The sequence below is a fragment of the Phaseolus vulgaris genome, chromosome 3 (assembly GCF_051622355.1).
Source record: "Phaseolus vulgaris cultivar YP4 chromosome 3, ASM5162235v1, whole genome shotgun sequence".
Classification (NCBI taxonomy): domain Eukaryota; kingdom Viridiplantae; phylum Streptophyta; class Magnoliopsida; order Fabales; family Fabaceae; genus Phaseolus; species Phaseolus vulgaris.
Genome location: NC_143500.1, coordinates 17,524,777 through 17,581,660, shown reverse-complemented (window position 1 = coordinate 17,581,660; position 56,884 = coordinate 17,524,777). Strand labels below are relative to the sequence as shown.

Sequence of the window (56,884 nt, the reverse complement as noted above, 5' to 3'; positions counted from 1 at the left end):
GCCTCTTCCATCACTGTGAAGAAATTGATTTAATTGCTTTTTGAAATTCTATCTGTTGCAGATCAATCTCAAAGGGAGAATCTTGGTCAAAAGATCTGTGTTGAAAGCTGAGCATGTTCAGAAAGAAGTTACAACAGTCATAAAGGAATATATTCCAAAATCTTGAAAATTCAAGAGCCTTAATGACTAGTCAAAGATCACATGTGAAGACCATGTGATTTTCAGCTTTTTCTGACATTTTCTGTATAGAACAGAGTCAAGTCCTCTCTCTGAAAATCAGGTACCCACTGAATGAAATTAAATTCAAATTGATTCTCTTACTGCTATAAAATCAGGTGCAGATTTCTTCCAACAAGAACAACCAATTGCAACATCTCTTGCAATATCTCTTGCACCATCTCTTGCAAAAAAAAATTTTGTGAAGTGAGTTTTCGTCTCTGTTTTCATGGAATCAACCCCTCCCACCTCTAAGAGAGTCAAAACCATAGTTGTAAGGTATGGAGGAAGGCTTGAAAGCTGGTTTTCTGGTGACACCGATCTCATTGAGAAGTATAGGTATGAAACAAGTGTCAAGAAGATAAACAACCCCAAGGTTGTGTGCTTTGATTGGCTGAAAAGTCAAAAGCTTGACAATGTGAGGAGGCTTCTCAAGGACCAATCACTCAGAAAATTTCTGGAGCTAAAAGGGAACATCTATCACTACAAAAAAAAATGTATATTGTGGCGGTTATTTTGGTATAAACTGGCGTTTATAACCGACACAATATACGCTTGTGGCGGTTTCCCAAACCGCCATAGAACTGGCCGCCACAAAGTTTAATGTGGCAGTTTTACGCTACCCACCGCAACACCCGCCACTTTAAACATAGTGTAAATAGTGGCGGTTTTTATATGTAAGTAGTGTCAGTTATAACTGTCGCTATTTGCATTCATTGAAAAAGATTCTGGCACCATAATATACGTAAGTAGTGTTAGTTATAACTGTCGCAATTTACATTCATTGAAGAAGATTCTGGCGCCATAATATACGTAAGCAGTGGCGTTTTTAACTGACGTAATTTTAATTCTGAATAAATAAAATTTAACCACCACTTTTTATAATCTTTTTTACACAATTATAAAATTTAACTACCACTTTTTCATAATAAAATAAAATAATTTATAAAGTTATAATCATCCATTCCTTTCATTAAAAATTAAAACATGTGTTTCTTGTAAAATTTGTTAGTTTATTTAGTTTGTTTGTTTAATAATGTTTCAAGGCAAAATTAAATTTTGTTTGACAAAAAAACCCATTGGGGAGTGAAAATAGAAATAATAATAATTGAAAAGCAAAAGGTGAAGCATTAGAAGATCCATGAAGTGGACCCATTAACACTGCACACTCACCAAAACCCTTAATTCAATCATTCTTTACTGAACTTTTCTTAATTACTTAATTAACAATCCTTTAACAGAATGAAAATGTCCATGGAAGATTCGGTTGTTGAGATATAGTCCTCTGTCTTTGTCACGTTACCATCAAGTACTCTCCACCATTTTCAATTTCTCATCCAAGCTTCAAGGATAAATGCTTATTTCTCTTAATTATCAAAGATAATTCTAAAATGTAATCTATTTAGAGATTACTGAAAATGTGGGATATCTTAGTTCAAGAGCAACTTGAAGTCGAAGGTTAGGTCTTGAAGTTCATTAGTTAAGACTAATGAGTGTACTTAAAATGATCATAAGTGAGTAGCTGTGTAATGATTATGATAATTTATTAGGCCAAAAAAAACATATAGATTAAAAAATAGATGAAGGTTAACAATAAAAGTAATTAGAAGGATGAGAACTAGATCTGCAGGATATTACATGGAAGACAACTAATTTTATCAGTGCTTCATCTTCTTCTTCCGGCCTCTTCTCCTGAAATCATTATAAATGAACTTGAATTATTAAGGAAAATGATAATTAAAGAATGTTTCACAATTACACTTGAACAAATAATATGGATTGAAAACCAATGTATATTCTTGCACTGTCGAGTTTCCTATTGATGTAAATATATAGATACAGAAAGAGGCAAGACACTTGCCTAAAACCCTAACCTGAAATTGGGTGGTAAGCACAAAGGAAATGGGCTCTTTGTGCCATTGCATTTCAATGACCATAATTGACAAATAAAATAAAAAATGAACTACGCAGAGGACTACTGGAGAGACTGATCATTTATAACCAGTTCATTGTCTCTGGGCCTAAATTTTCAACCTTGATTTTATCAAGGAACGACTACCAATAAATTACCTTTCAAACCGAGCTTAAGTTTTTAAAATTGTATATATTCGTGAACAATAATAATTAAACCTTACTTCAAAAACAGGAAATTTCTTGTACAAACTACATAGCAAATAACTATATGACAAGTAGTTTTCTCTTACCTTATCAGTTGTTGTGCGCTGTAGAGCCTTCAGCATTTCATCAACCGAAATTTTCTTCACTTTAGAAATAGAAGCCTAAATCAGAGTCCTCCGCAATCCACACAATATTTCATCACAGAGGCCTTCTTCTCCCATCCCGTGTAGTGCCCCGACAGAAGCCACGTAGCATCTTCCCATCATTGTTGATACTTCAATGTTCACCAGAAGATCCCATTGGCAAAGCATAAACACAACGACAATAGATTATTATGCCATGGATCACTATTTCAATTAATCAAGAAAAACTTATTGGTTGCCATGGATTGATATTTCAATAAAGAATAAAAATAATTATTATGCCACATGTAAAAAGTATTGATTCGCTATTTCAATCAGGAAAAATCTTATTTGATAAGGCACATGTAAACTCGCTTAATGTCTAATTGAATAACTAATTCATAAGTATAATACCTTTAAAATCCCATATCCCGATTTTACCTTTAAAGAATGTAACTACTGTTGAACTCTTCACCTCGCATCTTCTGCCTGTAAGATTACCAAAAAGTTCAGATTGATACCAACTTCTTAAATCAAATTAATTGGAAAATAAGATAAATTCTTCGTTCTGCTGCAAACCGATTCTGTTTAAATTTTAAAAAACAAATATGCGGTTGTTGTTTTATCTTCAATTATGGGAAATGAAACACCTAAACCCTTTCGAGTGTAAATTGATGGATAACACATGATTTCACCAAGCTCACATTTCTCCTTTTCTCCCCCACCAAAATAACAACCTGAAAATGCTAGCATATCCGGTTCAAGCCTGTCATAAATCAATCATGAACATTGTTGCCAGTGGCAATTATTATGACTTCCAAACTTGTGTCATTTATAATATTTCATAATTTTGAGAGAAACAAGAAGTTGAACATGATATCATGGAATTTGGCGAAGGAGAGAACAGAGACCTTATCGTCGATGAGGGTGTCATCGCGGTTGTAGTGGACGGAGGTGACGGGCATGGAGTGGTCGTTGATGATTTGGAAGCATTTTCCGATCTTCAAATCCGGCATAATCAACCCTTCTTCATTCAAGAAGACCTAGCCGCCACTACAACAACAATTTTACCAACCCTTGCACATTCCGCCAGAACCCTCCCTTCACAATACGACATCCTCGACATCGTCAGCCACATCGACATTCTCACCGACTACCTCAGCCTCTGGCGGCGACGGCAATGGCGGACAGGACGAAGGACGATAATGAGAAGGGTTAGGGTAATGAGAGGGAGAGAGAAGACTTAGGGTTCTAAGAGATGGCTCGGAAAAGAGTTTGAAGGAATGCTCAATGTGAATCGTGAAGGGATTTGCAGTAAGGAGAGTGAGAGGATAAGGGTGAAGGAGTTAAAGTGTGAGGTCTCTAACGGGGGAAATTTGGAAAAAAGTAATGGTATGGAGGGGAAAAAAGGCGGGATAATATTTCTACGGAGAATTGTGACGTTTCTAAAAATGTTGTATTATGTGGATAATTGTGGCGGTTTTTAATAACCGCCATATTAAAACCACCACAATTTACAAGTTTTTTTGTAGTGTATCCAGATTTGGTGAGGGTATTCTACACCAACTTGAAGTTTGAGGGAAACAATCTAGTTTCTCATGTGAAAGGTGTGGAAATGGAGATAACTCATGAGGTTTGGGCTGCTGTTGCTGGGCTTAAGTTCTCTAGTCTAAGAATCAACAAGGGAAACCTTGGTGTGGTGGAAGATTTTAACAAAATCCAGTTCTACAAAAGTTGCTTGAAGAACAATCAATCTCAAGTTAGCACATGCTCGGTTGGAGGTTTGAAGCTTGATGAGAGGTTGCTTGCTCTCATTGTAACTTGGATTCTAACTCCAAGGGGGAGTAATCACTCTGTGTTGACTGAAGAAGATCTGGTTTACATATTCTGCATCACCAAGAAAGTGAAGATCAATTGAATTGACATAATCAAAGAACATATCCAAAAAGCCATGAGGTTAGGCGATTACCACTATCCCTATGCTGTTTTAATATCTAAGTTTCTACTCTATTTTGAAGTTAATCTTGAAGATGAAACTTCTGAGCTGGTCAAGTCAACTCAAGAGTTGAACAATGGATCACTCAGCAAGATGGGCTTTACAAAAGTAGGTGGAAAGTGGATAAGTAAGGATGGTGATCATGGTGCCTCATCTAGTGGTGCTGCTCATCTTGAACAAGATGAACCTGTAGATATGGATGTTCAACATAAAGATCCAACTGGAGATTTTCAAGATGTAGGGCCTAGTGCTGCTGATGGATATCAAAGAGAAAGAATGTCAACCATGTCATCTTTTGAAAGACAAATGATGGATAGTCTTGATAGCTTTACTGAAAATCAAAGGAGCCTCCATGATCTCTGTGTTAGTAATTTCCAGAGGATTGACACAAGGTTTGACAACATGAATGCAAGGTTTATGACTCTGGATGAACAGATTGAAGCTGTCAAGAATCAAATCTTTGATCTTCAGTTTGCTGATGAAGAAAAATGAAGGAAAAACAACCGATTGGTCATCGAAACAATCGATTGTTTTTGGCTGTTCTTTTCTGGTTTTAAAATTTTTTTCCTTCTGCTGTTGCTGGTTTATTCTGATGTAATGGAAACAATATCTTGTTTTATCTCTTATCTTTGTCTATTTGTGAAGACAAATAGGGGGAGATATATGTTGTGTTTCCAGTTTGTTTAAAATTCTGTTTTTCAAGTTGTTAAAAACAGTTTGGGTAATATGTATTTTGGTTCTGATATTAGATGTTTTAAGCTTTAAATGTTTTTCTGTATGCTAACAGAATATCAGAAGTTCAATGTATTGCTCAAAGTTCTATTGCAAGAATTGCTTCAGATTTAATCAGGTACAACACAAGCATCAGGGATTTGTCTTCATCAAATAGGGGGAGATTGTTGAACCAAGTGGTGTTCAATGTTTTGAAGAATCCAAATCCTTTGAAGGATGTTGAAGCCTCTGCTTTGCTTGATGTTGTTGTGCTGGTTTAAGCTTTGTTCTGGGGTAGTTTAATGTTGTAATCCACCCTTAGATTAAATCTCAAGCAATTAGCATCTCAATCTTTATCAAAGTAAAATGTTTTTCAAACTAAGTTGAAACAACCGATTGTTTTGTCGAAACAACTGATTGTTTACACTTAGGTGTTTTGAGAAAGTTTGAAAACTGTTTTTGAATGGTGAAAACTGTTAAGTACCAAAACAACCGATTGATTCGGGGAAACAACTGATTGTTTGTTTTGGAACCATAACAGAAAAACTGTTTTCTTTGACTGAGCTTTAAATGCTTTAACTGAATACGCTCCAGTCATTAAATGCTTTGACCAATCTATTTTAAATGCAATTAATAGTTTGTTAAGATTTGATAACAAACTATATCTTTGTATAATTTCAGAAAAACTGTTTTTAAGAAATAAGAATCTTGAGACAAAGTTTTTCACTAAGAGTTTTTCAAAGAGTTCTGAGATTGCTTAAGAGTTTAGAGATTGATCAAGGTGTTGGAATAGGATTCTACTTGTATTGATTTCAGATATTCATCTGTAACAAGTGTAATCTTTGTAAAACTGCTGAACATTTCGTTTGTGTGTTTTGCTGAGATTGGCTGTGTGTTCTTGAGGTGTTCAAGATCAGCAATCTTAGTGTTGGCCAAGGAGAGTGTGTTTCTTGAAGGTGTTCAAGGTCATTCTCTTGGTTATGGTGTAAGTGATCAAGTGGTGATTGCTTAGTGGATATCCTCAGGGTTTCTGAGAAGACTGGATGTAGCTCTAGTTTGGAGTGAACCAGTATAAACAACTGTGTACAATCTCTCTATCTCTAACTCTTTAATTTCAGTTTGTTTTTTGTTTGCTGGTATAAACAACCGATTGTTTCGAAGAAACAACCAATTGTTTTTTCTAGTACTACAGTTTTTGCTTGCTGTTTTGGCTAACTGAATTGCTGAATCAATTGGTTTCTGAAATAAATTCATTCTAGCTTTGAAAAGTTTGCGAAAACCCCTTTAAACAGTTCACCACCCCTCTAGTTTAAAGCCATTTCTAACAATTTGTGCATCTTAATCACATATTTTATCTTTTAAATTGTTTCTTCATTTGCATAAATATGAACATTGAAGCTTTATCATATATGTACTTAAATCTTCACCGTACTGTACTATTCATCATTTTCTTCATATCAGATGCTCAAAAATGAATGTTCAGTTATTGAACTTTTAATGCATCTTGAGCACTCATTGCACTTTGAATCCTTTTTCTAACTGTATATCTTCATTCGTAGCAATTTGGTGTTTTTTAATCATCACTTGCGTATATGTAGTTCATCTTTTTCACCATTAAACGCTTAATAAGAAAACTTCACCTTTTGATAATATTTTGTGCGTCTTAACCAAATAATATTAGACATTTTTAACTTTAAACTATTTTCATATTCAAAGATAATCAAGCATTGAAGCTTGTTCATAATAAATTTTTAGGACGACACAAATCTCGTTTTGCACTTCATCTTTTTGTCATTAGACTTTCAAAGAGAAAACTTTTCGTGCTGAAAATATTTTATGAAATTATTTTGAATATTAATATCAATAATAATCATCATATAAATACACGAGTGTCGCTGAAATATAATCTTTGATTTTAAGAATTATTTAAACCTTCTATTTCAGATTTTCACTCTTAGAAAATATTTTCAAATACTTTCAAAGTCTATACACAATTTAAATATTGGGAACCAATCAGACTTTGACGTAGATATTTTTTCTCAATATATTTTTTAAATTTTTTTTAATACAATGATGAAATGTGTCTCTATTTTTTGAAAACTTTCTAATTAAGCATTATTCATTAAAAAAACTTTATAATATTGCATTAATCTTAATCTTTAAGAAATAACATGTAATCACCAAAGAAAATATATTTCATTTAAGAATCATTAAGTCACTCAATATTTGAAGATTTTAGGATGCTCTGTTTTATATTCACAAATAAGAAAAATTCCCAAACTTAATCAATCTGTTATCTTAATTAAGAACCTTAACTTATTTATTTATATATATATATATATATATATATTAATCATAAAATAAAGTTCAAAATCATTAAACCAATTTTAGAAAGCAAACTAAAATCATAGAAATAAAGTATAATACTAATTGATATGTTAGACTATCTAATGCGTAGAAGATAAAGTGACTGTCTATTATGTATAGGTTATAGTGATCGTCTAACATATTAATCAACATTGTTTTGTTTGACTTTTTTTATGCTTTGGAGTCATCTGATTTGTTATGTCCTTAGGGACCATCTGACGAAACTATCTAACACGCCATTATACGGTTAGATCATCTAGCATGTATATGCGTCTATTGGGTCAACACTTTATAGTTTGGCTATTATTTTCTTAACATAGAGTTTGTCTAATGAACTTAACACCAAGAGACCGTCTAACAATTTTAATATTGCAGGATCATTAATAGGTTTAATCTTAATAGATCGTTTGATGTGTCTTTGCTTGATTGTGCAAATAAGTGAGTTTTGTTATGTCCTTTAACAATTCTTATAGTGTTTGTTATCATCAAAACTCATATTCTTTTATCACAATACCATTATTGAGTACTAGATCACCTAACAAGTACTAGATTGTATAGTATCTTAACAATACACTCATAACTTATGTGACATTCCCCTAATTGTTTTATAAGTTAGAATTTGAAATTAATTCTTCGTGATTAAGTCATGTATGTTTCTTATTTACTATTTCATTACTCCAATTATGAATGTAACTTGAATTGTGATTGTTGAGATGCAACACAAAGTGTGAATGATAATGTTACATTAGATGAAATATGTTGTGACGTAGTAAGTGATACAACCCAACTCGACAAGCATATGACCAAGGACGCTACACCTAGGTCAATCATCTCAGCATACAAGACTAGACTCGACCAAACCTCAGAAGAGTCTCAGCAAAAGAAGAACTGGACATGGATCAAAATATCAGTTGTTCTTTCTTATGGTCTTTTTACAAGCCAAAGACCAAGTAAATAAATTGGGCTCACTTTGCTCCCAATTAGAAGAACAAGCTAGATTAGGTTGTACTTAGTATAATTTGGGCTTGTACCAGGCCCATCTCCACCTTCATGTGTCGCCCCTTGTTCATTTTTTGACCTACTTTCTCGAGGCACCACATGGTGCGACATTTACCTTAGGCTAGACCTAGTTTTTAGAAGCCTTTCCACAAATGTTGCCCCTACCCTTCTCTCTCTTGTTCTCCAAGACACACTCTCTTATAAATTGAGTGTCTTGCCCCATGGATTGACACATTGAATTGATATAGTAAGAAAACTTTGCTTGAGTGAATTTGTGAGTGCTATCATAATTTTAGGTCTTATCTTAAGTAGAGTATACTTCAAGTGGCGACTCCTCACCACTCATATTGGAATTCTTCATCATTCCAAGTGGCGTGATCATCCATCATCATCTCCTCCATAAATTTTCTTTCTCTTAACCCTTTCCGCCAATCATCTTTCTCTTTTGTTGTTTATCTTCTCTTTAATATCGGTCATTGCCTGTCCATTGTTATCTATTGTTCTTTCAATTCCACAATCATCATCTTCACTTTAGTATTGTGTTTTTCTCTTTGTTCTCTAGAAAAAAACATTTACACTTATTTAACCACTTGATTAAATACTAGTATCTATTGCAAAGAATATATAAAGTGGCAGTAGAACATTTTTACATTGTTTTTTGTTTTGTTTTAGTTGTATACATTAGGTTATGCAAATATAATGTAATTTATATATTTTAATAAACTCAAAATTATAAATATTGAGGTGTTTGAAGTAGTTGAACCACTATATCACTAATTAAACTAATTGGCCCATTATTATTTAAAAAAATAAAAATTATAAAAATAAAATAATTTAATTGTTCCACATTTAAAACTTTATTTTCATATAAAATAAATGTTAGGATAATATAGATATTATATTTTGTATATGAATTGTAATTGTCGCCTAGCGGCGACATATTTGATGTATACTCAAGCTACTCCTCTACTCAAATATGTTTCATGTCCTACGCGTACATGTTATCCTGTCCGATCATGTATTCAGTTTCCGGTTCAAACGAGTGTACCAAATTGGTTTTTGTGATTATGGTTTAAACTATCAATCACATTTTATTTAACAATCTTGTCTCACAAACAACAATTCTATAAATAAATAATACTTAAATGTAATTTAAATCAAATTCCGAGTACAACTATTCTTTCCAAAATGTCACGTTTAGTTATCAATTTCATACAAGTAAAATAATCAATTAAAAATAAATATTTTTATGTAGATTATCCAAATTGTTAAAATTAATATAGTGTAGTTTTTTTTAAAATTTAAACTCTAAAATCCGCTGAATAATGTATTTAAAAAACATTAGTTTTAATTAAAGAAAAACAACTAAAACAGTATATGTATATATAAAAGTTTTTTTTATCATGCTACAATACTTTATTTTTTTTAGTAAAATAAAAATATTTTAAATTTATACGTTCATAATTAAAAATTATGAACACTGCCCACGAATCCAATTGATTAATATTAGAGATTATTAAAATATTTTCACACTTTGAATGGTCAATCTTCATAATTTCAGCATTGAATTCAATCGATCTACTTTAAAAAAAAAAAAAAAAAAAAAAAAAAAAAAATTCCAAAACCACCTTGGTGATTGATGCTTTTAAACCACATTTTGCATGAGACTGTCTGTTTTTGCCCATGCATATCTCCTTTGTCCCTATATGTACCTAAGTTTTGGTAGAAGGATTTGTTGGTTTTTGGTGATTGAAGCTTGGTTGCAAGAAATGTGTGCTTGACAATTGAGTTATGGAGTAAATGTTATTTGTGTAAAATAGTTTAGTTTTATCTGTTTTAATTTATCAAAAGTGGTTTTAATATGTGAAAAATGAGTTGATCGGGTTAGTTTATCACTGTTATATAGATGAAAATTGTTCTTGTCGGTTGACTTTGGGAACAGGTTGTGACTCCGTCTTCCTCTGCTGGAATTTGCTCTTTTCCTTGGATGTTGGAACACGGCTCCATTTGAAATAGAGGGGACCCTGCCTGTTGATTGCACTCTGACGATTAAGTCAGTACAGGAATTTCTAAGAAGATCAGCTCGTCCTCACCGACAACCAGCCTATCTTGTAGATTTCCACACTACAACCAACACTGTAAGTAGTAGATATCCTATTCATAATTACTTGTCTTACAATTCCTTATCTTCCAATTTTAGAAATATTATTTCCTCTATCAATTCTCATCATGAACCTCAAACATATAACAAAGCCTCCAAACATGCTTCTTGGCAATCTGTCATGCAAGATGAGCTTCAAGCTCTTGCTGCTAACAATACTTGGCAACTTACCCCTCTCCCTCCAGGAAAGAAAACTATTGGTAGTAAATGGGTATATAAAATCAAATACCATTCTGATGGCACTGTTGAGCGCCACAAAGCTAGAGTTGTTGCCAAAGGGTTCACCCAACTTGAAGGACTTGATTTCTTAGACACTTTTGCACCTGTTGCTAAACTCACTACCCTCCGCCTTCTCCTTGCTATTGCCACTACCAAAACTTGGATTTTAAAACAACTTGATGTCAATAATGCATTTCTTCATGGTGATCTCCATGAAGAGGTATACATGACCCCCCCCCCCCACCTGGCCTCTCTCTTCCTTCTCCCCAACATGTTTGCTAGCTTCAACGGTCTTTGTATGGCCTTCGTCAAGCTGGTCGCCAATGGTACGCCAAACTTTCTACTTTTCTTTTATCAAATAATTACTCTATTTCTGTTGCTGATCACTCTATAATAATGATAAACTCACTGTTATTCTTGTTTATGTTGATGACTTGCTCTTAACTGGTGATGACACGGAGGAAATCAATACAATTACTGCATCCCTTCACCATCACTTCAAGATAAAAAATTTAGGTAATCTCACTTACTTTTTGGGACTGGAAATTGCTCACAACAGTACTGGTCTTCATTTAAGTCAACGCAAGTATACTCTTGATCTCCTTCAAGAAACTGGCATGCTTGACTCTGCACCTGTGGCCACTCCTATGACTCATACCTCCCGTCTCTCTCCCGACCAAGGCTCACCTCTCGATGCTGATGCCACTTCCCAATACAGAAGACTCCTTGGACGTCTAATTTACTTAACCAACACGCGACCAGACATCGTCTTCGCTGTCCACAATTTAAGCCAATTCATATCTGCACCCACAACTCATCATCAGCAAGCTGTCTCACGTCTTTTGCGTTACCTCAAGGGCACCCCTGGTGAAGGACTATATTTTTCTCACACTAGTTCACTTCACCTCTGTGGTTTTAGTGACTCTGACTGGGCAACATGTCCTACCACACGCAAATCTGTCACTGGATATTCCATCTACTTAGGAGACTCCCTAATATCATGGAAATCAAAGAAGCAGCCAACTACCACATGTGAGTTACAATGGTTGTCTTACCTCCTTCAGGATTTACATCTTCCTCTCTCCCAGCCTGCAACCTTGTACCGTGACAACAAATTTGCCCTTCAAATAGCTTCCAATCAAGTTTTTCATGAACGAACCAAGCACATCGAAATTGATTGTCACCTAGTTCGTGAAAAACTTAACTCTGGTCTCCTCAAACTACTGCCCATTACTTCTGCCATGCAAGTTGCTGACATATTCACCAAGCCCCTTGCTTCCGCATAATTCTCTACTCTCAAATCCAAGCTGGGCCTGACAAATATCTACTCCCCAGCTTGAGGGGAGTTAATATATTTAATTTTATATTTTAAATTATTGGGCTTTGTTTGTTTGGCCCAACTTTCCTTTTCTGTTTCAGCTAGGTCTTAATCTTTTTCTTATATATACACCATGTATTTTACTCTCTAATATACAAGTGAATAAAAGTTTCTTTTATATTTATTTTTCTCTACAATTAGGGTTCATCAAAATTTCTCTTTCTTGATTACGATTACGTGCGATTACGTACGCTACATTAAAGCAAGTAGTTTATCTTCATTTACTGTAATACAGGGTGTATAGAAACAATTAGTAAGTAAGCAAGTAGTTTCAGTCTTAGAAACAGTGTACCTTTACCAGGGATCTCAAGTCCCTTTTATAGACTACTTTTAAGTTACTTCTTGTAACAACACTTCTCTCACGAGAACCTTATCTCGAGTGAAAGTAGGTTTGATGGGAGGAGAGTCTATTACAATGCGCACAATCTTAGTACGACAATCGCACAAAATCTTTCCTCCTTGGAGTGCATAATCTTAACAGCATGGCCGCCAGAATACCAACTCATGTACAAGCATCATGGGGCTCATCTGTCTATTGTAGGCGTACAAGCCTTTATGTATCATGCATGCAACTTATCCCCCAAAACTCTAGCACTCTTGGGCTTAGGCGTCTTTAGAGAATATTTACTTGTGCTAGACCCAAATGTACTAAACACACCATATGTACTTTTTCGCTGACCAGACCTTATATACGTTAAATATATGAATGAACTTCAACACACACATACCTGAGACCCACTTGCGGAACCCATTAACTCGACTAGACCACCGAACTGACTTGTTTGACATAGGTGTCGATGTCCAATCACCGAACGTTGAGCCCAAACGCTATGGTGCAGTACAAAAATTAATAATTTGTCATATCATAATAAATTGACATACTAATCCGTTATTTTTTAACTTTTTAATTTTGAATATTTATTGTAATCATTAATATCATTTTCTAAACGATAAAAAAATATAACAAATAACATTAAAATTGAATCAAACTTTAATATTTTAATAAAATAAAATAAATATTAATAATATTTTAATAAATAGAAATAAGTTAATATAAATAAAATTTTATATTTATCACCACAAATTTTAATTAAAAGAATATGAGACTAATTTTAAAAATACAAAAAATAAAGAGTGCCCGTCTCATCTGATCTATGAACCACTAGTTTGAGAAATTAGGCGAATTGGAAGAGTAGAAATTTACGAATTGAAAAGGTTTATTTCCCTAAATTATGTCAGTATAATGAAAATTAACTTTAATAATATAATAATATTTTAGGAATAAAATGGTGTGATGTGATGGATAGCAGTAAATTTAGTTAATTGTTTAAGAATGTGAGAATTGTTTATGAAAAAAGTGAAGGTGTGGATTAAATATGGAGATGCAGTAAATGGAAGATGCAATTCCCCTGGTGCATGATAAGAGGGTGGGAAGGGAAATGTTGTGTACTGTTTGACTGCAAGATCAGTGACATTAAACTTCTGCTTGGGTTCCACTCATTAATTAATTAGTTTGCTACAAAAGAAGAGAGTTCAACGAATTTCAAGAATTTATTTCATTTCCTAAGTCAACTCACTGCTCAATCTCATCAACCACCTGACACCATAGTAATGTCACACCCCACGCCACCAGTTACGCCACTCAACCATCTCAAAAATTACTCACATTAATTATTTCAACCCAAACCCCACTTCTATATTTTATCTTTTCTATGTTAAACACTTTTACCACCACCCTTTTAATTTAATTTAACCATCTTTTATTCAATTTCTATAATACATATTATATTATTCAAAAACATATTATTGAATTTCTAAAAGGATTTTAAAAAATATTTTAACCCTTGCTTCCATAGCATAGTGGTATTGCGTTCGCTTCGTAAGTGAAAGGTCGCGAGTTCGATCCTCGCTGGGAGCTTTTTTGCTTTTTCAATTAAAATCAACGTTGCTTTAACTAGTTGAAATTCATCAACTTTTAGTGTTGTGTTTATGCAAACAAACTTTCAGGTTTCATAACAACAAGTGCAAATTTTTATTTGGAAAAATATTAATTTCACAAGTGCAAATAAATTTGAAAGGAGCCAATAAAATTTCGAAATTCTCCATTTAAGAAAAAGTTATCTTTCTTTCTAATTGTAATTTGAATAAACATATCAACAATATTTTATTTGTTAATCAGCGTTCCTAACTAGCAAGTATCACATTTTTCGTGGCTGAAAGCGTGGCAACTTTAAGGGACAACAGACAAACAGCATTAAACAACATCAGAAAATCCAAAAACATAAGCAGAGTTATTACATAATATTAACTTCGGCCTGATTAGGATTAGGAATATCAGAACTCCTTAATCCCATCCATCCCCTTAATTATAAGGTTTACTACGTACCCTCAACAACAGTACTCTAATTACCGAGAGTTAAGCTAATTAATTAAAGTATTCTTCTTCTACTAACTCAACACTCGTCGTCTTCCTCCTCCTCCTCCTCCTCATCATCATCAATTCACATGGAGCGAGCATTCGGTTCAGTATTTGGCATTCCATGGTGATGAGAGGACGCAGCATTTGGTGGCGCAACGTAAGCTCCCATGGCAGGACCATAGTATCCATTTGGGTGAAACTGTGGTGGCACAAAAGCAGTAGCAACGCCAACACCCATAGGGGCGTATTCAATAGTCCTCTTCCCCAATGATTCACCTCTCATGGAGGTTCGGTCACCCTCAAGCTCACGATACCTGTGAAGGTACATGGTCAGTGGCTCCATGTAATCATCAAATCCAAGCTTGCTCATGGCCCAAAGCACGTCCTCAGCAGTTATGGTCTTGCGTTGTTCCCTCTGGCAACGCTCGTTTGCCTCTCCGGTGATAAAGCTGATGTACTCAGACACACACTCTTGAATTGTTTCTTTGGCATCATCTGAGATCTTGGCATGTGGAGGAAGAATCTTTCGCATGATCCTGATCACATTTGCAATTGGCATGAAACGGTCTTGCTCCCTCACAGTGCATTCGTTGCTCTCATCCGCTGTGTGGTTGTTGTCTCCTGCTACCTGCCTACTCGTGTTCACGTTGTTCATGTCTGACACTGACAGCTTCAACCCTGTGAATACGTGAAGGTTAAGGTTATGTGCGCATACATAATACTTTTTCATTCATTTTATGTTACCGAAAAAACTGCCTGAAAATGAATCGGTGGTGGATAGATAAAGTTAGGGAATACACGTCAGGTTTTAACGAAGGTGTGAAACTGATATGACCGAAAGGAGTAAAAGGAGTGAGACTCACTTGAGAGCTTCAAGTTGTGCTTTCTTGAGAAGAGGAATATATATGGGGAAAAGGACAAAAAACAGCTCTGAAGTCATAAGATTAATATTAAAGAGGAGAGAGGATTCAAATAAACGGTCCTCTTTTTCACGGCTTTATTTTGTTTTCATGCATTCGTCAGTGTGAAACGCATTTCAAAGACAAGGGGCTGGCTGCATCTGCATGTAACGCACCAGGATGGTCCACACTCGTTTTTTGTTTGAAACTTTGGTATCTCAACAACGAGACACTTCTCAAGCGGAGATAAACTTTTATTTGAAGGAAAAAAATGAAAACAGTTCATCTATCCAGATGCCACTTAGAGAGAAAACCAGTGTTCAAGAGAAGGCATGATATATGATAAAAAAAAGAAGGGCCTTGAAAAGTTACAGAACTTAGGGCTTGTTCAAAAGTATTTATGGTCGGATAGGAACTGCATGATGCATGTTGATATATATTTGTCCATCCAACACACCATGGCCTTGTTTTGGGCGGGAAGGAGACAGATCCTTGTATTCTGATGTATGATGCTGGAGAATGCATGAATGCCACTTGTAACAAGCAAGTCAGTAACTGCATGCATGCATGCGTGCCACTTGTTCTATTCTAAAATGTAAAGCCATAACCCACTATTGTCATCATCTTCATTTCACCTGGTTGCTTTACTGAAACCACTACGCAGGGTGGAAGAGACACCAGGGCACTCAGATTAGGCCTTAGAATAGGGAAAACGATGAAGAAAAAAATGGACTGCGCAAAACTATTATTATTTCAAAGTAATACACACATATCTATTTACTATCTATATATAGGATATGCAGATTTTGCGCAAAAGAAAGAGATCAGGAAATTAAATGCTGGAAATTAATGAAAGAGCTGAATCCACTAAATGACATCACGGGTCAGTGGATTTGGCAAGAAAATTAGGTGAAGACTGAAAAGAGAAATAGCTTACATGCATGGTAGAATCACCAAGACAGCTACTGTACATTAAATATACATAGATACATTTCAGAAGTATATTTATGTATACTACTGCTGGAGTCACATATGAAGTTCAAATATTAAAACAAAAATTGATTAGAAATGACAAAAATAAAAATAAAAATGAGCATGTGTGTGTGTGAGAGAGAGAGAGAGATAATAAAAATATTGGTAGTGTTATCCACATAAATATTTTAATGGTTACCAGGAGAGGTGGTGTTGGGGAGCTTGCGGTAGCCATGAAAGCCTCCACTTTCCATGGTGACAGTGAAGTGATTGAAAAATGAAAATGAAAATGAAAATGAAAGGGTTGGGTTGAGAGATAGCGTTGGAGTACTTGGCAAGTGTCGAGATTTATAGTGCTTAATTTTGGGAACAACGTGTCAATCAAGGCGATGCAAACGAGGAATTAGGCAATAGGCTATAGCCGGTCACAGACAATAAGACATCCCTTACAAGGATCACTCCATTCGGATTGGGACAGTGACGAGACCGCCACCCGTAGGTTGCTGCTTCCCTCCCATATTGCATTGATATGTTACTTCTAAGAAAAAGTGAAGTGGTTTTGTTCATGGTTTCCAAAAATTATATATTTATTTATTATGAGTACTTAAAATTATTATTTAATCATTAAAATATGTTTACTCCATTAATTATTATTTGTTATAATGACAAATGTTTCACACAGTCTTGGTTTTATGGAAAGTCATCCAACTTAAGGTCAATGGTTTAATAATAGCTTTCTTATGGAAAGAACAGTTAATAGATCGGGAAATAATCTTGTCTCACATAATAGAATATTTTTTTCAACTTTTATGTTTTGGTTTGGAGAATTACATTTAGATTTGAGATCTATAATTTAATATGAGTGAAAAACAATGAGATAAAATAACAACTCCTTGAAAAGGAGTGCTACACAGGTGATGTTACAATAGCGTGTTAACATTTCTTCTATATTGATTTGAGAATTAAATATTGTTCAATTAACCTTAGAAAATGAATACTACTTACAAACACTTTAGTCTTGGTGACAAATATTCCATCTTCTATATTTCTTTTATTTTTCTTGTATTGTTTTTGCTTTTTTTTTCATTGTGAGGGTTTCAACATCTTTTCAGTATTAAGTACTTGTAAATCTTGGAAAAAAAATATCAAAGGATTCTCGTAATTTAATTTTACTATGGTGGTGTATTTTAGGACATATAATACTTTTTATTCTATTATTTAACTATACAAAAATAGATTTCAATTGTTGTTAGAAGATAATTTAATAAGCAACATAATTTATTTTAATTTTATTAATTCTTGGACTATTATAAATAAATATTTTCCTAAAAAAAATTAACAAATTATTTTCAGAAATTCATAAAAGGTTTTCACTAACATGTGAAATTCCTCACTGTTTCTGGGTCTTTAATAAAAACGTTTAAATGACATCTAAGTGCATTCTTTGAGACATATTCTATGTAAATGTATAGTTAAAATACTTTTTTTTAGTTGTTGTGTGTTTGATACGTCTTTTTTATAAAAATGAAAAATCAACAAGGGTGAAATACAAATGTGGTTGGTCAATTTTTTTCAAAACAAAAAATTGGTGAAGGTAACAATACAGGAGAATCAACAATAAAAATCTACTAAATTTTAAATATATCCAGGTGTTTGATAAAAGAACTATGTTGTTAAGAACATAGTTACAGAAATCACAAGTAGTAAGTAGTGTGAGATAATGTTAATTAAGTGATTAAATTAGTCAGATAATGTGTATTGCTTCGTGTAATAATGTAACTGTGGACGTAGTGTAGTAATTAAATATGTTATGTACTTGTTAGAGGTAGTAATAATAGCAAACTAATGTTATAAATAGAAACATTTTCGGGTATGAATTTTGGATTAAAAAATATAGTTTACAAATACTGTCTATAATGTACACTAATGAGAATAGTAATAAAAATGCTTAATATGTGTTCTTTAGCATTCATCTTTTCAATTCTCTTATTTGTCTTTAGTTTATATTTATTTTCTCAAATATTTAATATTCTTATGATTTACTTTATTTTTAATTGCTTATATTTAATGATATGTAAAGATATTGCAAATTCATTTGTTATGGAAAAAAACACGGATAAATATCTATTACAATAGTTTTCTATAAGGTCCAAAATTTGAACTAGAAACAAAAATCAATTTTGTGTAGAAGTACAAGGACAAAAAAAACATATTTAACCATTTTTATTTACTTTCATGTTGTTTGCAATTTTATAAAGGAAAATTCTCCCTTCACCTCCATAACTTATCCATGCACCTCCATATTACTGTGAAAAGTCAATTTTAACTTCATTTTTTTAAAATTTAAATAATTCTAAATGAAACATAACCTCACATTTTTAAATAACCTTAGTTGCACTCTCGTACCCTCATATCTCCCTTTCAGCCGCAACACTTGCATTCTTTTTCAACAATAACTTTTGAGAGAATAGTTTCATCATTTGAGCATGTGTGAGAGAGTTAACGAGAAAATTTACGGTATTCGATATTCCTTAGTGTAATTTTATTTTTACTTTTTCACCTCGTTGATTTTTTTTTCAATGTTTATGACTTCAAAAAAAAAAAGAAAAAAAGCAAACACAAACACAAGTAAAAATCCTTCAAATTTATCTCAACCACCAACGTTCACCACCTGCCACCACAAATAACCACTACCACTTAAAACTAAAGAAGAGACACTCCACCATAATTAGAATAATATTGTTAAAATTAAAAAAAAGTTGGAGGTGCAGGGGAGAATTTGGATTTTATAAATATTTTGTATAAGTTAATTGTCCAATTTGTGTGTTTTGTAATTTATTTTCAATTGCAATTTACATTTAATTAGTTGTTAACACTTGGTTGGTCACATTTAGTTAACAATAACTTTTGAGACAGTAGTTTCATCATTTGAGCATGTGTGAGAGAATTAACAAGAAAATTCATTGTATTTGACATTTCTTAGTGTGAAAGTATTTTTTTTTTTTTAATTTTGTACTCCACTTTTTCACCTAGTTGATTTTTTTTTAAATGTTTGTGACTTCTAAAAAATATAAAAAAAAAAAAGCAAACAAAAACACAAGTAAAAGTCTCTCAAATTTATCTTAACCACCAACATCACCACCCGCCATCACAAACAATCACTACCACTTAAAACTAAAGAAGAGACACTCCACTTTCCACCATAATTAGAATAATATTGTTAAAATTTAAAAAAATTGGAGGTACAGGGAAGAATTTGGCTTTTATAAATATTTTGTATAAATTAATTGTCCAATTTATGTGTTTTGTAATTTATTTTCAATTGCAATTTACATTTAATTAGTTGTTAACACTTGGTTGGTCACATTTAGTTAAATTAAAATGCATTACATGTAGATACTATTTTTCAAATTAAAGTCACTAGTTAATTTATACCATTTTCAAGCAAGTATTTATTTTCTTTAAATGAAAGTTTTCACTATAAAAAAAACAAAAAACAATTAATTTTGTTCATGTCTTTTTAATCAATGTAATTTTTAAGCTTAATTAAATTTTAACTCTCTTATAAATTTAAATATTTTCAATTGAATATTTATTAAAATAAAAAAATTACTCTAAAAATATTCAAATTATTTTATTTTCAATTAAATAATTTATCGTTTTGATTTTGTCGTATTATCCACACGAAAACTAAAAAAAAAAACATAGTTAAGTTTTAAATCTTTTTATAAATTTGAGTATTTTAAATTTATTTTCTGTTTAAAAAATTTATTCTATTGAAATTATAAATTTTTAATATTTTTCAATTGAATATTTACCATTATCAGGAATAACATGACTGTTTGGTTTTGCACTTTCAAGCACAACATTAAAATGGATAATAAAAATGGTATTTAGAATTCTAGATATTTATTTGTACTGTTGTTCATGTTTCAGGTTTGAGTGTTGGGCTTGAGACTTCAAAATCCAACTTTTACTTTATGATAAAATTAAACAGAATGAATTCAAGTGACAAATATATAACTTTTATATATTTTATAAAATAATTTTTTATACTAAAAGAAAATCATGTAATAGAAATCAATTTTAGATAAAAAAAAATTAATTGTTATAGTAACTAAATTAGTGAACATTTTAAAGACTAAAAATTTTTTGATTTCTAAATTAGTTTCAATTATTGTTAAATGATTTTTAAATTGGTATCTAATTAGCAACCAAAGTTTTTGCTACCAAATTTAAAATCTAAATAATTGGTAGTTAAAAGCTAATTAAATATCAATTTAAAAATTATTTAACAATAATATAAACTAATTTAGAAATCATTAATTTTTAGTTTTTAAAATGGTCTCTAATTTAGTTATTATAACAACTATTTTTTTTTAAATTGGTTTTTATTTCGTTTTCTTGTAGTGTTAATAGAAGTTTAATTGAAAAAAATTTAAATTGAACTTAAAAGTTTATTAAGCGTTTTTTTTATAATCATAGATATACCATTTAACACTTATAAGCATGAATTCATCACTAAAATTAATTATTTTTCTTTAAATTTCACAATATCTAAAAGAAGAATATTTGATCAAGCTAAAAATTGTAGAACTTGTTATTGAAAACAAAAAAAAAAACTTATAATTATATTTACTTTTAGATAAGATATTTTTTTATTTATACTTTCACCTACACATATACAATGGGTGGGATACACTTAATAGATATGATAACAAAGTGGTGGTAGACAAGATGATGGAGAGTATCAAAGTTGTTGTTTTTCTTCTTAAATGAGGTGAATATTACATTTTAGGTGTTTAAAATTCAGAATTGAGTCCAATTAATATATGTGAAGATGATGCAGACAATTAATTTAATTAATACATTCCTCCACTATTGTCTCTCAGAAGAAAAACTTGTTTTCTAAATTTGACATTTATTTCCTTAATTGATGAGACCCTTTGCAGATTTATAGTGTATTCTTCAATTTCACGTGTCTATAAATTCACTGACAATGGGAGAAGAGGAATGTTAAAAATAGAGACACTATATTTTTTTAAAGAATGGATATAATGAGAGAAAGTGATCACTTTCACTGAATAATAAATGGCTATTATATAGTTTTTACAGAATAACCTAAACAATATTATAACTGCCCACTAGTAAAAACAACAAAACTGTCCATGACTAATCAATTCTAAAATTGAATTAACTCCCATAATAATAGGTATTTATTGTTGACTGAATGGTAAAAATCTAACATCTATAATCTTAACAATTCCTCTCTTAAATTGAATGTTAGAATTCAATTTATCTCTTTCTCATAACAAACTCCTAATACCTCTTAGAGCCAACTATTCCTTTGTGCCACAATGTACCAATTCCACAAAACCTGCCTTTGTGAACTCTCGAAGGAAATGAAACCGCACATCTATGTCATTACTGCAACCATGCATAATTGGGTTCTTTGAGAGTTTGATTGTAGAAATGCTATCACAATAAATAATAGTTGGATTGGCTTGATTCTGACCCAGCTTTTCCAACACTCCTTTTAACCATAATGCCTAACATGCACATGAAGCTGCAACAATAAATTCTGCCTCGATGAAAGATAAACTTACTATTGTTTTTTTTTTTTTATGACCATGAAACTTCTCCTAAACTCAATAAGAACACATAACTTGAAGTACTTTTCCTTTCATCCAAATCTCCAGCATAATCACTGTCAATGTAAGCAACAAATTTATCATCTTCTCCCTTCCTATAAAAAATACCTGTACCGTTCCGATACTACCAAGAATTGGGCCGACTTGGTTTGCCAGCTTTTGGGCCGATGGTGATGACCTCATGCCCCAAAGCCTTTACGCCTCACGAACTCCGCTCAAGGCTGGGGGCTGTGTACCGTCCCGATACTACCAGGAATTGGGCCGATTGGGTTTGCCAGCTTTTTGGGCCGATTGGACCTGATAGGAATCAGGACAAGAAGGCTGGCTGGCCTGAGCCCAATTCGGACAGTCTTAGCAAAATTAGATGGTTTCCTCGGTTTTAACGAAAACCCCAGTTTAATTGCACAATATCCTTAATTATATCGCTTAAATACTCTGATTTACTTACACAATATCCTTAATTATATCGTCTAAATACTTTGACTCGCTTGATATTCCTGATTATGTTGCATAACTGCCTCGATTATATGACAAAATCATCCCGATATATTAAGATTTTAGGAAAAGTTACCTGAATATGACATGTTAATATCCGAAGAAACGAGAGTCCGAAAGAAAAAGCCCGTAAGGCCTTATAAATAGACAACCACCCTCAGGGAGTATCTCAACTTGCTTTTTTACATTATACTCACTAGATATACATAATTTTATGCTCTTACTGACTTGAGCGTCGGAGTGTAATCGTAGGAGGAGCCCCCATTTGTTCTCTAGAAGCTGAACTACTAAAGCTTGAAGGGAGACCATCAAGAGCTCATCTGGATTCCGACCGACTTTGAGCCGACGAGAACATTTGGTGCCCACCGTGGGGCCCGGTAAAACGGTTCCCACAACCATTCCCGATATATCAGAAAGATACGAGTCATGAGGACCAGACAAACACTAGCACCTGAAGCCAAAGAGGTGGTCACATTACAACAGGTAATGGAGACAATGCGCACATTATAGCGTGAGAATGAGGAGTCAAGAAGACAAGTCGAGGAGCTCCAAGCCACTCAGGAACTTCTCCGGGAAGAATCTGCAACCGAACAACAAAGGTTGAGAGATGAAGCCGAAGCCTCCAGACGATTAATGGAGGAAGCCATTCGGGCACACGAAGAGCTGCAGAAAGTCAATGAGGATCTAAGAAGGACATTCCAAGGGAGAATGGATGTAGAACCCGCAGACCGAACTCAAGGGAGATGGCGGAGGGACCCCCGTCCTTTCTCTCAGGCCATCATGGAAGAACCGATTCCCCCACAGTACATGATGCCAAAAATGCCTGCTTTCTCAGGCTCGGAAGACCCCGAGACTCACCTGAAGGCCTTCCAAGCCCAAATGCTGATCTCGGGGGGCTCAGACGCCATCAGATGCAAAATGCTTCAAGGCACCTTTACCGGGACAACCTTAAAGTGGTTTAGCGGTCTACCAGATGGAACCATCCGATCATTTCAAGAGTTTTCCAAGCTGTTTGGGGAACAATTCGCGGCCAATGTGGTGAAACCACCGCGAATGGCTGATCTGTTCGATGTCAGGCAAAAGGAGGGTGAACCGCTTAAAGAATATCTTAATCGTTTTTGCGAAATATTCGTATGCGTGCAGAACCCGCGGGACAAGATGGTTATAGACGCCTTTGTGAAGGGATTGTGGGCAAACCCGTTCAGTGATTAGCTGCTAAGAAATAGGGCAGTATCCATGACGGAGGTCCGAGAACGTGCCTCAGTCCATATAGCTACTGAAGAGGCAATTCGTCAAAAGAGGGCACACGAGCGCCACGGCGAGGCAAAATACAAAGAGCGCCCCCGAGAAGCCCAACCTAGAGCAACTGAGACTAACATTGCCAGACGAACAGACAAGAGATACGTACCCTATGTGGTGCAGAAAGAGGAAGAGAGAAAAGGTGTCCCCCGTCTACCGATACCTCCAGCCCTACCAGTTTTCACTGTTCCGCTAAAGCGCCTTCTGGATGATTCAGCTATATCTTCCAGGTTAGAACAACCAAGGAAAACCGACCGCATTTTGGGATATAACTGGTCCGCCTGGTGTGTATTTCACCAAACACGGGGTCACGACACAGAAAGATGTCAAGCCTTGATATTCCAACTAGCCGGAATAGTAGAAATCGGCCACCTCAAGCAGTATATACAGACCAAAGAGAAAGAAGTGTCATCTCGCGGTACAACACCAAAGGACAACGACCACGTCACCCCCATACTGGGAGATTTCAACACTATTGCTGGCGGATTTTCAGGGGGTGGGACATCGGCAGCGAGTCGGAAACGCTACTCTTGGGGGGAGCTAATATGCAAGATCTCAGAATTGAAGCCAGTACCCGAATCGATCATATATTTCTCAAGCGCGGACAAAGCAGACGTTTCCCCTCATGAAAACGACCCCGTTGTAATAACAGTAATCATAATGGGATGAAACGTACATCGAGTACTTGTTGACCAAGGAAGCTCAACAGATGTGATGTTCCTGAATACCTTTGAGGGCCTACAAATACCGAAAGACTAGCTAAAGCCCTTCAACAGAACATTAGTTGGTTTTAACGGGGGGCAGGTGGAAGTACGAGGCTATGTGGAGCTCCGAACGACTTTCGCTGATGAGATAGATGCGAGCACCATCACCATCAAATACATTGTGGCGAACACCGCATCATCATATAACTTGCTATTAGGCTGACCCTCACTTAATAAGCTTGGGGAAGTCCCCTCCACTGCCCACCTTAAGATGAAGCTACCCTCACCATTCGGGTCGGTGATCACTTTAAAGGTAGACCAGAAAGCGGCCAGAAAGTGTTACAAAAATAGCTTAAAAACTCTGAAGGGGTCATACACTATCGTAACCTCAAAAAGGCTTTCAGACCTGGAAGTTGACCGAAGGATGGACCAACGAGAAGGACGACTAGAGCCGGTTGGTGAGGTAAAAGAAATCAATATAAATGGCAAGAAATTCAATCTGGGAGGATCGGTAGAGGGGTCTTTCGAAAAAGCTCTGCGGGAAGTATTGTCGAGAAACATGAGCGCCTTTGCCTGGTCGGCTGCCGACATGCCAGGTATCGATCCTGACTTTTTATCTCACCGATTGATGATTGACCCACAGGCGAGGCCGGTTGCCCAAAGGAGGAGGAAGTATAATGAAGAGAAGAAGTTGGCGATTCAGGAAGAAACCAACAAATTAGTAGAAGCAGATCACATAAGAGAAATTCAATACCCGACATGGTTGTCCAACGTGGTAATGGTGAAAAAGGCCAACGGAAAATGGAGGATGTGCATGGATTTCACAGACCTTAATAACGCATGCCCAAAAGATTCCTATCCTCTGTCGAACATCGATGTGCTGGTAGATAACGCGTCGGGCCACGGTTACATAAGTTTTATGAACGCCTTCTCCGGATATAACCAAATACGCATGCACCCATCTGACGAAGATAAAACCGCCTTCATGGCCGAAACGACCAATTACTGTTACAAACTGATGCCTTTCGGTCTCAAGAATGCGGGGGCAACATACCAGCGTTTGATGGACAGAATCCTCCAACCTATGCTCGGGAGAAACATCCACGCCTACGTAGACGATATGGTGGTAACATCAGACACGGAACAATCGCATTTGATCGACCTCGAAGAAATTTTCTAGACGATTGGCAAGCACCATTTAAAGCTAAACCCTGATAAATGTGTATTTGGCGTACGAGCAGGAAAATTCCTCGGCTTTCTAATGACCGAGAGAGGGATAGAGGCCAATCCTGAAAAGTGCACGACCTTGATCAACATGAAAAGTCCCACCAGCATAAAAGAAGTCCAACGCCTCACCGGACGAATGACGGTGCTATCCCGTTTCCTATCAGTAAGCGGGGAGAAGAGCTACCCCTACTTCGCTTGCCTGAAGAAGAGCGAACGTTTCCAATGGACCATCGAATGTGAAAAGGAATTCCAAGAGTTGAAGGAGTACCCCTACCACCCACATTTTTCAAAGAGGTCCACAACTTCCTAGAGGAGGTCTTGTACTAAAAAAAGTAAAAAAATATATTTAAAGTCGGAGTAAAACCGAGATAGCCGAAAAGAGTGCGAAAAGCGCGAATAAAAGCCCAGCTGTTCGGATGTAACTGTGCTGACGACACGTTCAGCTCGGTTAAAATCTCTTTCTCAAACGAATCTAAAGGAAGGCGAAGACCTAGCCTAGTAAAGCAGGTTTCATAGAAAAAACAAAAGGAACCTTGAGGATCACCGCCCTCATCATTACACACGGGCTCACCTTCGTAACAAGCTTGAGTCTCGATAAAACTTTCCTCCCCTTTGCTAAGAGAGTTTGCTTCACGAAACTTCTCAAGCAGGGAAGAAGACGAATATAGTGAGACCTCTTTTAAAAGATCTTTCCTTGCCTAGGGAAACATAGCAGTATAATTCATGAGCATACACAACAAAGCACAAACAAAGATCAAATGAAAAAGCGAGGATTCAAGGAGCATACCCATGGGACGCTTATCGGAGACACCAAAAAACTGGAAGGGAGATAGGCACAGAAGGAAAGGAGAGCCTCAAGTAAAGGAAACTAAGTTTTTGAAGGCCAAAAAACGGTGAAGAAGAAGTAGAAAACAAATATGAAGCGCTGCCCAGTTAATGACCACCACGTGTCAGGAGTAATAAATGCCTGACCGCTCATGTCACTCAGAAGTGACAACCTCGAGAAGGCAACGCAGGCGTCACGGTACTCGAAAATCCCAAAATCTCCCGCCCAAAGTCATGAAAGGAAAGATACCGATCGGGTTGTTAAGCTTTGGGCCGATTGGGTTCGCCAACTTTTGGGCCGATGGAGATGACCTCATGCCCCAAAGTCTTTACACCTCGCGAACTCCACTCAAGGCTGGGGGGTTGTGTACCGTCCCGATACTACTAGGAATTGGGTCGATTTGGTTTGCCAACTTTTGGGCCGATGGTGATGACCTCATGCCCCAAAGCCTTTACGCCTTGCGAACTCCGCTCAAGTCTGGGGGGCTGTGTACCGTCCCGATACTACCGGGAATTGGGCCGATTGGGTTTGCCAGCTTTTTGGGCCGATTGGACCTGATAGGAATCAGGACGAGAAGGTTGGCTGGCCTAAGCCCAATTCGGACAGTCTTCGCAAAATTAGATGGTTTCCTCGGATTTAACGAAAACCCCAGTTTAATTGCATAATATCCTTAATTATATCGCTTAAATACTCCGATTTACCTGAACAATATCCTTAATTATATCACTTAAATACTTTGATTATATCTCTTAAATACTTCGATTTACCTGAACAATATCCTTAATTATATTAAATACTCTGATTATATCGCTTAAATACTCTGATTTACTTGCACAATATCCTTAATTATATTGTCTAAATACTTTGACTCGCTTGATATTCCTGATTACGTTGCATAACTGCCTCGATTATATGACAAAATCATCCCGATATATTAAGATTTTAGGAAAAGTTACCTGAATATGACATGTTAATATCCGAAGAAATGAGAGTCCAAAAGAAAAAGCCCGTAAGGCCTTATAAATAGACAACCACCCTCAGGGAGTATCTCAACTTGCTTTTTTACATTATACTCACTAGATATACAAAATTTTATGCTCTTACCGACTTGAGCGTCGGAGTGTAATCGCAGGAGGAGCCCCCATTTGTTCTCTAGAAGCTGAACTGCTAAAGCTTGAAGGGAGACCATCAGGAGCTCATCCGGATTCCGACCGACTTCGAGCCGGCGAGAACAATACCCAACCCAGTTGTTCCCTTCAAATATCTCAGGACCCTTTTTGTTGCTTGTAAATGAAGTTCAGTAGGCTTCTCCATATACCTAAATAAGACTTACCACAAACATCATGTCTGATCGAGTTGCTGTGAAGTACATTAGACTACCCACAACCTCTTTATAGTAAGTCTTGTCCACCTTTACTCCATCTTCATCTTTCATGAGTTTATAGCCAAGAACAATAGGATTATGAACAAAGTTATTGTTGTCCATTCCAAACCGTTTTAGCACCTCCAATGCATACTTCTTATGACCGATAAAAACACCATCAAATCTTTGCATGACTTCAAGACCAAGGAAATACCTCATCTTACCAAGATCTGCCATATCAAACTCATGCTTCATGGAAGCTTTAAACTTTGTAAACATCAACTCATCATTTCCAGTAAAAATAAGATCATCAACATAAAGACTTACAATTAACAATTTGCCTTTTTTTTCTTGTCTTGATGAACAACGTATGCTCATAGTCACACTTCTCAAAACCTTCCTTCATGAAATAGGCTTCTATACGGCCATACCAAGCACATGGGGCTTGCTTAAGTTCGTAGAGTGCCTTTTTTAATTTGTAAACCTTATGTTCATCTTCCTTTTGCACATAACTGCAGGGTTGCTCCACAAAGACCTCTTCATTTAACTCTCCATGTAAAAACGCAGATTTTACGTCTAGCTGGTGGATGGACCATCCTCTTTGAGCTGCAAGTGCTACTACCAAACAAATTATCTCCATACGTGCCACAAGTGCAAATACTTCATTATAGTCTACCCCTTGTTGTTGAGTATACCCCTTTACTACAAGCTTGACCTTGTATTTGTCAACATCTCAACTTTCATTGAATTTAGTCTTATAGATCCATTTTACTCCAACCTTCTTTCCTCCCTCGGGTAATTCCGTCGATTCCCATGTCCCATTTTTGTTTATTGCTTCTATTTCCAAATCCATGGTGTGCCTCCATTTCTCACTTTTCAAGGCATCTTCATAGTGAATAGGATCAGTAGCTGCATGTATGGCTAAATGAGCTTCATTATCTTATTCAAAAAGACCTTCCCCTATTGTATAGTCTCTCATCCAGACTGGTGGTCTTCTATTCATTTCTTCAGTTGAGCTAGGAAAGCTCATGTTTGTCAAAGATTCAGAGGAAAAATTTTCCCCTTCTATATCGGCTTCGAGATCAGATTCACTCTCCTTTTCATTTTCGTCATACGTAATTGTATCCTCCTCACTATCACCCCATTCCAATTCGCACATAATGGATCCTTCATAGATCTTATCCCAATCCCACTTCATGTCTTCTTCGAATACAACAACCCGACTTATTATGATCCTTTGAAAAGTTGGATCATAAAGTCGATAACCCTTTGATTCTTCACTAACTCCCAATAAAACACAACTTAAGCTCTTATCATCTAGCTTGGTTCTATTGTTGTCAAGCACATGAACATGAGCAATACAACCAAAATCTCTAAAATGCTCGACTGAAGGCTTGGCTCCACTCCAAGCTTCTTCTGGGGTTTTATTTTTTTATAGTTAATGTTGGGTTGCGATTCAATACATGCACGATCCAATTGATTGCTTCAGGCCAAAAACTATTTGGAAGTTTCTTTGCAAAAATCATACTACGAACCATATTCATAATAGTTCTATTATTTCGTTTCGCAACTCTGTTATGTTGTGGTGTGTATGCAACTGTCAATTGTCTGTGAATACCATTTACTTCACAAAAATTATTGAATTCTTGTGATGTAAACTCTCCTCCTCGATCCATACGTAAGGCTCTAATAAATGAGTTTGTTTCATTCTCAACTTGAGCCTTAAAATTTTTAAAAACAGCAAAGGCTTCTGATTTCTCTATTAAAAATAGACCCATGTTTTTCTACTAAAATCATCAGTGAAAGTAATCAAATACGATTTCTTGCTGTTAGAAATGGGTGTGATCGGTCTACAAATGTCAGCATGCACAAAGTCTCTACAAATGAAGCTCGCCAAGTGCTCTTCCTTGGAAACGAGTGTCGTAGTTGCTTACCCACCAGACAATCTTTACAAAGTCTCAAGGGAGACTTAAGTTGTGGTAATCCATTCACCATCTTCTTCTGTTGTACAGTCTTCAAGCCTTTAAAGCTCAAGTGGTCATATCTACAATGCCAAAGTTGCCCCATATCTTCTGTAATTGTATTGAAACAAGTAGATGCTATAGGATGTGATATAGCATGGAGTATAAACATTCGATTTGAAGTCATCTTGGTCTCCATGATTAAGTCTCTCTCGCGGTGAAACACCTTACATTTTTCATTTTGAAACACAATCGTAAGCCCTTTTTCTTGTAATTGCCCAATACTTAACAAATTGTTCTTCACTTCTGAAACATAGAATACCTCTGTAATTATCTGTGCTATTCCATTTACTTGTAGCGGTATATTACCCTTACTTGATACGACCATGCTTGCGTTGTTACCCAACTTCACCGATTCTCTAAAACTTTCATCAAAATCTGAGAAATATTTCTTCTTCCCACACATATGATTTTTGCACCCTGAGTCAAGAAACCACACATCTGTTGTATGGGCTTTATTCATATCCATGTAAGCCATCAGTAACATTGCTTCTTCAGTTTCTGCATAGTTAGCCTCCTCTTTGCTTGGACATTCCCATTGAAAATGGCCTTGTGACGATAGCACTATACTGTGGCCTTGTCGAAGCTTTGTCTACCTCGTCCCCATCCTCTTCCTCTGCCACGACCTCGACCCCTTCCTCCATTTTGTGTTGCGTAAGTAATCTTCAAAGCGTGTTCTTCTTCTATATGATAACTCACGCGTTGTTCATGCACGAGCAGGCTGCTTTGCAACTCGTCAATGGTCAAGGTGTCAGTATCCTTAGACTCCTCAATGGAACACACAACATAATCAAATTTGGGAGTTAAGGATCTTAAATCTTTTCAACTACAACAACGTCTCCCTTGTTCTCACCATTTACTTTCATCTTGTTGGCTATGGTAAGGGTCCGAGCAAAATACTCATTCACAGATTCACCTTCCTTCATGTGAAGAATTTCAAACTCCTTTCGAAGAGCTTGTAAGTGTGCACACTTAACCCGGGATGAACCTTGATATTTTTGCTTTAAAGAATCCCATATGTTCTTTGCTATATCCTTATGAATGATCGTCTCCAAGATAGAACGATCTAATGCTTGAAATAGATAGTTCTTTGCTTTCAAATCTTTCAACTTCTGATCGTCAATGTGTTTTCTCTGGGCATCTGCGAGGCCAACACCTTCTGCTGTTGCAAGAACCTCATTTTCAACCACGCCCCAATACTCTTTAGAGCGCAAAAGATTTTTCCATGAGCATTGCCCAATGATCATAGTGCCCATCAAATTTCGTTATCGTTGGCTGCACCAATGAACTTTCTGACATGACTTTCTCTCGTAGAAGACTGTTGCTTTTAGGTTTAATCAGGTTTCGTAATGGAGCTCTGATACCAAATGTTAAAAAAAATAGAGAAGCCCTTTTTTAAGAGTAGATATAATGAGAGAAAATGCTCACTTTTATTGAATAATAGATGGTTATTATATAGCCTTTATAGAATAACCTAAACAATATTATAACTACCCATTAGTAACAGTAGCAAAACTGTCCATGAGTAATCAAATCCTAAAACTAAATTAAATTCCATAATAATAGGTATTTATTGTTGACTGAATGGTAAAAACCTAAAGTCTATATTCTTAACAAGAAAGTGGAACAAGAAGAGAAAGAAATAAACACTCATACGTATATCAAATGACACTTCGACATCAATAATTTTCAAAATATAGAATAAGGGATACAAATTTATATATTACATATTATATAATAAGGAGATTATTGTCATCATTAAAAAAATACTTTAATTAAAATTTATTTAAAGAAAAAAATTAACTACTTTAACAAATTTTACATTATATGAAGATTAGATAGGAGAATAAATAAAAATATTCTCAATATAAAAAATATATAATTTAAATATTTCAGATTATATTTGGTATTTATTCTTTATTTTTATAATTATAATAAAAATTTATATAATAAGTAATGTTTTTTTTTAAAAATTGTGTTGAAATTATATTAAAATTGTTAGAAACTAAAAAAAAATATCTTTTTAAATGAAATACTTCAGTCATACGTGTGTCAATGTACACTGTCAGACCCCAAAAACAAAGATGTCCCTCGTATAATATAAAATAAAGTTTTAATGTGTTTGTCAAATAATGCAGTAGAGGGTGTAGTTCATTTATCATGTTGTTATATCATTACAAGGAAAAATCAATGCAGAAAAGATTATATGTAACATTCACTGTCTCTTTAGTAGTCCCTATTTCTGTATTGAAATTTGGGAGGACTCCGTATGATTTTTAAATCCAAACTTTTGGTGTTGTGTGTTCATTCTTTTTTCTTCCTTATCTTTTACTCTTATTTCTTTTTTTTATAAAAGCTCTCGCGCTAAACTCTTTTACTCTTATTTTATACATGATCAGTTTCATCACGTTTTGGAGGTTTAAGTGTGATGTATGGTTGAGTAGCCTTGTTTAAACTGTGTTGATATCCATTAGTCAATCATATACTTGTTCTATTAATGAATTTATCTGTTATGCATTCACTTATACACAATAAGATTTCAAGGAACATTAGAAAATGTTGCAGGGGCAAGTGCCGGGTAGATGATGTTATATTTATAATAAAAAGGAATTTTTTTATTATTATTGACTAAATTTGTTAAAAATAACATGGGCTTGTGAACTCGATTTATTATCTAATACCGCGGTGAAGAGTTATGTGCGCACGCCGGTGTTGTATTCTATGGTGGAAAAATTGTTAGGGTAAAAGTAAGATAGAATGGTGAAGAGAGAGAAGAAAGTAAAGTAAAGTAAATGAGGAATATGGTTCTGCCACGTGTATTTTCTATTCAGAAATTGCTAGGTGCTTGTGGGCTTTCTCTTAATCATATCTCACAGTTTCAGGTTTTGGTTAGTCTAATTGAGACGCATTGAAGTTATTGTGGCTGGTGACATATGATAGGTAGCAGAGCAGGGCAAGGCAAAACAATCTCCACTGACCGACCATTCAACGGGTACTAACAGAACAACCTTAAACTATTTGCATTTCTGAATTTTATTTTCTGTTTGCTTTGTCATATAAGTGTACTTCTTGAATCACTTCATTGTTGTGTTCCTTCTATACCCTGTCACGTCCAGCACGAAATCAAATGCAAATTCTTTTGCTTTTCCGATTAATTCTTTTGATTGCTTTCAGCCTTTCTCAGCTTTATATCAACACTTCTGTTCCGCAAAATCTTCGCTTTTGTTTCACAATTTTACCTGCTTTGGTTAGCAGTCTTTTTTAACCCTTTGTTCGGGTCTGTGTCTGTCCCACAACCAGAATCCGCATGTCAATCAGTTCATTTGTCACATCCCCTTGTCAAGTTAAAAAGAAAATCCTTTTTTTTAATTATTGATAGAAGCATCTTTATAGCCTTTTCCAAAAGTTTTAAATTGCAGTCAGGGTTTTGGTGTAGTAGGAAATTGAGAACAATACCAGTCAATATAGCCAAAGTTGATGTTGCAGGTGCCGAAAACCCTTGACATTTTTTCTAATGCGTAACATTTGGGTGGTAAACCGTGTTCTAAAACCTCGGTCTTTTAAAATTGAGCTGAAAGTTGAAACCAGTAATTCATGCTTTTATGTGAATGTTATAGACTGATAGCAGTACTATTGAAAATTGGTTTCTATCTCTTTTCCATTCAATCAGGAAAAAGGGTTGTGGAGACTGACTGCTACCCTTTGTTTTTACTCTGGGTAGTGTTCCGTTTTTATAGGGAATTGAAGCCTAATAGTTTTATTCCCTTGGTAGTTAAAATCAGAGAGTGACAACCCTTGTTCCTGTTCCATTCACGTCAACCTCGATAGATTCATCCCTTACAGAAGCACAAATGACTGCAGAAGATCAAGTGCCAAAGATTGAACTGCTAACATGGACCGATGATGAGTATGGTGGTGTTATTGTGGAAATGGACAAGCCTATGGATTCTGCAACCTTGTTGTCCACCCTCAGAGCTTCAATTTCACACTGGAAACAGTTGGTAGTCTCTCTTATGGGTTCTTCATTGTAAACAGTATCTTCCTGCTGATTTTATTCACTGGTTAGATACATACTGGGACATCTGTAAACCAGTCATAAGGCTTTTTCCATTTTAAAATTGCATGCATACATAGGTATTATATGTGCTCCAGTTGTCTGCAAATGGCAACAAACAAGCACAAAAATTGAGTTCTAGGTGATGAGACCACTGGCCATTTTATCTTTCATTGCTCTATAGACTAGTTCTTCTTTTCCATTAACCTGTTGTTGATTATGCATCGCTATCTTTGTGTATTCTCTTTCATTTTGGTAATACTTGAATTCACCCAAAAATATCATTATTTTTGCTAACCCTCAATATAACAATGGAGTGATCTGCATAAACTATTTTCATTTCAATCTGACGTCGGCCTCAATTGACTTTTATCCATAAGCAATGAAGTTTTCATAAAGTCAATTGTGTTTGAAATGAACTTCAATTTCCAAAAAATTTAATGTATTTATCATGTGTTGTGCAACTTAATTGACTCACAAACTCACAATAGAGACGATTCACAATATGAAAATATTGGTTAGTATCTGGCGTGCAGTTTATCTAAAATCTTTCACCATCATTAGTTATTTGAGTTATTGACTCGACACTTTCCTGTAGGGCAAGAAGGGTGTTTGGATAAAATTGCCTATTTATCTGGTCAGTCTAGTTGAAGCTCTAGTTAAGGTGACTTTTTTGCTTACTTCGTTAATGATGGTTACACTTCCGAGGTTTGGTTAATGGAAAAATGATCTCAACATTATGCACTAACTTTTTTGTATTAATGTGGCATACTTTCTGTGCAGGAAGGATTTTGGTATCACCATGCAGAACCAAAATATTTAATGCTTGTATATTGGATTCCTGACTCTGCAGATACTATTCCAGCAAATGCCACACACCGCGTGGGTGTGGGATCATTTGTCGTAAATGAAAAACAAGAGGTATTTCCGTGATCACAAAGTAGTGAAACCACATGATCAGGCTTCCAGCTCAATTGGAATCACTGGGGCTGTCACCAATATTTTTATATACACCATTCCTTTATCATGATAAAATGATAATGTTTTGAACTTGGATGGAATAGAAGTCACATATGACACTTAAGTTAGAGAAGAATACTTTATTTCCATCATTTACATGAGTGAAAGGGAAGAAGACCTAATAACTCGTTTATTCATAGAAATAACATTGCGTAATGGACTCTATCTTTGTTGAATGTGCTAAGTCCTATCTCCGTACCCTAATGTTTGAGTTGAAATCAAATCAAACTTCACCCCCTATGCTCCCGTTTTAATGAGAGTGTTTGTGGATCTATCTCTGCTCCTGTGTGATTCATCACCACTATTCATATCTATTGGCATTTGGTGTTACTGTTTTATTTCCTAACTATTCATGATCTTAGGTCCTAGTGGTTCAAGAAAAGAGTGGACATTTTCAAGGAAGTGGAGCCTGGAAATTTCCTACTGGCGTTGTTGATCAGGTAAATGTGTTGAATATCTTGGCATTCTAGTTTAGGAAGTTACTTTTTGTGTATATATTCTACTTATTCAACTTATACAGGGAGAAGATATTTGTGCAGCAGCAGTGAGGGAGGTCAAAGAAGAAACAGGAGTTAGTAATCTCTGTTCATGAATTTGGATATACGATTGACTGTAAAATTTACCATTCTGACCTAAACCTAATGATTTTGGATTCTTTCAATTTTCAGGTTGATGCTGAATTTCTGGAAGTAATGGCATTCAGGTAGCATGTTTACATAAATATTTCATTTTGTACATTTGGAAAGGAAGTTCCAATGGTTGAATATGGAGACTTAAAACTCCTTTATATTGGGGAAGGGAGTAGAATAGGAAATAGGGATTGATGAAAGGAAATTAAACGTCGACACATATTGTCCCAAATTCTAAAGAACAGAAGAACTGTTCACAAACTACGAGCTTCTTCTTGTCAATGCTGCTATATGCAGTAATAGAGATACCATGGTTTACGGGCGAGAATGTGTTGACAATTCTATATATTGCAGATTCAATTGTTAGTTGTTGGAAAAACTTATTATTGTTGACTATACAATTTAGATAATTGGAATTCCTTTTTTCTTTCATCTGAATATCTGATCAACAGACAAAGTCACATGTCATTCTTTGAGAAGTCAGATCTATTCTTTGTGTGCTTGCTGCGCCCTCTTTCTTCTGACATTCAAGTACAGGAGGTAGAGATAGAGGCTGCAAAGGTACGAATGTTCTCTGTTTGCTGTGTAAAATGTTGGATGTTTATGGATCACAATACCATAATTTATGTCATTCCTTTCATTACTGCACATCTGGAGTTTTCTTTTTCGGAGATAATTTTACTTTAACCCATGCAAGTTTGGCAATAAATTGAATTTCTTCCATAAAGACCCTGAGTAATGTAAATTAATTATAACCAAAGACCCATTGAATATTGACTTTATTCTTTGATCCAGTGGATGCCATTTGATGAGTACGCAGCCCAGCCAATTATGGAAAAGTATGAGCTTATGAAGTACATCAATGATATCTACTCAGCAAAGATTGATGGGCAATATTCTGGATTTACTCCTGTATCTACTGCGTCAAACTTCTCTAAGAAAAATATCTATCTTTACTTGAATGCTGGTGGCCTGAAGAAGAGAAATTCTTTGTAAGCATCCACAAAGATTTACACAATTACAATTGATTCAACTCAACAACTCATTATTATTTGATATATTATGTGAACAACAATGCAGATCTACATTAGGCAATTATCTTTACATTAGTTGAATAAGACTGTAAGAGTAAAAGAATGAACCAGTATAATGAAATTCAGTATGGTTTAAGAAAACTTGAGTAATGATGAAAGCTTACGCGGCCATTTTGTGGTAATACATTATACATGGATAAAAACGAATTTTGTGTGTACATTATCGACTCTGAGAGAGACCATGGTCACATACATACATATACATATATATACATACATATACATATATATATATATATATATATATATATGTAGTATGGTCTTGATAGTTATATCATATATCTTTGGGAAGCTCAACTCATTTTATTGCTCGTACTCACATTTTCCATAGTTGTAGGCACGTTGCTGATTTTCTGTGACTATATTGTGGATTTACCAATATGGTCACTACGAGTTAGCAAAAATACATTCCTTGTGAACTTGATTTGTGCTGAGTTTGATGAAATCTCCTGAAGTTATTTTGGATTGTTGACAGTGAAACAAGATGCATAATGTTAATGCACCCTTCGATATGGTTTGGCAAAGGAAAAAGAAAAGAGTATCCGAAACATACTGAACTACACATGGACCGTATACTGAAGAATTTGAAAATATCTTCTCTCCTTCACTTTCATTCTGGAGCCATTCAAAAAAGGCCTGTAAATACTAAACTTCAGACAACACGAAACTACCAGATTATAGATGTCTTTCCATTGGAGAGCTTTTAAATGCTCCAAGTACGTCAAAAATGTGACTGAAATATTTATAATACCGTATAAAATGTGCTTACAAAATCTAATTTGCTTTTGTCAATAACTTTTGATGACAAGAAACTGTATTCTTATATAATTTTCTTACCATTGATTTTTTTTCCTTTATTTTTCTCTATTATATTATTCCTTTTATTTCATGATTTTTTATTCACTCTCGATTTCTTTCTTAATTGTAAAAATGTTGTATAACATTCACACACAAAAAATATATTGTAAAAAAGTGGTTTACCTTGTATAATACGGGTTTAAACTTCGATCCTCTCACTTTTAGTTCAGTTTACCATTACATTCATTCCTATCAGTTAAATATTGACATAATTAAAACATTCATGTCTCTTTAAAGTATATCAAAGTCCTTCCATTTTTTTGCTTATAGGCTCAGCTAAAACATAATCTGCAATACTCTAAATCTATACATTCCTTTACAATGTGGTTTCTTCACACAATATAGATCTGAAATTTTTAATTTACAATAAAGAGTTAATAACACTTAAATTATATGCCATATAAAAATTTAAGATTAATATGATAGTATTAGGTAGTTCTTCTTGTGAAGTAAAGGCACAGCAGTAACTATTACAGTTTTTGGAAACTCTAGCTACTCAGTCAACTAATTGGGGGTTCTTCATCATCATTCATGCCCTGGTGCTAATTCGGGGAACCATAACAGTACTTGTCAAAGCAAGGATATCAAGTATCATCAAGTCACCCACTAGAAATGGAAAAACTAGAAAACTTTTAGAAATATTTGCTGCAATGATCAGTTACATCTTACAAGCCAAAGAAGGTAGCTTCAAAGTAGCTTAAATATTTCACCCTCTTTCTTTATTTGGACCCTAAATGCAAACCACTCACAAATTGGAATGTATACATAGTATATTGCAGTTGAAACAAACCTAACAAATCCTACTCTTACTTCCTGTCCCTGCAGCAAAATAAGATGAATAATAGGAGTATAAAGATCCTAAATCCCTATGTGCATCCACAATTACCTATATTCACAATAACAGCAGAAATAGAAGCAACAAACTTTAGCAGATCCACACATGTATCTCATGAATATATGATCACAGTGGATTTGCATAAAGGCCAGTAGCACCATGGTGCTTCACAATCATAGCAGTTTTCTCCCCTTCCATCTCTCTGTACTTGTGCAGATAAGCTTTGAGCGGCTCTGCATAGTCTTCAAAGCCAAGTGAGGCCATGGCCCACAGAAGATCATCCCCGTTGATGGTCTTTCTTTTCTCTTTCTGACACTTATCAGAAGCCTCTCCTGTTATAAAACTGATGAACTCTGACACACACTCTTGCATGGTTTCTTTTGATTCTTTGGAAATCTTAGCGTTGCCTGGCAACACCTTCTTCATGATCCTGCCCACGTTGGCTATGGGAAGGAGCCTGTCTTGCTCTCTGCAAATTGACGATTCATTCTTTCCACCTCCTGACTCGTTATCAGATTCAGCCATGATACTCTATCACTGTGCAAGGACTCAACTCACCCACCAAAAAACACAACCTTATACGTGTTATTTATATCCTTCTGGTAAGAGACCTTCAATACCATTTTTAGATCATTATAAATTTCTATTTCTATGACTATTTAACATAATCATATATTTAAGAGGGTTTAAACTAGAAGAATCTTGTACTAATTAATTATTTTGTGGTGTGGTATATGTGCATTTATGTCCATGCTAGTTACAATAAATATCAACATTAACACTAAGAAGGGACTATTCCAAGTGGTAGGGTATCTGTACAATATTGATGTGTGGTGTCTGATGATTAGGATTAGATTGTGAGGTATATTAATTAATTAATTAATATTAAAGAGAAAGTTAGGTCTTTAGAAGGGAGAAAAGTTAATAAGGTTGGTTGGATTATTTGAATGCAGACATATAAAATGTCATCTTTTAAGATTGGATAAGATAATTGGGTTAACAAGGAAGCTTACTTAACCATCTTAATGTTTATTTTATCTGGGTTTTTGTTTTGTCTTATTCTGTTGACCATTATTTGTGTGCCATGTGAATGGTTTTAGGCCGTTGATCTACGAAATAGGTTTTTCACGTGTAAGTTTACCAAACCTTTGCTGCTCTAAATCCTAATAATAATAAAAATAATTACACTAATTTATAATTTCTCCCATTTTTTTTATAAAAGCTTTCATGTTAGACATCATTATACAACTTGAATCATCTGTCACCACATGAAAAAATATTATTAAAAAAAAATATATGAGAGAACTAGACCAAAACTCATATATTAACAAAAATGATACATATATAGACTATACATATTCATAAAGAATTATAAGAATAAATTAGATTAGCCAACTTATCAGCACATGTCATTTTTTCACGAAAAATATGAATAACCCTAAACCTGATTTTCTCATAATAATCAAGACAAATATATATTTCATCAATTACGAAGCATCAATGAAACATTAGTCCTAGCAGTAAACGCAACACAAATCAAGACATAATCACATTCAAGTTAGACATTAGTAAGCCCAAGTTCTTGAGCTTCTCCATAGCATGCATAACTCCATAAAACTAAGGAACCATAATTAATATAATTATTGTTCCTTTTAATTGTTAATCAATATTTTATAATGTATTCTTTTTTTCTTTATTTATTTTCCTATGATGAGCACAATGGATAATGTTCCAAAAAAAGGAAATGAGCAGTCATAAAAGGAATTTTGATTTTAATTAATGTTCTGTAGAAGATAATTTTTGAGAGAATGGGTATGAAAAAATATTTATAAAAATTTAAATAACTTTGGAGAGCATAAGGTTACATCTTACAAACTCAATATATTAGTTAGGTGGATGGTTACGTTATTAAAAAAATATTTTAATAGTACATATAGTGGGTAATTTTATCATTTAGGTATAGTAAAATGACTAATAATAATAATGATTATTATTATTTATAAAAATGGTTTAATTACGTATTTAATTTAATACTTTTACTTGAATATGTATTTGATGTTTTTTAAGAGTGCCGTAAGATACGTAATGTTGTTAATAGAGGTGTTTAAAAGGGAAAAATTCTAAAAAAATACTAAAAATCAAATTTTCTTTTAGATATTTTAGATTTGTCTTTTTTTAATTGAATACTTGGCTGAGATTGAAAATAAAAAATTAAATTAAATCAAATTTTTATTATGTTAAAATAATACACTACAAGAAAATCATTAAATATAAACCAAGTTTAGAGATAAAAAATAATTAGTTGCTATAGTAACTAAATTAGAGACCATTTTAGAGATTAAAAAAATTATTGGTTTTTAAATTAGATTTTATTATTGATAAATAGTTTCTAAATTAGTATCTAATTAGCTACCATTAACTACCAATTATTTAAATTTTAAATTTGGAAGAAAAATCTTGGTAGCTAAATAGATACCAATTTAAAAATTATTTATGAATAAAAATACATGTTTGTAAATTACATAAAAAGTATATATATTTTTTAATTTCATAAATTACATAATTAAAATACATTTTTAATTAATGATAAAAATATATTTTATAATTACATGATCCAAAATACACTTTCATATTATATAATCTAAAATATATTTTTAAATTATATAATAAGAATGCATTTGTAAATTATATAATGAAAAAATATCTTCTTTACGAAATTCAAAATACAATTTTAAATTATGAAATTCAACATAATTCAAAAATGCATTTTGGAGTATGAATTTTGAAAATGTATTTTGGATTAAACAATCAATATTAGATTATGTAACATGGAGTATATTTTCAAAATTCATAATCCAGAAATTTAAAATATAGGCATTTTAGATCTTTCCAATAATCCCATGAAAGTGCAAAAGAAACAATAGAGGTGTAAAAAATAATTACCTATATATAAATGTATCTATCTTTTTGTTGAACTTTTTAAAAAAAATGTGATTTTGTTTGTAGTTGATCAAACTTTTCTACCTCATAATATTAAAAAAAGAAAATATTTTTGAGTTATATATTTCTCCGGTTGTTGTTTGGTTAAAGGGGAGTATTTATATCTAAATTACAAGTCAAATAATAGAATAGTAAAAAATCAAGTATGTTTGTGGGTAAAATTTACAATAAATACTAAATACTAAGTAAGTACTTTTATTAGATATACATATTTAAATGATATATACAAATATTTTTATTACGTGATTGTTAATTGGTGATGTGAATACTTGATATGAGTTGATTTTAAGGCTGCACATTTTAGGAGTTTCACTTTGTTTATGATTTTTGAATTAAGCAGAATATGGTGATAAACCCAAAGAAGAACTTAACCAAGTGGTTAAGTAAATGTGAAAGTTATCTTCTAGAGAGTAAACGAGAAAACACAATATAAGGTGATGATGATGATTGCAGAACTAAAGAGCATAAAATGAAGCAAGGAATGAAGATGAAGACCGAATGGTAAATGAAATAAACAAGAATATAAAGAAACAAAGATGAAGGCGTAATGAAGAAAAGGAAAAGGGAGAAAAGAAACGAAAGCTTATGGAATAATGGAGCAAGGAATCACCCCACTTGAAATGATGGTTGGTTCCAAGATGAGTGGTGAGGAGCCGCCACTTGAAGTGTACTCCACTCAAGATAAGACCCAAAAAAAGAGAGTACTCACTAAACACTCAAGTAGATTTTCTCTTCTATTCAATGTGAAAATAACGAGCCAAGACACCCTTTATATAGGAAAGAGTGACTTAGAGAGTAAGGGTGAGAGAGGGATAGTGGGAAGGGTGGCTAGGGTTGACCCTATAGGTCAATAATGACCATAGGAACCTTTATAAAAGGTGTTGAAGATGGTTGCTGCCCCTTCAAGATTGTGTTTGATGAAGACTTCTATGTACATTTCATTTGTATTTTGCTTTGCTTTAAGTGTGTCTTAGGTAGTGCTTAGAGGTTGTCTAAGAGTGGGCTTTTTGCTGAGTAACTCACCTCATAACCACTGACCATGTGATAAGAACAAGCATAAGTTTTCTTAAACTGTTTTTCACATGTTTTACAAAAAACACGTTTACTGCATAAAAATAAATCTGTTCTTTTCTAAATAAACAGATTCATTTTTACACTGATGCCTTGGCTAAGTCTTGTAAAAATTAGATTTTGTGCATCAGGTATTTTGACTAAGTCTTCTTCTTTTCAAAACGACTGAGTTTTAAATTGTTTAACTTTCTCTGTAAATGAATAGATTCTTTTTGTCTCTGGTGCCATGTCAAGCTTAAACGTTTTTCAGTTTTATCTCAGCACCAGAATGGTTGACTAAGTCTCCTCACTTAACAAATTCTCTAACTGCTTTTGAAAATAAATCTGTTCATTTTATTTTCAATTTGTTCATTTTATAACAGCTTTAACTGTTTTTCAAAAATCTGTTATAAGTTGGTTTTCTATAAAATGCAAACTTGTTTCTGAGGTTAAGAGTCGTTCATACATTTGCAAAAACAAGTTTTGACAGCAGAGAATTAAGTGTTTACAAAGGATTAACATTTGTTCTTAAAAGATTTCAAAAATCACAAAGTGCTTGTTCTTGGTTTGGTTCCAAAAGCTTGGTGTGAGGTGCTGCTACTGTTCTAGCAATCTTGCCTACTGGTTTAAGGCAGATCTTTGTATCCTCAATCAGGTGTAATCGTTTCACTTCTCATTTCTTGTAATTGTTTGGTTGAACACTCTTCTTGATAGGTTTTCTTGGAGAGTGTGTGTGAGCTGAAATAGGTTTTTTCAGCAAGAGTACCTAAGTTCTTGTAGGTTTCAAGAACAGTGGGAATTGTACTTGGTTGTACTGTGTTTTAGTGATTTCCACTTGGTTTTGGTGAAGACTGGATGTAGCTCAGTTGAGTGAACCAGTATAACTGCTTGTGTTCATTCTCTCTCACTCTTTGCAATTTCGTTTCTGCATAATTGATAAAACAACAAAGAAATAAATCTGTTCAATTGAAAATAAATATGTTCTTTCTGGGCACTGTGCATACTGTTCTTAATTTCTGAAAAAGTTGTTTGAATCTGATAAGAACATATAAAATCTGCTAAAAGCCACTGGAACAGATTGACTGGTATAGGTTGCTCAAGACATTGTCAAAGCTATTAATTGAACCTTAAACAATTGCTTAAAGTTGAAGCTTGCTGTTCTGTGATTCATTGTTCTTAATTCCTGGTAAACTGTCTGATTTCAATAAGAACACTGACAATCTGTTAAAGGCTAATCAAACAGGTTGTGTGTGATAAATTGTCTCACTAATTGTCAAGCCCTTAACTGAACCTAAATCACACGAATTGGAATTAAGGTTTGCTGTTTTTGTGTTTCACTGTTTTTCAATCTGATATCTGTGTGTGTGCATCTGGAAAATCTATCTGCATAATCTTGTGATTAACCTTGCTGTATTAAAAGCTTTTCAAACAAAACAGTGCTGAAATAAATCTGTTCATTTTCACATAAATCGATTTATTTTCTGTAAAACTGTGTTAAACACTGTTTCTGCGAGAAAGTTTTAAAAGGTCAATTCACCCCCCCCCCCCTCTCGAACTTTGGCACTATTAAACCCAACAATTGGTATCAAGAGCTAGGACTTGTATTTTAATCAAGTTTGTTTGTAATAATGTCTGAGTTTAATGTGCTTTTTGCTGAGGGTTCTGCTGTCAATAGACCACCTATGTTCAATGGAATGAATTATGCATTTTGGAATGTTAGAATGAGAATTTTCATGGAATCCATTGATGCATTAATTTGGGAAGCTGTGGTCAATGGACCTTATGTGCCAATGCAGGTTGTCAAGGATGAAGAAAAGGTAAAGCCAAGATCAGAATGGAATGAGACCGAAAGGAGGAAGGCTCAACATGATCTTGTGGCCAAGAACATCATAACCTCTACATTGACAATGGATGAGTTCTTCAGGATATCTCAATGTAAGTCAGCTAAGGAGATGTGGGAAGTCTTAGAAGTGACTCATGAGGGGACTGAAGATGTGAAAAGGTCAAGGAAACATGCGCTCATCCAAGAATATGAACTGTTCAGAATGCAACCCGAGGAGAGCATTGCTGATGTGCAGAAAAGATTCACCCATATTGTGAATCACCTCACTGGCTTGGGAAAAGAATTTGACAGAGAGGAACTCAACATAAAGATATTGAAGTGCCTCGACAGAAGCTGGCAACCAAAGGTGACAGCTATTTCTGAAAGCCGTGATCTGTCAAAGTTGGGAACTGCTGCACTGTTTGGAAAGCTGATGGAGCATGAGCTAGAGCTTAAAAGACTTAAAGAGCAGGAAACAACAGAGAGAAAACCCAAAGGTCTTGCACTGAAAGCAACTGAACTAAATGAGATCAAGGAAGAAAAAGAAGATGCTGAAGATGATGATACAATCAGCCTTCTTACAAAAAGATTCAGCAAATTCCTGAGGAAGAAAAGCAAAAATAGGAACCAGCAGAAAAGAAGGTATCCTAAACCCAATGATTCAAATTCCTCTAAATATACTTGCTTTGGATGTGGCAAAACAGGGCATATCAAAACAGATTGTCCAGACAATCAAACAAGGGACAAATCTGCCAACAAGAAATTTGAAAGGAACAAGGGAAGAAGAGCCTACATCTCATAGGAGGAAAATGAAGCATCCTCAACCAGCAGTTCTTCAACAGAAGATGAGGAGAACAATTTGTGCTTCATGATGAAGGATGAGGAGTCAAGCTCTGATTCAGTAAGTAATTTTTCTGCTGATTCTGATAACTATGATGATTTGCTTGCTGCCTTCAAGGAAACACATGATGAAGCCAATAGACTAGCTGTAATATGCAATAAGCTGCAAAAGGTAAATAATGTGCTTGCACCTAGAGTAAAAACACTTGAGGAAGAATTGCATAAAGCCAAAACAGATTTGGTAAGCCTTGAACTAACTTGCTTGCATGCCTCTATTAAATCCTGTGAAAACTGCAAAAAATTGGAAAAACAAGTAGAGTATTTGCTGAAAACCCTTTCCAATTTCACCAAGGGAAGAGAAAACCTTGAGTCTCTCCTTGGATCACAGAATGCTGTTTTCAATAAGAATGGACTTGGTTATACCCCTGGAAATGTAACCAATGTCAAAAAGCTTTCAAGTTTTTTTGTTCCAGCAAAATCAGTTTTTTCAGCTTTTCACAGTGGCAAAAAGGCATCTCATGTAACCTGTTTTTACTGCATGAAATCTGGTCATACATCTAGGTCTTGCATTGCTAGAAAACATCTTGTGCCTAAGAACTTAGCAAAATGGCTACCAAAGAGAAGGTTTTAATCTATGCTGGACCCTATACTGAAAAGGGTACCATTTGTATCATTTTTATTCTGTTTTGCAGATTGGCAGCAAGAAAAATCAGTGGTACTTGGACAGTGGCTGTTCCAAGCATATGACTGGAGATCTTACAAAGTTTACCAATTTAAAGCTCAAAGCAGAAGGACATGTAACCTATGGTGATAATAACCGAGGGAGGATTTTGGGCAGAGGAACTGTTGGAACAGGGAACTCAACAACCATTGGGAATGTGCTTTATGTAGAAGGACTTAAGCATAGTTTTCTCAGCATAAGTCAGCTTTGTGACAAAGGATACAAAGTGAATTTTGAGTCAAAAGGCTGCACAATATCAAGTAATTCATCTAGTAAGGTACTGTTTACTGGTAAGAGAGTGAATAACATATATCTGCTGAATATCATGGAAACTAACTCTTCAAATGAGTGTTTGCTGTCCAGAAGTGATGAGTCTTGGTTGTGGCACAGGAGGTTGGCTCACATACACACAAATCACTTGAATAAATTGAAATCTAAAGATTTAGTTTCTGGTTGACCTAACATTAAATTTCAGGACAACAGGCTTTGTGATGCTTGTGTGAAAGGTAAACAAATCAAATCCTCTTTCAAGTTAAAGGATATTGTCTCTACAAAAAATCCATTGGATGTGTTACATATGGACTTATTTGGTCCATCTAGAGTTGCTAGCTTGGTTGGAAATTTGTATGCTTTAGTTGTTGTGGATGATTACTCTAGATTTACATGGACTTTATTTCTTGCACATAAACATGATGCTTACACTGCCTTTAAGAAATTAGCAAAAATTCTGCAAAATGAAAATGGTTGCTGCATTAAATCAATTCGAAGTGATCATGGGGGAGAGTTTCAAAATGCTAAGTTTGAGAGGTTCTGTGAGAAACATGGGATAACTCATACCTTTTCAGCCCCTAGGACACCTCAACAAAATGGTGTAGTTGAAAGGAAAAATAGATCACTAGAGGAACTAGCTAGAACTATGTTAAATGAATCTAAGCTACCTAAGTATTTTTGGGTTGATGCTGTTTATACTGCAGGTTATGTCTTAAATAGGACCTTAATAAGACCAATTCTTAAGAAAACCCCATACGAATTGTATAAGGGCAGAAAACCTAGTGTAAGCCACCTTAGGGTATTTGGGTGTAAATGCTTTGTATTGAATAATGGCAAAGAAAATCTTGGTAAGTTTGATGCTAAATCTGATGAAGCTGTGCACATTGGTTATGCTTTGAATGGTCATGCATATAGAGTCTTCAATAAAAGGTTGCTCATAGTAGAAGAATCAATGCATGTTGTTTTTGATGAAACTGATCATAGTATATCTAAAACTGCTGCTGATGAACCTGACAGTAATGAATTTAAATCTATTTTAAATCAAAATGAATCGATTCATTTTGATACTGCTGATACACATACTGTACAAGAATCTACTGCAGCTGCAGGTTTGCCAAAAGAGTGGAAAACCCCAAGAGACTTAACCCTTGATAATGTCATTGGGAACATTGAGAAAGGAGTGTCAACTAGAAAATCCTTGAACAATTTCTGTGAAGCAATGGCCTTTGTATCTCAAGTTGAACCCAAGAATTTGAATGAAGCTCTCAAGGACAACAACTGGATTTTAGCTATGCAAGAGGAACTAAATCAGTTCGCTCTTAATGAGGTCTGGACTCTTGTTCCTATAATACCTGAGATGAATGTAATTGGAACAAAATGGGTATTTAGAAACAAGATGGATGAGCATGGAGTGATCACTAGAAACAAGGCTAGGCTTGTAGCTAAAGGGTACAATCAAGAAGAAGGAATAGACTATGATGAGACATATGCACCAGTGGCTCGGTTAGAAGCTGTTAGACTGCTGCTTGCCTTCTCCTGCATCAAAGGGTTCAAGTTATTTCAAATGGATGTGAAAAGTGCCTTTCTAAATGGCTATATAAATGAAGAGGTATTTGTCTCACAACCACCAGGTTTTGAAGACCATCAACATCCAGAATATGTGTTCAAACTCCAAAAGGCTCTCTATGGACTCAAGCAAGCTCCTAGGCAATGGTATGAGAGGCTAAGTGATTTTCTCACCTCACAAGGCTATGACAGAGGCACATCAGATAAGACCTTGTTCATTAAGAAGAAAGGAGATGACTCAATTCTAGTCCAAGTATATGTGGATGACATCATTTTTGGATCAAATAATGGAGAATTGTGTGAAGCTTTCGTGAAAGTCATGAAGAGTGAGTTTGAAATGTCAATGATGGGTGAGTTGAACTATTTTCTAGGCTTGCAGGTCAAACAACTCAAGGATGGAATTTTCTTAAGTCAAGCTAAGTATTGCAAGGATCTGCTGAAGAAATTTGAAATGGACAAGTGTAAACCAATCAACACACCCTTCTCAACAAGCTGTCATTTGGATCATGATGAAACTGAAATTTCTGTTGATGAAACCAAATACAGAGGACTCATAGGATCACTACTGTATCTCACTGCCAGCAGGCCAGATATAATGTTTGCAGTGTGCATGTGTGCAAGGTTTCAATCTGCTCCTAAAGAATCACACTACAATGCTGTCAAAAGGATTTTGAAGTATTTGCAAGGAACTAAAGAAGTTGGCTTGTGGTATCCAGGTAATATTTCATTAAGCTTAACTGGTTATTCTGATTCAGATTTTTCAGGTTGCAAAATTGACAGGAAGAGCACAAGTGGAACCTGTCATTTGCTTGGATCAAGCTTGATCTCATGGCAATGCAAAAAGCAAGCTTGTGTAGCTCTTTCCACTGCTGAAGCAGAATACATTGCAGCAGGGAGTTGCTGTGCTCAAACTATATGGCTAAGACAACAATTGAATGATTTTGGTATCTTACTTAACCATATACCTCTGTTGTGTGACAATACAAGTGCAATCAACTTAACCAAAAATCCTGTCATGCATTCAAGAACCAAACACATTGAAATTAGGCATCATTTTCTAAGGGAACACATATCTAATGGAACATGTGATATTAAGTTCATTGGTACTGATTTACAACTTGCTGATTTGTTCACAAAACCATTAGCCAAAGATAGGTTTAATTTTCTGCTTAATGAATTGGGTATTATAAATGTCAATTGTGCCTAGCAGTGAAAAATTAAATCTGTTTATTCGCAATTGAATGTGTTTATTTTCTGCACTGATATGCATTGATGACTAGGAAAGAGAAATTTTGATCTTTGACTGCTTGACTGACCTAGTGGGCATTAACCTCTGTACCTTTGACGGTTTTGGTCATGGTTATGTAACCGATTTGATGGTTTGGGTGCTCAATAAGAGTTTGAGTGTATGCATCGTGACCCTAAATATTTGGTGCATATTTTCAAAGATTCTCTGCACAAATTCAGAGCATAAAATCTTCATGCATATCCACTCATAACTGCCATATCAATCCATTTATTCTGCTATAAATCTGTGTGAATACTTGCTACCCACATTGGCCATTCTCTTTCTGTTCTCACCATTTGAAACCAAGAAAAGAATTCAAGTTCAACCATGGCTTCTTCTTCCAAGAAACAGAAAAATAAGGGGAAGCAAAGCACCTTTCAAGGTGTGTTAGAAGGATGGTTCGCTGGAAATGAAGAAGGCATTAATGCCTACATTCATGAGACAAGCAGGAAGCAGATCAACATACCCAAAGTGCTGGATTTCAACTGGTTGAAATCTGAAAAATTGGTAGAAACAAGGGCTGTGTTGAAGCACCAGAAACTGAAAAAGATGCTGGAATTAACGGGTAATGTTTATCCTGACTTGGTTAAGGTGTTTTATACTAACCTCACATTGGATGGGAAGAATGTTGTCTCTTATGTGAAAGGGATCAAGATGAAGATCACAAGTGAGGTGTGGAATTCTGTGGCTGGAATAAAATATGTTGGTTTGAAAGTAGGAAAGGGAAACACCAGTGGAATCCAAGAATTCAACAAGCTGCAATATTATAAGAGTTGCATGAGGAATCCTACAGAGAGTATAAACAGGTTCCATGCAGGGCATTTGAACCTCACTCCACGCCTAGTTGCATACATCATAGCATGGCAACTGATTCCAAGAGGGACAAACCATGCTGTCTTACATGAAGAGGATCTCATTCTCCTATATTGCATCATGAACCAGATTAAGGTAAACTGGGTGTTCATTGTCAATGAACACATGCTCAAGTAAAAAAGGTTGGTCGATTACCGCTTTCCCTATGCTATTCTTGTTTCCAAATTAATTGATTACTTTGGTGTTGATGTTACAAATGAGAGAAATGACCCTATCAAAGCTGTAAGTGAGATTGATACTTCAACTCTCACCAAAATGGGTTTTCACAAAATTGAAGACAAGTGGGTGGTTCTCAAGGAGAAGGACCCTCAAGCAGAACATGAGGATGAGGATGAAGTTGTTCCTATGGATGATGACTCACCTGCTACCCAATCTGAACATGAGGAAGTTGCTGCAAATGCCATAGTTGCCTATCAAGGTCCAGAATACCGAGGAGAACCAATGTCTATGTTTGAAAGGCAAGTGCTGTATCATCTTGATGTCATGTCTGCAGAACAAAGGGCATACTTTGAGACTACTCATGCAAGGTTTCAACACCTTGATGATCAGATTGAAGGGGTTCAGGCACAACTTGCAGAGCTTTACTACAAGGATCAGTAGTCTTCTGTTTTTAATACTGTTTTTATCATCTTTCAAATGTCTGTAATGCTGAACAATATGGTTTTATTTTTCTGGACTATTATGGTTATGGTTTCTGTTTCATATTTGCTTTCCCTATGCTTATATGCTGTTTGATGAATCCAAAGGGGGAGAAAAATAGCTGCTGAAAACTGAAACAGGGAGTTAATTCTGCACCTTAAAACCATGTCTTATGCTATGCAATACTGCTGTTTTTTTCTGGTTTAAAATCTGGTGCAGTGCAGGTGCTTAAAGCAACAAAGTTATGAGGTTAGCTATGGGGATTTGTCTCCATCAAACAGGGGGAGATTGTTGAAGATGGTTGCTGCCCCTTCAAGATTGTGTTTGATGAAGACTTCTATGTACATTTCATTTGTATTTTGCTTTGCTTTAAGTGTGTCTTAGGTAGTGCTTAGAGGTTGTCTAAGAGTGGGCTTTTTGCTGAGTAACTCACCTCATAACCACTGACCATGTGATAAGAACAAGCATAAGTTTTCTTAAACTGTTTTTCACATGTTTTACAAAAAACACGTTTACTGCATAAAAATAAATCTGTTCTTTTCTAAATAAACAGATTCATTTTTACACTGATGCCTTGGCTAAGTCTTGTAAAAATTAGATTTTGTGCATCAGGTATTTTGACTAAGTCTTCTTCTTTTCAAAACGACTGAGTTTTAAATTGTTTAACTTTCTCTGTAAATGAATAGATTCTTTTTGTCTCTGGTGCCATGTCAAGCTTAAACGTTTTTCAGTTTTATCTCAGCACCAGAATGGTTGACTAAGTCTCCTCACTTAACAAATTCTCTAACTGCTTTTGAAAATAAATCTGTTCATTTTATTTTCAATTTGTTCATTTTATAACAGCTTTAACTGTTTTTCAAAAATCTGTTATAAGTTGGTTTTCTATAAAATGCAAACTTGTTTCTGAGGTTAAGAGTCGTTCATACATTTGCAAAAACAAGTTTTGACAGCAGAGAATTAAGTGTTTACAAAGGATTAGCATTTGTTCTTCAAAGATTTCAAAAATCACAAAGTGCTTGTTCTTGGTTTGGTTCCAAAAGCTTGGTGTGAGGTGCTGCTACTGTTCTAGCAATCTTGCCTACTGGTTTAAGGCAGATCTTTGTATCCTCAATCAGGTGTAATCGTTTCACTTCTCATTTCTTGTAATTGTTTGGTTGAACACTCTTCTTGATAGGTTTTCTTGGAGAGTGTGTGTGAGCTGAAATAGGTTTTTTCAGCAAGAGTACCTAAGTTCTTGTAGGTTTCAAGAACAGTGGGAATTGTACTTGGTTGTACTGTGTTTTAGTGATTTCCACTTGGTTTTGGTGAAGACTGGATGTAGCTCAGTTGAGTGAACCAGTATAACTGCTTGTGTTCATTCTCTCTCACTCTTTGCAATTTCGTTTCTGCATAATTGATAAAACAACAAAGAAATAAATCTGTTCAATTGAAAATAAATATGTTCTTTCTGGGCACTGTGCATACTGTTCTTAATTTCTGAAAAAGTTGTTTGAATCTGATAAGAACATATAAAATCTGCTAAAAGCCACTGGAACAGATTGACTGGTATAGGTTGCTCAAGACATTGTCAAAGCTATTAATTGAACCTTAAACAATTGCTTAAAGTTGAAGCTTGCTGTTCTGTGATTCATTGTTCTTAATTCCTGGTAAACTGTCTGATTTCAATAAGAACACTGACAATCTGTTAAAGGCTAATCAAACAGGTTGTGTGTGATAAATTGTCTCACTAATTGTCAAGCCCTTAACTGAACCTAAATCACACGAATTGGAATTAAGGTTTGCTGTTTTTGTGTTTCACTGTTTTTCAATCTGATATCTGTGTGTGTGCATCTGGAAAATCTATCTGCATAATCTTGTGATTAACCTTGCTGTATTAAAAGCTTTTCAAACAAAACAGTGCTGAAATAAATCTGTTCATTTTCACATAAATCGATTTATTTTCTGTAAAACTGTGTTAAACACTGTTTCTGCGAGAAAGTTTTAAAAGGTCAATTCACCCCCCCTCTTGAACTTTGGCACTATTAAACCCAACAAAAGGTAGGGTAAATACTAGCTTAACCCTAGGGGACACATGGAGAAGAAATGGACTTGACACAAGTCCAATTTACTAAGTACATTCTAATTTATGCTAAGTGAACACTGATCTACTAAAATTAAAAATATGGTGTTCAGATCCCATCATGTGGGCTTTGCTACTGGTAGGCACTAGCTATGACATGATCCTGATCTAACCTTGAATTCTGTATCATGCTCCAGATCATCTTTCTGGAAGGTTGGACTAGTTCAGTAAATACTCTATCTCTCAGGATTTCATCAATCCTTGTGTCATGATATTAATATATGGGATAACAAATAAACTTATACTTATATATTATTTAAATACGTTTTGAAGTTGATGAAAAACATCTAAATTAATGTAGATACACATTATGAAAAAGATTTAACTTTTTAAATCAAGTAAGAGAACAAAATTAAGTAAAAATTGTCTTTGTTTTAAAACTACTAAAATGTTATTATTTGATATTTTATTTTAAAATTTGTAGTTATAATTTTTTTTATTTGATATGGAAAAGAAGAAAATGTAAGCTTTTTAGTTCACTTTTTGACAATATAATGTGTATTTGTTTTTGTAAAAACTAATTTTATTATATATTTTTATTTACTTTAAATTAAATTTTTATTTAAGTTAATATTTTTAAAAATTATTTAAAATTTTATAAAAATTACAAATACATACTATAAAAAAAACTACAAATATTTTTCAAACAATACTCAACAAACTAACAAAATTAAAAAAGGACAAATACTTGTAAAGCGACGGATAGCTTATAACAACTACTTGTTACCTCTCCAACCATTACGACTTAATATATTAAATGCACGTGTAATATTAATTATATATTTAATAAATACAATACATAATATTATCGTGTTTGTTAATATATATATATATATATATATATATATATTGAATTCATTATTGAGTGTAATATTAATTAATTATTTAATAAATAAAACAAATAATATTTTTTAATGATTAAATGCATAAATAATAATTAATTTATATTTAATAACAGACTTAGAAAATTATTAAATAGAAACTAATTTTAAAGACAAAAAATAATTAATTATTATACTAACTAAATTAAATGCCATTTTAAAGACTAAAAAAGTTATTAGTTTCTATTATTGATAAATAGTTTCTAAATTACCTTGATAGCTAATTAGATACCAATTTAAAAATTATTTATCAATAATAAAAACTAATTTAGAAATCAATAGTTTTTTTAGATTTTAAAACGGTTGTCTAATTTAGTCACTTTTCTTTTATTTATATATATATATATATATTTCTGATTCCCTCTTTAACTGCTCTCAAATTTTTTCTTATTTTATCCTTAGATTAATATTTGGTTTATTTTGGTTCTTGCGTCATTTTCTACTTTTAAAAAATATTTGAAATAGATTATCGGTTTTGAATTGAAAGATATAATTTATTTTAAAATTATGAGAGAGAAACAAATACTAGGAAACGTGGCCAAAGTAGTGGCAACAATTTTGAAATGTAACATCTTCTTTTTAACTTCTTTCATAAATATTTTAACTCCCCACTTCTTGGGTTAACCTCTATGATTTCCCTTTAACTGTTAACTCCTTATTTTAAGTCATTTAATAGTGCTCCCCCTTTAACTCCTTATTTTAAGTCACTGACACCCAACATTCTCAGAATAAATTATTACTTTTACTTTTGGAGAATAAGAAGAAGGCGAAAGAAAGAGAAGTGTTATTCTATATGTTCATTCTTTTTGTTAGTATGTTTCCTCTTAATGGAGAGTGACGAAGACGAAGAATGGTTCCGATGGAGTTATTGGAAAGAAGGCTTAACATATGTAATTCAGGGGTACCATCACCGAGTCAGACACCTAATTGAAAGGGAGACATGCGCAACTCCTTGACTCGATCATTGGTGTACGCTACTCCTCTCCAATCGGTGCACGCTACTGCCGCTTACTAATGCCATAACAACTCCCTTTTTTTTTTGTTTCGGTTCGTTTTTTTATAATAATTTATTATTTACATTTTTGTCTCCTCTTCCCTTTCTATCTTTTTTTGTTCTTCTACAATAATGTTCTTCTATAATAATTTATTATTTACGTCTCTCTCTTCTTTTCCTTTTCTATTTTTTTTTCTTTCTGCTATAATAATTTATTATTTAGTCTCTCTCTCCTCTTCTCTTTTTATCTTTTTTGTTCGTTCTTTTATAATAATTTATTATTTACGTCTCTCTCATTTTCTGTAACTATACCAACCTTTTTTAAAAATACCATTATCTTTGAGTTGATTTGAGTTCTAATGTGATCATTCATTTTTTAAATTGTTTTTGTTCAATATTTTTGTAATATAAAAATGTGTATATTTAATTGTTGTGTAATAACATAAACGATTAGTAGATTTTAATTTGATTAAATTTTATATTTAATTATATAAAAATAAAAAAAATAAAAAATGCGGATGCACAGTCGCAAGAACACCTGTGCCGGCTAGTATATATAATATGTTTATATGAAATATCATATATTTAATAATCTTAAAAAGGAAAGTTTAAAACGATGTAATTTTTTTAAAGTTTTATTAAAAAATTCAAAATATATATTTATTCTGAATTTGAATTTATTTTATGAAAATAATTTCTTTAATACTAATAAAATTAATATTAATTAAATTTAGACTAGATTATTAATATAATTAAAAAAAATTCACAAATTTATTGATTTTTATTAATTTTATAAAATAAAAATTTAAACTTTTTAAACTTTTTAACAAGCTAACCCACCAATACTCCTCTAATCTAACGAGCTTCTAACCAAATCAGGCTAAAATGTTTAACCCATTTTGAATTATGGCAGCGACTTATGATTTGGTTTTGAAGAGCTGTGAAATAATCAGACCGAATTATAATTAATGAAACATACTAATAATCAATATCTGTTCGTCCACAATATATAAAGGTAGGAATAAATGTTAAACCAATTTTTTTTTTAATAAAGCCACAACTTTTTAATAGTATACGGTATTAAATACATGTTTCATACATTGAATATTTTATAGCAATATCCAAGTATTATTTTAATAACCTTATGCTCATCATTTCTACTGTGTCATATTTTTTAAGAATTTTCTCTCCATAACTTTTCTGGTTGAGAGTAAATAAATAAATTCTAGTTATTGCTTTTAAAGTAGCTATAGCTATACACCATAATTGTTGACCTGCAATGTATATAAAGAAAATATAGTTGAACACAGGCTTGAAAAAAAGACTAGGCATAAAAAAAAATGCTCAAAGTTATGCAACCAACATTATGCTATATACGTGTCATGCTTAAAACTTTGTTCACTCTTAAACTAATTTTAATAATGAAAGAAACAATTAAATTCAATATATATACGTACTAGTGTAGACGATGATATATATATATATAGTAGGCCACCAACCTCATACCTTAACTTCCTTTTCTAACTTCTTTCTTCTCTTATTCGCATTCCTTTTGTCCAACCTAATTTTTCCATCTTTTATACCAATGTTAATCCCTTTAACATCAAGCATTAAAGTTACTATTATTTATATATGCATGGTTATGCTCCATGAAATTAAGTGGAGATGTTTCAAAGAAAAATATTGGAGGCAACAATTTGTACACTATTTATTACATCACCATTTATCTCTCACTTAATGGATTTTTTTATTAAAATGGTGAAATTTTATCCCTCAATTACTTAAATGAATAAAATTTTAAAAAAACACTAAAATCAACAAATCGTAATATAAGACACAATTTTATTATGAAGAAGTTAGATTAAAGTGACATGATTTTAGTTCACAATTTAGTATAATTAAATTTTAACTAAAGTTATGGAAGGTGAAACGATTTTAGTGCACGACTTTAATATAATTCAATTTTAACTATAATCGTATAAGTGACACGATTTATCCATTTTAACATTTTTAAATATTTTACTTATTTCAACAATTAAAAGATAAAATTAAACTGGACGACTTACTCATTTTAATAATTTTTACTTATTTCAACAATTCATAGATAAAATTAGATTAAACAACTTACTTATTTTAATATTTTTTTTTTAAATTTTACCTATTTCCTC

General features: G+C 34.0%; 4 protein-coding genes and 1 non-coding gene across 15 annotated transcripts; 2 read left to right on the top strand and 3 right to left on the bottom strand.

Moving 5' to 3' along the window:
• Positions 1-14,133: 14,133 nt before the first annotated feature.
• TRNAT-CGU (transfer RNA threonine (anticodon CGU)) lies at positions 14,134-14,205 on the top strand. Its single transcript has one exon. It is a non-coding gene; the product is annotated as a tRNA-Thr (tRNA).
• A 336-nt stretch (positions 14,206-14,541) lies between these two features.
• On the bottom strand, positions 14,542-16,909 carry NF-YB6 (nuclear factor Y, subunit B6). Its single transcript, XM_068607074.2, has 2 exons — positions 16,777-16,909; positions 14,542-15,384 (listed from the first exon to the last, which is right to left on the bottom strand). Exons 1-2 carry the CDS (start codon positions 16,829-16,831, stop codon positions 14,789-14,791), a joined length of 651 nt encoding a protein of 216 aa, XP_068463175.1. The 5' UTR covers positions 16,832-16,909; the 3' UTR covers positions 14,542-14,788.
• Positions 16,910-30,975: 14,066 nt separating this feature from the next.
• Positions 30,976-31,410, bottom strand: LOC137839224 (uncharacterized). The gene has a single exon (XM_068648349.1). It carries the CDS (start codon positions 31,408-31,410, stop codon positions 30,976-30,978), a length of 435 nt encoding a protein of 144 aa, XP_068504450.1.
• Positions 31,411-32,453: 1,043 nt separating this feature from the next.
• On the top strand, positions 32,454-37,735 carry LOC137806789 (nudix hydrolase 2). 11 transcript variants are annotated; one of them, XM_090300242.1, is made up of 11 exons: positions 32,868-32,951; positions 33,040-33,155; positions 33,936-34,164; positions 34,816-34,881; positions 35,001-35,138; positions 35,600-35,677; positions 35,758-35,808; positions 35,906-35,940; positions 36,319-36,427; positions 36,662-36,858; positions 37,436-37,735. In XM_090300242.1, the coding sequence occupies exons 3-11, from the start codon at positions 34,015-34,017 to the stop codon at positions 37,665-37,667; spliced, it is 1,056 nt and encodes a 351-aa protein (XP_090156368.1). In that variant the 5' UTR covers positions 32,868-32,951; positions 33,040-33,155; positions 33,936-34,014; the 3' UTR covers positions 37,668-37,735. The 11 variants fall into 11 exon arrangements, with proteins under 11 accessions (XP_090156371.1, XP_090156368.1, XP_090156367.1 ...); XM_090300245.1 differs by lacking the exons at positions 32,868-32,951; positions 37,436-37,735 and adding an exon at positions 32,454-32,593 and having other exon boundaries at positions 36,662-37,041; XM_090300241.1 differs by lacking the exon at positions 32,868-32,951 and having other exon boundaries at positions 33,021-33,155.
• Positions 37,736-38,642: 907 nt separating this feature from the next.
• On the bottom strand, positions 38,643-39,293 carry LOC137806790 (nuclear transcription factor Y subunit B-3). Its single transcript, XM_068607073.2, has one exon. The coding sequence runs from the start codon at positions 39,176-39,178 to the stop codon at positions 38,780-38,782; it is 399 nt and encodes a 132-aa protein (XP_068463174.1). The 5' UTR covers positions 39,179-39,293; the 3' UTR covers positions 38,643-38,779.
• Between the last annotated feature and the right edge of the window lie 17,591 nt (positions 39,294-56,884).

Excerpts from the sequence above, each read along its gene's own strand:
- LOC137839224 (XM_068648349.1), bottom strand. The coding sequence starts at position 31,410 with ATGATCATTGGGCAATGCTCATGGAAAAATCTTTTGCGCTCTAAAGAG.
- LOC137806790 (XM_068607073.2), bottom strand. The coding sequence starts at position 39,178 with ATGGCTGAATCTGATAACGAGTCAGGAGGTGGAAAGAATGAATCGTCA.
- LOC137806789 (XM_090300242.1), top strand. The coding sequence starts at position 34,015 with ATGACTGCAGAAGATCAAGTGCCAAAGATTGAACTGCTAACATGGACC. Across the intron at positions 34,882-35,000 it reads TAGTTGAAGCTCTAGTTAAG|GAAGGATTTTGGTATCACCA; the intron begins GTGACTTTTTTG and ends CTTTCTGTGCAG. Across the intron at positions 36,859-37,435 it reads CTGAAGAAGAGAAATTCTTT|TGAAACAAGATGCATAATGT; the intron begins GTAAGCATCCAC and ends GATTGTTGACAG.
- NF-YB6 (XM_068607074.2), bottom strand. The coding sequence starts at position 16,831 with ATGGAAAGTGGAGGCTTTCATGGCTACCGCAAGCTCCCCAACACCACC. Across the intron at positions 15,385-16,776 it reads CCCCAACACCACCTCTCCTG|GGTTGAAGCTGTCAGTGTCA; the intron begins GTAACCATTAAA and ends ACGTATTCACAG.